Raw genomic sequence first — 72,089 nt, forward strand, 5'->3', positions numbered from 1 at the left:
GATGATGGTGATAATGATGATGACGGCGATAATGATGATGATGGTGATAATGATGATGATGGTGATAATGATGATGATGAGGACGTCAACCCAACACACCTCCAACACTGATGAACATGAATCCTACAAGCAGGAAACATGGCAGATCAGCCGAACATATAAACATGCTTCTCATCATGCTCTGGTGATGAATAAGTTGTTACGAATAACTCCAAGGCGAAATAACCTATAATTAATTAATTACTTAATTTATTCATTGTTGTATGCGTTGAATAACATTTTTAGTGTGCTGAATTAAAGCTATATATATATACCGGATTAAGACTGTCAGAAATGCAATTATTGATGAAAATCACAGCATGTTCCGCGTTAGTCATATATGTATATATATATTTATTTATATATATATATATATTCATATATATATTTATATATATTTATGTACATATATATTTATGTACTGTATAAAATTATATATTTATTTTATTTATTTATTTTATTTATTTATTTTATTTATTTATTTATTCATAACCAAAAAACTGCACAATAAAAAAAACGCAATCGGAGAGAAAATAAGAAAATTAACTTGTATAAGCCACTGTGTTATTTCATTAAAGGGAAAAAAGAGGAAAAATAATATGAACGTCAGAACTATTATGTTAAGTAACAATTAACTATTGTGCGTCCTTTGACAAAATTCAACCAAACAGTAACTTGAAATTTAAAGAGTAAATCGACATAAAAGGATGGAAACAAAATAAACGGATATCTCAACATATGAGATTAAATTAATATGTTAATAAAATCAAACCATTTATTTATTATATGATTTTATGGTGGGCCAATTGTTGATAACAACTCAAATAACTTATTTCTAGCAATTTTATAGTTATTTAGGTTTACTGCTGTTGGAAATTTCATAAACTCGGAGTATAATTTATTTTTTACTTTCAGCATGTGGAGATGATTGTTATTAAACCATGGTTTTTAAAAATTTCAATTTAAATGATTTCGTATTTTTCTTGCAGTTGCTAAAAGTACTATTTAAGATATGGTAAAAAAATTATACAACATTCATTAACATCACTTTTAGCAAGAAGAGAATCCCAAGAAAGTTGAGATAAGGATAATTTGATTAGTTTGATTTTAGTTTTGGATAAACCAAGGTGATAACTGCCTGATACTTCTCGATGTACATCTATTTTTTCAATAATACAGAAGACCGAAAAATGGTCAGAAAAGTCAAATTTAATGACGCCACATTGATGAAGTAAAATATTTTTAGTTAAAATATTGTCAATAATTGACGACGAATTAGAAGATATTCGTGTTTGTAAACTAATTAAAGGTACAAAATTATGATGATACATGATATTACCTACTATGTAGGTAAGCTGGCTGGAGTTAATTCATAGCTTTTCAAATTGAAGAAAAAAAGCATTTATGTCACTGTTCGGCGGGCGGTAAATGGCAATCAATTCAATACATTTTTCACCGCAAAGAAAAATTATAACTAATACCGATTCTAGTGAATCTGAACCAATCTTTTTTTCATTACCCTCTTCGAACGGCGACTGCAAATTTCTGCTACCCACGATTAACTGCGTTTTAAGCAGCAACAGATGATACTGATTGTCTGAACTTTACTGATAACACACAAGCGGGTTTGTATTTTTTTAATTTTTAGATCGAACTAACTAGACTAAAATTATTCAAACGTTTGCAAACAATAGTGGCAATTTTGAATACATATCATTTTTCTATTGCAGCCAATGGAGGTTGAAAATGGTACGACTAACGTGATCAAACTTCAAGCCACCCGAGACAGTTTTTGCCGAATCCTTTGGTACTGAATGTCAAATATAGGAAACTCCGTGATAAATGCTGTCTCAGTAATAAAAGTTCATGGGGACGATTGCATAATTCAGTCATTTCATCCAAACCTTTAAAATACAGCACTAAATTATTGCAAACCATAAGAGCAATTCATCCCACATTGTCAGCAAATGCATGATACTTTAAATTAAACTTTTAAAAAACAGAAAAAAAGCTATGTCCAATAACCCTGAAGGATTACTGATAAACTTTAAAATAAGACTTTTTACTTTTTAAAAATCTGTTGCGTTTACCAGGTAAACAAGATTAATTCATTTAAACTAGTAGCATTTAATTTCATGAATGAGCAGACTGATCATATCTAATAGAGCCAGCAATGAACACTTTGAGCACCTGTGACTGCGAGAAATCTAGACCAGTGCAATTTTGGTAGAGTATACTGTGTGTGTGTGCCAAGAATGTTGAATAAACATTAGAATAAAATCATTAAAGTTATCCGAAAATTTCTTAGAGACTTCACGTTTAGTTAGGAATCTATGTGAAGGGGGGACGCGGGGAGACCCCAACGACTCTGGTTTTTTACATAGGAAAAACATTAGCGCAACGACCAAAATATGTCGCGCGTAATTTTGGTCACACAGGAAAAATTTGGTTAGTTTTTTGGTCCCGTGAAATTTTAAAATTTCAACTTAATTTTTAAATTTTGGTCCCCTCCGTCCCAGCCACGTTCGATAATTTAAAAAATACTGTTGAATACCAAATGAGTCAATAATTTGTGATAACGCCGTTAGGCTTTAAATCACAAGGTTATGGCTGTTGACGCTTTAATTTTAACATTGAAAATGATCTAAACTGAAATGGACAAACACTAACCAAAATAGTTTAATATTTTTTAAAGGCTTCATTAATAATAATAAAGCGTAACTTGTTTGCTTAAACCATATTTTTCTAGTAGGAAATTTTTTGTCATCAAGGAAAGAAATTTTGTGCAAGAAAGTCTTCTCTTAAGCATTTCTGTTTGCGTCATCCGAATTGCGTCAATGCGTCTTTTCTAGTCTACGACGGATCGATTCATACTTCAGCATTACACCGCACTTGTTTTACACGTTTTCGCTTTTACAAAGTTTCCAAATAAGTTTTTTTTATCGCACTTTATACAAAATGACCCAAACGTTGAAAGGGCTTTACGATTCCAACGTGACTTAAATCGCTAGTTGGCTCAATATGAAAAAGTTTACAAAGATCTTACAAAAAATTCGAAGCCATTATTAATAACCGATTTTATTACAATCTCTCATAATGTAAATATTTCTGCTTCAAACATCGAATCGGAACAAATGAAAGTGAATTCGAGTGATAAAAGTGAATTCGAGTGATAAAAGTGAATTCGAACCTTCGATTCCGAAAGAAAGAATGAGAGTAATTTCTGACAGTGATGAATGATAATTTTATTTTAGTTTTATTTTTTGTTCTTCTGTTTAATGTATTGTAATTAAATAAAAAAAACATTGTTTCCGTAATATATTACATATTTTAACCTGTCAATGCATTTTGTTTTTATTTCTGTGTACACCTAAAATATTGAAATAAAATCACAACTGTTTTCTGAAGCTTTTCGATTTACATGATTTTGACTTGAGAATTTTTAATTTCTGATTTAGACGTTTTTTTCAGGAACGTATCTACTGTGTAAATTGGGGGATAAGTGTACTTATTATCGTCAACATTAAATCATTCAAAATTTAATCTCAAAAATGTGTTTTGACATAGACGTTTGTTCTTTTTTGTTACATTTTTAAAAAATTAAAAAATTCTTGCCTACCTATCAGCGAGCACGCTGCAGTCCTGACAATTCTACAAAAATTTCCTTGCGTGTAGTTACACCTTAAAGTATTTTCAAAGCAGCATTTTCAATTTTAACAATGATCATGCCAACAACCTTTCCTAACCAACACCTTCCTATGTCTGCCTGATATCACTGATTTGTTTGTATAAGAATGTGATGCTGGTTTTCGCATTGGTGGTAATCGTAGTACGAGTTTAAAAAATGTTTTTTAGCTCTAAAGTGTTTTTAAAAATTAATAATAACAAATACAAATAAAAAATTATTTAAAAAATCATATTACAATGACAATTTGTTGTATTAAATGGTTGATTTTATTTGAAAAATTTATTATTAAACTTTGATCACATCAAAATCCTGTAACAAAATTGAATTAAAAAGCAGGTCTTTTATGTTGATGTCGCTGAATAACATTTTTAAAAAGTATATTCACTGATTGGTTTGCTGACACTTGAAACTTATGCAAGCAGTTACTGGACTCGGATACAGAAAGGTCCATGCTTATCATGTTCGTCGGGTCACACATATTTGTGTTTGAATTTTTTTAAAGAAATACTAAAGAAAGATAATTTTTCAAAAATATTGAACCCAAAAAAAATCTTGTATATAATTCATTTAAAATAATGAAAACGTGCGAGTGCATTTAAACATGGATTATTGTTTATGTATCCACGTGGTTGCAATTCTTATCCGTGACGGCAGGCCCTGCGTATTTATGTATGATAAACTGCTTGCTCTAAAAGCCTCATCTAGCTCACGAGGCACACTCTTTAATCAAACCGCGGCAAAAACAATGCCGGGCGTGCTGAATAAGTAAATTTTAAATATGGAAGGCAATTGAAATTGATCTTAAGTGCATGTAGCAAGAATATTTTTTACAACATTTGACAATTGAAAACATGGAAATATAGAAGATATTGTAAAAAAAATGGAAAAATCTATTGAAAAGTTGAAAATTAAGGAAACTTAATACTTTTTTTTAGAATTTTTTCAGCTTATTTAATGTTTTATATTTAGTTATGGATTAAACTAAAATTAACTAAAACAAACTGGTATGTTTTTTGGTTAAGCTGCGGATTTCGTTTTGATCAAACTTTTTTCTGTTTTGGGTTTCAATTGCTTTTCTCGTCTGAAAAATGTGACAATTGTCATTAAATATTATTTTATGTTAGCATAAAGGTTTTTTAAGACCTGCAGATATATTAGTCTTGTTACTTATGTATCTAATTTAATATGTGTAAGATTGTAAGCAAGAAATTATACTTTAATATAAAAAATCACATCAAGTTACTTCTCATATTTGTCTAGATAGACATTTTTTGTAGTTTTGAGACAGTGGGAAACCTCTAAACATCAATCATTGTACAAACTTTTTCATCTCATTGAGCAAATGACACATTTCAAAATATTAAAATGCACATAAACTTTATATTTCTAGTAACACAAATTGATGACCAATCCATTCAGGATATGATGAAGAACATTTTGACAGATACATCGTATCGCTGCAATTAATAAATAACATGTCTCCTAGTAAAATTCAAGTAGACTTGTTACAGTACCTGCATAGTTAGATAAATTAATTAAAAAATTTTGATGGCCATGAACATCTCGCATCATCATCATCACTGTCATCAGAATTTCTATTATCCAACTATTGGCATTTTTTGGCAAAACTAACAACGACATCATATTAATCATGGAAATTTTTGAAACGACAAAAAATTGCCTTTGAAATTTGAAACAAAAGAACTTTTGATGAATAGCAAACATTTATAAAGTTGAATCATCCATTAATTTTACTTTTTATGACTTCATAATTATTTACATTTTATTCATCATTATTTTCCTCATCAACTTCACCACCATCGTCAACTTCACCAGCACCATCAACTTTATTACTCTTTCGTTAAAACTACTATAAAACAGATTAAATTAATATAAAAACTCACAGCCTAAAAAGACAGAATAAAGCCAAAAGATGAAATAGCATTATAATAACAACCAATTTTAATAAAATTTAATAAGACTCCTCTATGTCAAAGAATTCTTTAAAAATTGAAGCTGCCTCTTAAAACATGATACGTTTCGTTCATTTCTTTTAATTTCTAGCTAAACAAACTCTCCCAAGTAATTTTTGCTGAATTAACTAGCGAGAACAGAAAATATTTTCTTCATTAAAGCTTCTGTTTTGCATGGAAAAAATTATTCAAGCCAGCTACGAGACTTGTATTTACTCCATCTGGCACAAAGTCACATAACGTTGGTATGCAATTTTTTCTCAAGGAACTTTGAGATAAAAAAACGAATTAATTTTCAAACAATTGAACTTTCAAATTATTTTGCTTCTAAGAAACTTATAAAAATATTAATTGAAATGCATTTTTTAAAATTTAAATTAAAACAAACAATAGAGTATTTTTTTAAAAGATATATTAGAAAAGCAATTGTTATTCTTTTTAAAAATTGTTCTGTATAAACAAAAACTCATGGTAAAATGGTGCGACGATGAACAATAAATTCTTCTCTCAATCAACCAAAAATTTTCTGCGAATTTTAAGTTTTAAATAAACATTTTTGCATTAAATGATGAAATTATATTTTTGTCTATCTCATAAAATGTTTGAAAAAACATATTTCAAATGAACTGAGGACAATTATTTGAAACTACGTTATTTAAAAGTAACAAAGATTAATCTTTTATAGAAGCAAATTATTAAAGAATAAATTTCAAATTTTTTATTATTTTTGTAAAATTTTCAATCACCAAAATACTTCAGTTAAACAATTGCCAAATCATAAAACTCTTAATTAACTCTTAAGAAACTTGTTTTTCCAAATTCCTAAACGAAAGTTTATAAATATTAAACTTGCAAAAGCCCCATTTTCCGAAAAGTTTTATAAGTTATATGCTTTAAAGTTTTGTTCTGAAAACATTATGACAAAATTCGGGAACAACATGTTTGCAAATTTGCAAATACGTTTCAAGTTTTATTAAATTTTACAGACCTAAGTTAAATTAACTCAACAACAATTGTTAACAAAGAATGAAAGTTAAGAAATAACTCGTCCTTGCGCTAAGATCTTCAATACTTTCAGTGGAGACTTCAGTGATGAAGTTGTTACTTCACTTGAGAGTTGAATTTTAAAAGAAGTTAGATCATAAAATTTCATCCCATCTTTTTTTCTAGTTTATACCTATAGTTGTTGTGTTCATGAAAATTTAAAAAAGCTCATGCAAAAATAAGGTTAAGAAAAATAGGCAAAAGTTTGACATGCGACTATGCTAGTCAACATTGTAGACTTATGCAGTTATTAACTTGAGTCATTAGTCAGTTGTTTTATATAAACTCCATTCTATCCAATCATTGTCAGTGTCGGTTAACATTCTATAATAAATATTCATTAACGTGCACTTGAAATCCTTCCTACTTATATAAATTTAGAAACAGAGAAATCATCGATATTGACGAACGTAAGTTATAACTAATTAAATGACTGTTTATATATTCAGTACAGGTTTGGTTTATGTAGTTATTTTAGCAAAGTGAGATACATAGTTGGTGTCGTATTCTTCATCTTTGTTGATGTCATTTCTTTGTTCTTCATTGTAATTGTTTAAAGAAACTATATAAACCATACTTGCACTGAAAATGATTTGTGAAAAATTGAGATAAGGCCTATCTGCTTGATAAGTTTGGATAACAACAGTTTCATTAAATTTTCATGATGAACATGGATAATAATCATATTTTCAATAAATTGAACAATTTCCAAAAAATTACAGTCAGAAAAATTGTAAAGACAAAAATAAATTGATTAATGGCAACAGAATGGTAGAATTCATACAATACACACACACACACACACACACAATACATACATACACACACACACACACATATATATATATATATATTTATATATATATATATCCAATTATAAATAAAAAAAGAGAGAAGGAAAGTGAAACGGAAAAAAAAGAGAGATATAGATAAACGCACTATTTTCTCTCTCCGTGTGAAGCAAACGCTTACCCGTACCTGTTACCAAACATTCCTTTATAAGCATTGGTGTTTAAATGAAAATTTACTTTAGAAGACACGATGGAGATTGTCAAAAAATTATTTTCATCGTTTGTTTTGATTATAATTTCAATATTTCTGTTTTCGTATCTGATAAAACAAACGGATCAAGTGTTGTTCACTAAAGTGCAAAGCTCGATGGTTCTTATCAACCAAACCATTGATGTCTGCTACGTGGATATGACCGAGTTCATTCACTTGCAAGCTTCTTCCGCCGCCAATTGCATTCACCAGTGCTTGGTAAGTATTGTTGTCACTTGAGTTTTTTTTTTTTATAAATTATGATTTCTTTTTGAATAGAATGGATTTGATTTTAAACAGCTTGATATCTTTTTACGAAGCACTTATCGTTGATAAACATATTGTAAACATATTTGAAGTATTTCAAATCATTCTAAAATGTTCTAAATTTTCTAACTCCTTTTCAATTTACTCCACCGTTTTTAGTAATCATAAACCACTTTCAAACATGGTTTTAAATGAAAAAACCAAATCAGTCAATTAGTTTGTAAAGCGTTATTTCCACGATGCGATGTTCAACAGCGTTCTTCAGGAAATTTGGTAAACAGATGGGTCTTGAAATCCGTTTTGAACTTTTTAAGTAATGAAAAAGTAGGTAGAGAGAGGAATAGAAACTTCCAAAAAAGGGCCATAAAAGAAACTGCAGATATAACCTGAGAATGTTTAAATACGAATGAACATGAAAAGAGAAACAAAAGACAGTTGTATACTGGGACGTTTAGGTTTAATTAATATATCTAAAAAATACATAAGAATTTAGATTGATACTTGTACAGTAATGTGCAAATTTTAAAATTTTTCTATATTGTAAAGAAGCCAGTGCAAAAAACAAGATATGGAGATATATGAGAAAAGATAGGAGCACTTGCAACAAAACGTGCAGTAGAGTTAAAAGTTAAAAGAAAAATGAAGATTATAATATAAAACAGGAAAATTATAGTATAGCGAGTTACAATAATCAATCGTAAATAAAACTAATGAAGAAACAAGAAGGAAAATAGTAGGATCGTCAAGAACAGGCAAACACTTTTTTTATTTTTCATTATTAATCTGAGAAGAAAGAAACATGCTAGAATCAAAGATGAAGCTTAGACCACAAAACTTATGAGAAATATCAAAAATTTTAAAATCAAGTAAGATAATAGAATGAGTATTAATAGAGTGTTTAGATTTATTAGAACAAATTAATTCAAACTTAGAAAGATTAATTTTAAAATACATAGTCAAACCAAAGGAGAAAGACATAGAGATAGATTATGAGGAACGCAATTGAGATTTATGGAGGGAAACAAGTATAAATAAGAGAATCATCAGCATATAGCTGACTAATGAGAAAAATTAATTGAATTTTTAATTTCTTATCTCCTTTGATATTTCTTGTTGCATTGTGAACGCGCAGAAATAAATCTCTGTTCGTCATGTATGGGGTACCTTTGCTTGCTATATACCAAACATGATTTTATAGATTTTTTGAACAAAAACGTCCTCTTAGTTTGAAGTTTTAATCTAATGTTTTTTATTCGCAGCCGTTGAGGAAGTTTTAAATGCACGCCGCGTTGAAGGGACATAGTCCGAACTCTTTGTCAAGTTTGGTGCTATCTGGATAGGTCTTAGTTTGTGGAAGGCCACCCATGTAAGTGCGATTCATGCATCCAGGTCTTTTTTTGTTGTTCCTACATAAGAACCCAGATATTTAAAATTTACTTTTTTTGTTTTCACAATTACACTTGAGTGAAGCCTTATTATTGAAATTTTCTGGTGGGTTGAAGGTCATTTAGACGGCCTTTTGGATATTTATTTAGAAGTCTAGCCTATTAATAAGTCATCAAACATATTAATACTCATTAAAACTTTTTCACTCACAGGTCTAGCTTTTATTTATCGATCACCTCACTAACTCACTAAGTCATCATCTAATCTATCAATTTGCCGTTACTTCATTTTATATTCCATCGTCAATTACTTTTCTTTTACTTTTCTTATTATTATTATTTATTTTATTCTAACATATTTCATTTTTCATGTTTTATCATTTTTCTTCCTCACTTTTTGTATTTATTTTCTCACTTATTTTGGTTGTTGTTACAGTTTTTGCGTCTGTCAGATCCTGATTTTTAAATAATAAAAAAAAGCCGATTTATGCCGCACTGAAGCTAAATCAATTGAGTTGTTATTGAGCCTTTTCGAATTTATTTTCTAGTAGTCCTTTATTGTCTGAAGAGCCGAGATAGCAAAATTTCCGATTTTTTAATTAATGGTTGTCGGAGTTGGGAATGACTTTGGTCTAGCTTTGCAGTGCTATTTTGATGTGGCCTGTGTTTTGCTACTTCTATGTGTGATATAACCAAAGTCCTCTCCTTCAAAATTCTTGTTTTTATAATAAATTTCTTTGATTGTTTGCCGCCCACAAATACTCTGCTAATTGACAAATCGTAGAGTAATCGAATTGCAGCAATGACTTTTATCTGAAATGAGGTAGTGTCGTAGGATTGCGAAAATCATCTCTCTGTTGATTGAATCGAATGCCTTTTCAAAGTCGATGAAAGTAATATAGAGAGGTATATTTTGAATGGTGGCATTCAATTAAATTCATCTTTTATCTTTTTACATTTATTTAATGCACAAAGATAATATAAGGTATTAAATGACAAGGTGCCTTGTGTAGTAATTATTGAAACATTATTACACTTATTTATAAATTTGGTCTGTGCAATTAACTTAACTAAACTTGGAAAATTCTACATAAAACGAGCAATTAACTTAACTAAACTTTAAAAATTTGGTTAAAAAATGTGCAACTAACTTAATGGGTATTGTTTCATTGAAAAATTTTCAACATTTTTGTTCACTAGAACCTAGTAAAAGTGCGGCTCATTAGAATAGCAATTTTAAATGCCTCGACGCGTTAACACTTTTTATAAGACAAAATAGAAACAGTTACAGATATTTTTTAAAGTTTGTAACAGCTCAAAAAGTATACTTCATCATTCAACAAATAAAAATTGTTGTATTTAAAATAGGAACTTAAATTGTATATGAAGATGTTAATATATCTGCATGAGTAAACATTTTTGTTTTTTGTTTTTTTACCAACAAATTTTGTTGCAAATTCAAATTTCGAGTTGGAAATTATTTTTTTCAAATATTTTTTCGTCAGTAACACTTTTTTCGTAACTCTTGCTATTTATCTATTTAAATTATTGTTATTAGTTATTGTTGTTTCGATATATTTTATGCAAAAAAACCCGTATTAGTTTAATGAGTTTAACAGTTGAAAAACTAATGCAAAATAAATAAATGAAAAGCTTTACTTTCAAAGTGAACATAAACAAGCTTGAACATTTAAAGAAAAAGTTGTTAGTTAATAGACAATGTCGATGAGGAGGAAGATGATGACGGTGCTGACAGTTTTTGACGGTTTTGACAGCGCGAATAATGTAATTCAGTAACTGCACTATGAAAAACCTTCATGAGCTTTTGATGAACGAACGTTTAATCAAAATATTTTGAAAAAGAAATTAATTTTTATTTATTTATGAAAATTGCATTCTAATAGAAAATATTTTATCTATGTCCTTAATTTAACTATAATTTAACCCTCAAGTGAGTATAAATGTATGTGTTGTGTTTGTTAGTAACATATTATGATATGGCCATTTTTAAATATTTTTTACATCATGTAGATTTATAATATAAACAAGCCCTTAGAATGAATGTTTTAATTACCACATTATTACAAAGCCTCACATCCATTTACATAGCACGGATTGTTGAAAATGAGTTTGAAAGGGTTTAATGTCTCATTTTAACATCATCAAACAAGAATTTTTAAATTTACGCGTATATCAGTTTTGTTTACATTTTGTACCTAAAGGAAATCAAGTGACTCATAAAATTTTATTTAGAACATCCGAGAATTGTAACTGAATTATCTACAGTTTGTTGTTGCCTCGTCGTGAGTTATAAACGTGTATTCTTTATACGAAAATTATCAAATGTATACGCTTAACAGGGCTTGAAAATTTTTTTAACAAAGTGCTCAAAAATTTGCAATATAATAAATTCAGCACCAACGTTATTTCATACAAACATTTTCAGCAAATTCAATGAAAACGAGTTTTCAGAAAACAAATTGTAAAGATGCAAGAGAGTTAGGGCTGTCATTAAAAAAATAAACTTTCAACTCATTTATGAAAAATTAGCAAGCAACACAAATGAACTTGAGAGGAGTCAACTACCGTACTAAAATTGGAAATTGTTCCTGTGTACCAAAAATGAACAAAGCGTACCTCGATACAAGAAAACTCACTGGAGGATGCGTGGCCTATGCTGCCCACAGTTAATATTATTTCTATAATTTTATTGATTTTATTTATTTTTTTATAAATAGAATTTTTTTAATTTGAAGATTGTCCACTCAACTTCATGTACGTGATGGCGAGCCACAAATGTTACAGTTACCAGGCAGATGCCATGAACGATTGGCTCGATTCGAGAAAGTTATGCAATGAACTGTCCAACTCACACCCTGTTACAATCGATGATAACATCGAAAAATTGATTCTGACAAGATTGTATCAAACATATCAATGTGAGTAGTCATAAATCAAAGAAGCCGCCTAGATTTGAAATCATAATTTTCTTGTACTTTATATAATTTTGTGTGATTGTCTCATATTCGTAATTGTTTAATATTTGAAGTTAAATGATTGGAATCAATGACTCGAGTGCATTTGGTTGTTTAATTCAAAGTTTAAACTTTTAAAAAGTTTCAATGTTAGGAAAATAAAATTAAATCACAATTGTGATGAACCACATGCAGATTTCACATCATCCTGGACTGCCGGACGTAAAAGGACCATCAACGGCACATCATCAACTTGGATCTTGGAACCCTACCAAGGTGAATAACAGAGACATGATAAGTGTTAACTTCTACAAGTATACTGGCAAAATATTAGAAAACAATATTCTAAAATTAAAACACAAATAAAAACAATTTAACATGCAATTATTACTATTGAAATTGTTAGTACAAACTTATGCTACTAACAAGACACCTTGTTGTGAGTTAAAATAAATAAAACAAACACAATTTAGGCGTAATAAAATATTATCTTTATTCTCACGTTAATCTCGAACCGTTTCGTTTACAAGCTATCAGGAAAAAAAAGGGTAGAAATCGAGACAGAAGCAAAGACATAAAAATTAACATAGATTAAGTAACATTGAAAATTGCAATAATCTTTAATAATAATTAATACATAAGATAGTTAATAAATGAATGTTTGATCCCTACAAAATAAAGCTTTATTTAAAAGGTTAAAGGTTATTAAAAATTATTACTGTTGAAACAAAGCTTTATTTAAAAGGTTAAAGGTCATTAACTTTAACTGCACCAGCTTCAGAGTATTAATTCAACGACACAGCGTACACAAACACATATAAACACCACACATGATTGGTGGGAATCTTTCCTTATTTGAGCCCGCTACAGCAAAGAAAGGCCAGACTCCTCAACAACTACGCACTCTACATTTAGGAGTAGTACATCATATGAGTAATTATTTCAAATAAATTTTCAAAATATTAAAAATTCAATAAAATGAATTGTCCATATTTTTGCACAACCGTCAATTAATAAGGAACAATCAGTCCAGTCGTTAATTCATATTGGGACTCTGGACAGCCGCGTGCATTGAATTCCACCAATCAATGCATCAAAATTTCAAGCAGAACCTTCTGGCTGAACGATGACTGCAGCTCGCTCCTGCCTGTCCTCTGTGAAGTTGATATTGAAATATAAAGTGGTGAATGAATTGATAATATAAGATACTGAAAACCTGAAGATGAGACGATGACCTTGATGTTGTTATCCTGTTTAGATGATTCCAATTCGAAATATATCTTTTCTATCATGTTGTACACAATTTTTTCAGCTTTAATGTTAGCACATTTTTGCTTGTAATTTGTTTATAATGTTTAATATTACTACTTTTGATAAAATCACTTGTGAGCATATTCTTCAAGCTTTTAATATTTGCTATATTGTCTTTCTTTGATAGTAAGTAATTATTAATTTCATCGCAATTTCTTTGTCAAGAAACATGTTTTAGTTGGAGATACAAGTTAAATATTTCATTAATTTCACTAACAAGAGAGTTTAATAGCATTAGTTATTATTATTTAGAACACTAATACAATTTACATTCAGCGGCGAATCCAATCGAAATGCAGGGGAATGCTACTCCATAAATGAAGTAAATATTGTAATAAACGGGAAAATCAGCGATTATTAAAAGGTCATCAAATTTTAATTGTTAAACTCATTCTCAAGCGCCCCACTAAAAGGGAGTTTTGCAAAAATGAAAAAAGTTATCAACTTTGGGAATTTGAAAATCATCCCCCACGCGCAAGATTTTGGATTCGCCACTGTTTTAATTATCTTCTCATTTCTCATAAATCACAAAAAATCGTCGTGTTTTCAGTTTTTCAGAATTTTTTATACAAATCGTAGATAGCCTGATTCAATGTTATATTGCCCTATTACTATTTTTCATTCTTATGACACTTTTTGATTATCCACAAAAATGTGTAATCATTGGACGTTTACGAGAAATAATTTCTACTTTAATTAAGTAGCGTAAATTTCTATGCAGTTAACAAACGCTTATTTGTATCACAACTATTAATTAAACTTTTCATCATAAATAGTTTTATTTGACGTAATTTTTCTTCATTGTATGTTTGTACATTTAAATAGAATCGTTAGCATTAAGTGAGCGGAAATTGAAACATTTTACCAATTCCCTTTTATTTTTTTCTCCTTACCGATTTCCTCCCAAATTCCCTGTTATGACAACGTTCCTTAAAATTCCCATTTTCTATTTTTTAGCTCATTTACAGGTTTTCCTTCCAGTTCCACTTTTTGCAGTTTTTCATATTTTTTGACATGAAAAACACAATTTTGTTATAAAAAAAAACAACAACTGTAGATTTTTACATAGGAATGTCCATTTTACGACCCAAATGGCAAGCAGGTAGATAGAGCAGCAATGGGCTTTTCATTAGAGGGTTTTGTGTATTTTTATCTCGGTTGTGTAAAAAAAAAGTATTAAACTAAAGGACAAAGCATCTATGTCACTGTAAAATCTGATGTAATGGAAATTTTACATGGTCACGTGGGTCGGATACTAGCCCTAAGTACGAGCGCTTACCTATGAGAGAGCGCCGTGCAAGTCTATAAATAATCGGCACAAATGAATTAAGGCCCCCTTTTCTTCGTTCTGTTGTTCTTGTGCGGAGTTGACGTTAGAACGGTTGACGGTTGTAGATTATTATGAACTGTTGGTTATTCTAGGTTATTGGATTATTTTATGATTTGGTTATTGAATTAGTTATTTTAATTGATCGTTGTCGAATATAATTGATAATAAAGGTTAATTCTGTTTCCGTTTTAATAAACACAATAATAATAAAGAAATGACCCAATGCTTGAGAGAAGACTTGCGAGCGTGCGGAAAGTTTGGTCAGTACGTCCGGCAAGAAGGGCGAAACATTTCTTTTGCCCGGCCCGTGTATTTCGACTCTGAGGTCTGTAGAAGATATTGTAGACCTGCGGGTCCCGATCAGGGAAGCGGCCGCCCGCGTGAAGGAAGCGTGGGTGTGCGGTATCGAGTGGCCGGTGGCATGTACGATCGTTACGGCGCTGATGGCCGACACCGACCCTACCGTGCCGACGATTGCCGTCGCAACGAGGACAACGGCGACGACGAGCGTGTCGACGAAAGAAGCGGTAGGAAGGAACGCTGCGGCAACCTTCACGATGGCGTCGTCGAAAACCACCACGACAAAAATTCTACACCACCCATTCTGCTGCCGGTATATAGTCTAAATTTTATTTTAGCAGAAAGTGAACACAACATCATCAATATCAAGAGCTCCCTCACATATAACTCATTACTTAACTTTACATTAGAGGACGTAGACAACAGCATCCTTAACTACCTCGATATTAACGTCCAAATAAAAAACGGTAAATTCGACACTCGTGTGTGTGAATGAAAAGAACTATTGCAAACTCAAGTCTGAAAAGCTATAACAAGTGCGTAGATAGATATAAAAGAAGTGTTATTGTATTTCATCTGAACCAGTGTAGCTCTCAGATGCTGGTCAACAATGGGTGTAAAGAGGATAGACTCGCTTATTAATGTAAGCTAAATAAAAATAATAACAACGGCCACAACAAAACAACAGTAACAATCAAATCAACGACAACCACTCCCAAAAAGCATTCCATTTAAAGACAATTGTATTGTTTTGTATAATATTGTACATGAACAACAAATTTAAAATTGATAAAACCATAATGAATAATATAAAGAAAAATGTAAAACCACCCACTACCCTCAACCAATAAATCAAACTGCTAACATTTTGTTATAAATTCGCTGGGGTTGTTTACAACCGACAACCGTAGGGTTCGTATATCCGATAAAGAATCAACTCGAACGATAAATTGTCCAATACGAATTTATTAAAGTAGCCGCAATATCAACCAGTAATTACAGAATGAATTGTTTTATAATCGCACACTTGTAAACGAACGAACTCAATTTGTAAAACACACGCACTTCAACTCGTACTTGCCACACTTAGTAACTTTCTGTAAACACGTGTTTTCGCCTCGTATGTAGGTCGTCCTATTTATACAGCTTTCTTTTGCAATGCATAGAAATTTTAAAATACGGCGTACCATAGATAATTATTGTCATAATTATGGAGCGCTGTATTTATAACAATATAATAAAATATAATGATAAAACCCCAAAACAGAAAATCTCATCATCAAAAATAGCACAACAACCAGCTATAACCCTCTTCTAAAAACAACCGCCTATCAATATAAACGTGAAATTGATGGTTGTGAACATCAAACCTATATTACTATGACTATTACTACATTATCCAGGTGACTCAAGCACCACCTATCTAACGGAGGCCTAGTACTACATTCTGAATTAACGCACAACTCGTCTTTGGAATAATAATAATAGACACAGCAACAAATTTTTGTGTTTGTGTGTGTGCGTGTGTTTGTGCGTGCGTGTGTTTGTGTGTGTGTACGTGTGAGCCTACGTTTATCTATTATATTTATATATTATATTTATTATATATATATATATATATATTTATTTATATACAGCCGGCATTACCTTTTCCTAAGTTCTGGTTTGCCTTTTTTTACTGTTGCCATAACCATATCACCACTGCCAGCTGCAGGCAATCTATTCAATCTACCTTTAATGCCATGAACAGAGATGATGTATAAATTTTTGGCCCCCGTATTATCCGCACAATTGATAACAGCTCCAACGGGAAGAGCAAACGTGATTCTGAACTTACCACCCGATGAACCATCACGACCTCTTTTAGACATGTCTACCGCAATCAAGAGTATAAAAGAAAAAAGCAACGATATTTTTTAATAAGACATATAATTATATATAATAAAAATGTGGGATATTTATATTAAATTGGAAGTTAAACGCCCCGAACGTGCTATGATTTTCACCAATAAGTGCATTCCTGACCGTCTTAATGCAATGTACATATGTATACAGTGCATATATGATGAAACGAATGAAATTGTATACAAATACATAAGAGCTACATCGTCTTTCATGTATTTAATGTATAACCTGATGTATAATATAGACACATTTGTATAATATATAAAAATGTATATAGAAATATGTGTATCATATATGAAATTTATATAGATATATATATAAATATATGTGTGTGTATCATATATGAAATGTATAAAGAAGTATGCGTATCACATATGAAATGTATATAGATATATGTGTATCCTATATGAAATGTATGTAGATGTATGTGTATCATATATGAAATGTATATTGATACATGTGTGTCATATATGAAAATTTATATAGATATATGTGTATCATATATGAAATGTATGTAGATATATGTGTATCATACATGAAAATTTATATAGATAAATGTGTGTCATATATGAAATGTATATAAAATACATTATAATACCCTTGTGCATATGAGTTCAATATGCATATTACGTATAGAAATGTATATCATTCACATGTTATCATTGTCCACAGTTGAATTTTTATTGTTGTTGTGGCTGTTTTTATGACCAGCACGCAGTAGACAAAGAAACTTGGCTGACGGTTAATATATATATAAGCCATCCGATCGTAGGAGTCTTTCTTTCTGAATTGCGTCGAGCGTGTTAAAGCTTTCCTAGAATGAGGTAAAAAAGGTAGGAATTGAATGATTTGATTTAATAAATTAATTATTGAGTTAATAAATTTTATATGAATGAATTGATTAATGGATGGATGTACGAATTAACGATTTAATGGACTCTTTACGTTTACTGTTTGTTGAAAATTAAATTTTCCAAATAATGAAACGAAATGAATAAATTAATGCATCAATATTTGAAGGAATGTTGATTGAATGAAAATGTATAAACGAATTACAAATTAATTAATGCTTTCTTTACAAATCATTTAATGTTAAAAATTAAATTTTAGTAACTGACCGAACGATTGGTGATTTTGTTGTTTAATTACAATGTTTGTCGCGTGTTTCATTCAGAATTGTTCTAGATATATTTGCTGTTTCATATTTGAAAGATTTATTTCAACGAATATGAAAATAATCACAGACCTCATTTTATTCATTCATTCAGCTTTCCGCTATATAACGCGAACCAGACCGAAACGGCTGGCAACAGTGAAGCCACCACACGTTCCAATTCGTTTCTCGATGACTCCAATCGGTGTGGGATCTTACCCATTCCCGGCTGGATTTTATGAGTGCTACGTCTCTGAGTCAGAAGGGGAAAACAACGCCCAGAAAATAACCGTCCTGCCTACTAATAACTACTTTTTGCTGTATCTGAAAGTACCAGTCACAGATGAAATAACAATAACAGCAACAAAAGAAGCAGCCACAGAAGCCGTAATCGCAAGTTGCGGTCAGAACAATGAAAAGTATGATGATGAAGTTGAGGAGAATGGATATGGAGTTGATTGCTAAGACGATGTTGGCCATTACTACGACGGTTACGATAATGATTATAATGGTGATTACGTTGATGAATACGACGTATTTGATGATGATTATTATTACTGCTTCAGTAAGAATGACAACTGTACAAATAAAGTTGGGCATGAAAATGGTGATAATTACGATGGGGGCTGCCACGGCAAAAACCAAATCGGAGACTACAAAAGCTCCATCTCTATTCAAAAGAGCGAAACACATCAAAATGTTTAAAAAGAATTTTTGAAAAATTTCTTCAGCAAAAAATGCCTTACTGCTACAACTGTAAGAGGAAGCCAGGGAATCTGAAGCATGACAAGCAGGCAACTATATGATTCTGAACTTAGCCACCAGCCACAATGACCGACCTATATGTGCGCGGAGAGATCGTGAAAAAAGAGAGGACCATCTGCTGAATGCACAGCAGATGTTCATATATGTTACCAATAATTGTATAGATATATAAATCCTTAACTGATTGAAATGTATGAAAAGTATGTATTCTGTATATTTAAGTAACGCATGTATGAACAATGATTGTATGATGTATTGAACAACATACAAAAATTGACAGTAAGTTGAACATAAAAATCGATTAAAAATATTATTAATTGCGGCCTCAAAAAAAGATTTCTACCACTTATGTAGAATTAAATTACCTTTCTAACAATATATCAGCCACTAAAAAAAACAGCCTTCCAGGGTGTTCAAAACCCGAAAAACAAACACAGTTCATTGTGCATCAAATCACAAAAATATTTTTTTTCACCATTCATAATTGCGGCCTCAAAAAAAGATTTCTACCACTGATGTAGAATTAAAATACCTTTCTAACAATATATTAGCCACTAAAAAAAATAAAAAAAAAGCCTTCCAGGGTGTTCAAAACCCGAAAAACTAACACATTTCATTGTGCATCAAATCACAAAAATATTTTTTTCACTATTCATAATTGCCGCATCTAGAAAGATTTCTACCGCTGATGTAGAATTAAATTACCTTTCTAACAATATATCAGCCACTGAAAAAAACAGCCTTCCAGGGTGTTCAAAACACGAAAAACAAACACACTTCATTGTGCATCAAATCACAAAAATTTTATTTTTCACCATTCATAATTGCGGCCTCAAAACAAGATTTCTACCACTGATGTAGAATTAAAATACCTTTCTAACAATATATTAGCCACTAAAAAAAATAAAAAAAAAGCCTTCCAGGGTGTTCAAAACCCGAAAAACTAACACATTTCATCGTGCATCAAATCACAAAAATATTTTTTTCACTATTCATAATTGCCGCATCAAGAAAGATTTCTACCGCTGATGTAGAATTAAATTACCTTTCTAACAATATATCAGCCACTGAAAAAAACAGCCTTCCAGGGTGTTCAAAACACGAAAAACAAACACACTTCATTGTGCATCAAATCACAAAAATTTTATTTTTCACCATTCATAATTGCGGCCTCAAAACAAGATTTCTACCACTGATGTAGAATTAAAATACCTTTCTAACAATATATTAGCCACTAAAAAAAATAAAAAAAAAGCCTTCCAGGGTGTTCAAAACCCGAAAAACTAACACATTTCATTGTGCATCAAATCACAAAAATATTTTTTTCACTATTCATAATTGCCGCATCAAGAAAGATTTCTACCGCTGATGTAGAATTAAATTACCTTTCTAACAATATATCAGCCACTGAAAAAAACAGCCTTCCAGGGTGTTCAAAACACGAAAAACAAACACACTTCATTTCTACCGCTGATGTAATATAATTAAATTACCTTTCTAACAATATATCAGCCACATGTTAGTGAACCGTTATGCATCGTTTTATATCCATACAAACTGGTTGAAGTTGCTAAACGAACCAAAAAAAAGAACATATTGCCAGTGTTGTAATTTGATTCGACAGGATCGGTGATAAGAAGGACCAGCTCATAGCAGAAGAAAATTTTTTATTACACTGGTGTTATTTCAGTAGATAATAGAATAATTCCAATGATCGACTTTGTAACATGTAGGCACGACGTGGATCACATAAGTCAAGTACTTGTTGACTATAAGCACCACGTCTCAAAAAAATTGAAAGAATGGCCTTTGTATTCGAATGTTGTAACCGATTTTTCTATGGCACTTATTGAGGCTGTTTTGAAAGGATTTAACACGATGGAAATTCCGACGTATTTGCAATATGCAATGAAATGGGCAACCAGTGACGTCATTCCTATTAAAATTGTACAAGTGAAATTGTGTTGTTGTCATTTTATTAAAATAGTAACCAGAGAGACGCTTAAACACACTAAATTTAAACCGGATTTTAGTTACCATTTTACATACGTTAAAAAAATACTCAAATTTACGGTTATGTTGAACATCAAAAAATAACACCAAGCAAATAGTTAATTAATTCAAATATATAAATAAGTTGTGTGATATGCCAAATTCTGTTATCAAAGATCAGCTTATAACTTATGCATAACCCATGTTATAGCACAGAAAATTGTCCAGCTCACCTTACAATTAGTGATGTTGTAATTATGTGTCATGTATGCCTAGCCTAACCTTTAACATACTATGTTCTTAAATTACGCGCTTATGTCTATATATATAAATAATATGTAGCTATATGCTCCATTATATACAATTATATAGTATATACACGTGCACAAGTTCTTTTACACAAAGATCAGCTCATAATTTATGCATAACCCATGTTAGAAAATTAGAACATAAAGAAAATTGTCCAGCTCACCTCATAATTAGTGATGTTGTTATTATGTGTCATATATGCTTAGCCTTTAACTTATTGACGTAAAATTAATTGAATTCAATAAAAAAATTTTCTATTTATAACATTTTTAAATGTTGATAGACGCTTAAATTCGGCGGATTTTAACCGGGACCAAACGTCGGTGCATTCCTAATTTCAAGTATATGTAGTTGATATAAATTTTTCAAATTATTTATTTATTGCTAATGATTAACAAATAGAATTGAGTTTCTATAACTGTTAACTACCAATCAATCAATCAATCAATTAGCTTATAAAGCTCTATTTCCGCGATGTTCAACAGCGCTCCTCAATGAATTTTGAAAACAGATGGGTCTTGAGATCCGCTCTGAACTTTGCAAGTGATGGAGAAGTAGTCAGAGAAGTAGGTAGAGAGTTCCAGAGAAAAAGACCAGAAAAAGCAAAAGCAGATTTAGCAAAAGACTGTTTAACACGAGTTAAGAAAAAGCGAGAAGAAGACGATCGTAAACCGGGGCGTTTAGGTTCAATTAATATATCTGATAAATACTTAGGAAATAATTTAGATTGAAACTTATACATGAACGTGCAAATTTAAAAAATTATTCTATATTTTATAGGTAGCCAGTGCAAGAGAACAAAATATGGAGATATATGAGAAAAGAAAGGGGCACGAGCAACTAGACGAGCAGCAGAGTTAAAAGCTTTACTTAAAGGATAGAGTATAGAGTCAGGTAGGCCATAGTAGAGCGAGTTACAATAATCAATCCTAGATAAGACTAACGAAGTAACAAGAAGGAGAAGAGTAGGATCATCAAGAAAAGGCAAAAGTTTTTTTTTAATCGTTATTGATTTAAAAAAATGCATTGTGTGTTCATTGTGTATGTTTTTCTACTAATACAGCAGAAAAATAATAATTATTATCTAATATTTACACCACACAAAATTTACTAATAAATAATAGAAATTAATAGGATTATCAAATACACACAACTACAGTATTATATATTTTTATAGCATCGATATATAACTATATAACTATATAATTATATATACATGTATATATGCATACCTGTTAGCTGCCACTTAACAACATATAACATGATATAGCATATAAGCTTATAATAACATGCATACATGTCAGCTGCTATTTAAACAGCATATATCATATAACATAATATAACATATATCGCATATGCATGCAGGCTTGCTGTACCCTCTCTCTTTTACGTTTATCTCTTTTTTAATGTGTGTATAATTGGCTTTTTAACGTGCGTATAGTTGGCATCGAAGATAGCTTATAAAATTATATAGGTCGGTCATTGTCAATCAATCAATCAATCAATCAATCAATCAATTAGCTTATAAAGCGCTATTTCCGCGATGTTCAACAGCGCTCCTCAATGAATTTTGAAAACAGATGGGTCTTGAGATCCGCTCTGAACTTCGCAAGTGGCTAAGTTTGTGGCTAAGTTCAGTCTCATGGCAACTATATACTTGCAAAAAAAGCCAAATTCTTAAAAATCAACAAGCAAGTAACGTCATTGACGACATCAGGCTGCCACGGTGGTGAGGTTGATGGGGATGTCAGTGGTGGGGCTAAGCCTTGCCCTATGGCTATATTTTTTCTTGAGAATATGCTTATGTTCTTTGCTAACAATAAAAATATTGAAATCGAGGAAAGGAGAATGGATATGATGATGATGATTACAACGTATATGATGATGTTGAGGACTGTGATAACGATGTTGGTGATAATTTATCTGTGTTAGTTAAAAACGACAAAGACAACAACAACAGCAATAATGATGATAACCAAAATGATGACGACGATGAAAATAACGATAACAAGAGTGATAATGGATTTTATAATGATAATAATAATAATAAAAACGATGATGATGGTGGTGAAACCAGCAAAAATGAAAATGATAATGATGTAGACGATGTTCAAATAACGTTCTTGTTGGTTCATATTTTTAAATTTCTTGTCACGTAGATCATTTAATTAATTAAAAGAAGAGAAATAAACATAGCAACGTTCTTGACTTGTTTATTATCCACCGGAACAACAGAAAAAATGAAAAATGAAGTTACATACAAAGAAAAGAACATTTGGTCCAAAGAAAATAAATGTATATCATTTGTTTTGTCAGAGCATCAGCAACTTGAAGTTCTGTCGCAACTCGTTCAACTGAAACTTCTTCTGCAACCTTTTCTCTGACAAAGAAATGTCTAATGTGGATATGCTTTGTTCTTCTGTGAAGTTCTGGATTGTGTGTTAAACGAATCGCTGCTTCATTGTCGACAAAAATTTCTGGCTTTTTCTTTAGATCTCCTTAGAATATCAGAATGAGTTATCCTCCGTCCTACAGATTTTACCAATAGCGACGTGGTAAGAGCAGCTTTGTGTGGTCATGAGACAACCATGTGATGATGACTGTAATCATTGACAACAATAATAATAACGATGATGAAATTACACCGACGACGAAAGATATATTGCAACGAATATGAAAATATTCTCAGACCTCATTCATTCATTCAGCTTTCTGCTATATAACGCGAAACGAAACGGCTGGCAACAGTGTACCCACTACACGTACCGATTTGTTTCTCGATAACTTCAATCGGTGTGGGTTCACACCCAGCCCGACTGACTGGATTCTATGAGCCAGAAAGGGAAAACAACGCCCAGAAAATAACCATCCTGTCCAAATATGAAACACTTTGCTACATCAGAAGTACCAGTCACAGCAGAATTATAACGATGATGATGATAACCAGCATAAAAGATAATGATAATGAATTCAGTGATGAAGACTTTGTTATCATTGACAATAATAACAATAACGGTGAGATGATAGCGATGAAACCAGTATAAAATGAAGACATGATAACAAAGACTAATGAAAAGCAACATTTATTACTAAGTATTTTCAATGTTGGCTTATCTTTGTATGTTAAATGGTTGTTAACGAGACTTGAAATAGACAAGATCAGCTTGTCCAGCATGGAAGATGAAAAAAAATCTGATTTTGTTCAAATGCTGAACAACCAAGCCAAGAAGGCTCTCATCTCATTTGAAAACTGCAAATGGCATGATGGTGTGTGGGACTGCTTTATTGACAAGCACGTAGAAATATTAGAACATCAGGCTATAATACTATAGACAAAGATTACATTTTAGCAGCTGAAACAGTCCTCAAAAATTATTCAAACAAACAGCCTAATAATCCTAACAGTTGTCAGTTTTTATATCATTTTTATAAAAAAACATACAGATATTTTTCCACCAAAGAATGCTTTGAAAAGAGTTTGTGAAGAGTTGGTGCTAAATTTAGTACTCTCAGATGTTGACACAGAAGATTCCAATTCATATAACGCAGACCTTCTTTTCAATTATCTTGATTTTGCTACTTGCAAGGACGATGAAAAAGCATGGTTTCTTTTCACAGATTTGTTGGTCAAGAACCTCATCAATGACAAGTCAGAACTAATGTACAAAAATTTCGTGAACACCACCCAGATATGTTGGTTAGGATTCAAGTTCATATAATGCAGACCTTCTTTTCAATTATCTTGATTTTGCTACTTGCAAGGACGATGAAAAAGCATGGTTTCTTTTCACAGATTTGTTGGTCAAAAACCTCATCAATGACAAGTCAGAACTAATGTACAAAAATTTCGTGAACACCACCCAGATATGTTGGTTAGGATTCAAGTTCATATAATGCAGACCTTCTTTTCAATTATCTTGATTTAGCTACTTGCAAGGACGATGAACAATGAAGAATTTGTTATTATTGGCAATAATAATAATAATAATAACAATGATGATGATGGCCAAACCAGCAAAAAAGATAGTTATAACGAAGACTTTGTAATTATTGACAATAATAATAATAATAATAACACCGACGACGATGATGACGAAACAATTGATGGTGAAAAATGAGAAGAAGATGAAGAAGAAGATTACGTCATTGTTGAGACCGACGATTGTAACGCTGGAGATAATAAATGCACTAAATTAATGTTTTAGAGTGGGCTAATTTTGCTAAGTTTAAATCGATGTTAGATATTTGTGGTGAGAGGTGGTGTACCAATAGCAGATCGACAAATTCTCACCCATATGTTGTCACTAACTATAGGCATAATTAAAAATATAAAGTACTGCAGAAATGTTTGGTATGTTTATAAATATATTGGTGTTTCTGTAAAATTTGTTATCTGGTGTGTGACTGATAACGTAATTTGATTATTTTTTACTCTTTATGTGTTTAATCGACGGTTCAAATGTTGTTCCATGTAGCGCCTCGTAATTAAAAAGTTTATAGAGAAGACAGATGGCTCGGATTCTAATGGAGTTTTTCTAATTAATGTGCTAATCATTGTGAGATTATGATGGTTTCATACTGCGTTTTATTGCAAAAATTAGGTGTTGGTAACACTTTAAATGATTATATTGAATAGCGATATTAATTGAACTTGAATTTTTGGTAGGAATCTTGCTTTGTTCTAGCTAATTTATTTTATTTCGTACGTTTTGTTTGCTTTTCTAATTAATTTAACAACTAAGATGTGTTGTTAAATTGTTACGTTTTGTTTGCTTTTCTAATTAATTTAACAACTAAGATGTGTTAGGAACATATTACTTTATTTCATTGCAAATTTGAATAAAAGAATTTATTTTGTTGCGTCGGTCTGTTAGTTGAGATAGTTTGTTTCTGTCAAATGTAAAAAAATTGAGAGCAATCCATACAATATTAATGTTTGGTTTTAGCGTTAAATGATATTATTGGTTTTTGATATATATATAATTTAATAAAAATGTTTTCATTTGAATAAAATTTATTTTTAATTTATTTTTATTATTTGGTGTAATAAATGATCTCGTATGTTTTTCTGCCATTGCGACCGTTTGAAGATGTTGCCCGTTTGACAAAAGTCGGTAACTAGAAAAGATAATATCTACTTATTAACTTTTTTTTAGATATTAACTATTTCATAACTACCACCTATTAAGTAAGAGTAATTAACATAGACACATAAACACGTGCAAAAAATAAAATAATAAAAGCAAATAAATCAAAACATAAAAATCATTACAAGTTTTTATCCAAATATTATGAGTAGTTTTAATAAATGGAGGTAACGGCATCAAAAGAAAAGTACCTCCTGTCCATAATCGCTCAATGGCTCGGGACTGGTGAAGCACGACTGAGCCGATCGTATTGGCACGAAGTGTTTTACTTCACTACTTTCACGTCAATGAAAAAGAGCCAACTGATTCCTATCGTTAAAATATAATCTTCCAACAAATTTGTTTAACTTTAGCGAAAAACTGTCTCACAAAAGTTCTTGCATATCAAAGAACAAATCTGGCCAAAGCTAATTTTTTAAAATGTACAAAAAACTCAAGAAAGAATTATTAAATTTCGATGCGTGTTAATAAAATTTTGATGACAAGCTCCAACCGGAACAAAATAGCTCGTTACAACTAATGTATTTCTTCAAGTCATAATCACTGGTCTTGTTTCCATTTTTATCAATACTATTTTTACCAATTTGTTAATGACCTTTGATTGGTTGTTTTCTTGTTACGATATTGTCTGCTGTCGAAAAGCGTTTATAGTCATTTCGTTAAAATTTGAAAACTTGAAAATTTAAATTTCCATGACCTCTCTTTTCATAGCTTTTCATCATTTCACTGATCATTTTACACAACTACAACTGAAAGAAATTTTATTCATACAACAAGAACAGCCCTTCATATCACGAAAAACTGTTGAGATTTGAATAAAAAAAAGCACGTTGAAATTCAATTAATCAAACGAACAGCAGAGCGCATTACAAGAAGCTATACAGTACATAGTATACGTAGTAGGTTGTTGTATATAGAAAACAACTAGCACAGCCAGACAATCGTAATTTCGTTCCTGCGTATTAAACCCCACACAATCAAAATTATAAATAAAATTTTAAGATTCATCAAAATGCTCGGCAGAATTTTTTACATTTTAAAATAATAATATATTTGTTTTAATCTAGCAGACTGTTTTAAAAACAATTAATTCAACTAGTACAAACTCAAGGCAAACAGGTACACCTAATTTTTTTTTAAAATATGACGTCTCGTTTGAAATTTTTAATCAATCAAGAGATTGCTAATTGTTTGCAAATATGTTGTTGTATTTTTAGTAAAATTTGTAAAATGTAATAGGTGGGTGGTAATAACTGCCTGATCAAAAATTTTTTTAGAATTTTGATTCAAAAGTTGCACATTAAATTGCAAAGAATTTTGACTATTTCATTGAATTTATTTTACAATTATTGTGGTTCGATTGTAAGGAAATATTTTGTGATCTACTTGAATAAAAAAGAACTTTTAAAATTCGTTCGTAAAAATCAATAGTTTAAATAGTATACGAACGTTAAACATCCAAATGAGTAATTATTTAATTTCATTTGAAATTGTTGTTTTTAAAGATCACCATACTCATAAACTGTTTCGTGATCACGCTAACTCAATTCAAACTGGAAATGATTGAAAGTTTATTAAAAAATGTCATTAAAAATTGTTCAATCCTCAGGCTGTAAAGGCATAATCGTTACAATGGGAAAGAAATGCAAGTGCAACTGCAGTTGCAACCGACCATCGGAGAATAACTTCAACGAAAAAAGCTCACAACTTTTAGTCAATAAAGAGAAAACGAAGTCGTACCAGATGATTGTGGGCAGTAAAGACTTGGAAGCATTCCAGCAGGAAGAAACAAAAGACAACAAGCAAGTGAACTATATCGTCATATCCAATAAAGATAGCAACACCAACAACATCAGCCAGGATTACAAACATTTCAATCCTCTTCCAAATGATATTATCATCAGTGGCCAGGAAGAATTCGACATAAGAGACCACTCAACTTTTTTCAAAAATGAAATAGAGCACGAGGAGACAAAAAATACTCCCTATGCAAATTTAAATTCTTATAAAATTCCCTCAGACAAACTAGCTAATAAAGAAGACAAGACATTAAGTTCAAATGGCGGAGTTGTTCCTGTAGATAAACGCTCAAAACGTGATCATGTTATTTGTAACGATGACAATAACACTAATACGCACATAAATTTTCCACAATCTGCTAACAATCGCTTTGTTATTCACAACAACAGCAGCGTAGAAAAAACCATCAAAAACACAGGCAGACCCAGCAACAAAATGACATCAACTTCCAAAGGCGAATTCTGCAACCAACGTTCATACATCGGCAATGGAAACGGTAATAGAAACAATTCTAAGGCAATTTGTAATGAAATCTGTAATAAAGATAAAAATAATGGTAATCGTGGTATCAATTGTAACAGTGCTATTGGTGTTGGTGGTTGTTGTAGTGATAACTGTAGCAGTAACTACCGGAACGTAAATAGTTATTACAAAAGAAACAAGAGTGCTGATAAAACTGATAGCCCTAACTTCAAGATGCTCAACAAGAGCTCAAATATTTCTACCTTAACCAATAATGACGACAACGATAGAGTTTCAAGTGATGACCGCAATAATAACGTTGCGAGAAATGAGATCGAAGCTAACCTTAGTTGTAACTGGCAAAATAAAAGTAATCTCATTAAACGTTGTGTCAGACATAATATTAATGATGATAATAATAATAATAACAATAATAATAATAATAATAATCAAAATAGTAATTCAAGGAATCGTCATAATGAAAACATTCTAAGTAACTATAGGGATAATGGCCATGATGATGATGATGATGATGATGATGATGATGATGATGATGATGATGATGATGATAATGATAATGACAGCGATGAGGATGATGATGAAGAAGAGGATGATGGTAACGACGATGATGATGATGGTGCTGATGATGATGATGACGACGATGGTGGACATGAGAATGAACTTGAAAATGATGGAGGTGGAAAGAATGGAGATTATGTCAACAATCCTGAAATTGACGACATGAACATTCCTAAAAGTGTTGATTACATCAACAGTATCGAATATGAAAAATTCAAAAGAAACAATAGTAGTAATAAAAAATTTGATCAGAACAACGACGATAAACTCACATCCGGTGCTGATGATGATGATGACGACGATGGTGGACATGAGAATGAACATGAAAATGATGGAGGTGGAAAGAATGGAGATTGTGTCAACAATCCTGAAATTGACGACATGAACATTCCTAAAAGTGTTGATTACATCAACAGTATCGAATATGAAAAATTCAAAAGAAACAATAGTAGTAATAAAAAAATTGATCAGAACAACGACGATAAACTCACATCCGGTGCTAGAAAAGGAGCCAGCGATACTGATATTTTTATTAAAACTGATGGCGTTCCTACCAGCCGAAATATTAAAAATGAATACATTAACGGTAACGTAATTAACTATGGCAGCAGCGTAAATAGCAGCAGCGTAAGTAGCAGCAGCAAAGGCAACTTAATTAACTCAAATAATGTTAACAAAACAACGGTAAATAACGCTGGAAATAACAATAACAACAATAGAAGCAATGCTACTACCACTACAAATATTACTACTACTACTAATACTACTACTAATACTACTACTACTAATAATAATAACAACAATAATTTTAATAATAATAATAACTATGGCGGTAGTAACAAGCTAAATGCCAATGCTACTAACGCAAGAAATAGCCTCTATATAAACGGCTACAAGATATTTGATCTGGACCAGAATGGAGCACATATATTGATGGCATCACTGCCCACAGGTCAATTCCTCTTTAGGGCCTCAAAAAGTGTGGTCAGTTTTTTTGTGTTTGTTTGTTTGCTTGTTTGTTTGCATGTTTGTTTAGATGTTACTCCATAAGTAACATAAGTCCATATAGGACTTGGTTTTGTTAAAACTTATTTACAGTTTTCAGTCTGCGTGGTCGTTTTTAAAAATGATTTCGTGTTTAGGTTTTTAATCTAAAAATATGTAATGTTAAATTTTAAAAATAATTAAATCTTTGTTCAGTTTTTAATAACGTTTAACACAAATCATAGTTTATCTAAAAATATCACTATCTTTCATTAACTTCAGCATATACAAAAATACCTGAATAAATGAATAACTTTCAATCGCCCACAGCCGAACAGCCTTTACCTCTGCGTGCGATCTGGAATCGCTGGAAGGATCAAACAGATTCCCATCAAACAGATCTCAGACGGTTCCTACATATGCGAAAATATAAGCCACAATTCATTGGAAACCATTGTAGAACATTTCGTTCTGATAGGACAAATCACCAGTAGGAATGGAACTGTTAGACTTTAGACTCCATCGGGCGTCATTTTTCTTTAAGTTGTATTCTTGTTAATGATGTGCTAGGTAATTAATGCCTTTGCAGATGCAATTATGATCGTAAATTTATTCAATGCTAATATTTCTCTAGCTTTAACGACTTATTCATTGTTTTCAATCAGTGTCATAATATGAACATTTTATTATAACAAAACAATTAAAATTTTCAATTAATCATTTAATTGTTTGTATGACTCTTATTAACACAAATTTGTTGTTTTGATAGTTTAACAATACTTTCATTTGTCCCTTCTGTCAGCAATACAAAGTTAATAAAGTTGGACTGTTTTACTTCAAGCGAATTGAAAAAAATTTAACTAAATTTATTTTTCTGAATATTTTCTTACAGGGTTTTGCTACTATTTATTTTTTTTTACTACCCGAAAAAATATTTAAATCTTAAGTTTAAGATCTCTTAACAACAAAAACGTATGCATTTGTACCCGTCATAAATGGTTTTTGCATTTGAATCACACGACATTATTTTAATAAAGTTATTGTTTTACATCTAAATTGTCCTAACTCTTTGTATTTTGCATTTGCTAATATCTACTAAAGCAGTTTTCAGTATGTTCGTTGACAATTTTCAAAGTTTATATTCAAAGCATAATCGTTCCTTTTCATTGCAAGCAATGCGATTCAAAAAACAAAGTGATGTTTTTTTGTTTAAGTTAACATTACCCTTTTTACATAAATAATATTTTGAACATTTCCTCGATCAAATTTTTATTTTTAAGCAGACTGATTGTTTTTGATGACACTAAATAGATCCCCGCTGCTGTAACCTTTGTTTCCTTCGTTTATGAGTTTCTTCAAAGTTTTTCTCACAATTTCTTCATTTTCATAAGGCGGTTCAGCGTTAATCATGATGAAAGCCACCACGTAATCGTTTAAAACTTTCAAATCTTGAAAATATTCAAAGTTGTAAACTTTTTCGATGACGTACCCAAGTTCGATGAGTTCTTGTTTGATCTTAAACGATTCAAGTTGAAGTTTTTTCGCAGTTTCTCTGTAAATATCGTTCAGGAAGTACGTGTTCACAGCTGTTGAATTGTAAAAACAGTTAATTTATTTAAGGTGAAGTTTTCAGTGCATAACTTTTTTTAGTGATAAATTTGAACAAACTAATAAATTAAACATGGATGCTTATGAGTATGTTGACATTTAAAAATTTCTGTTTCAACATGTTTCTGTTTCAGTATGCTTAATAAAGCAAAGTTCAATTTAAGATTACACTTGGTTTAAAAATTTCATTTGATGAGAAATTAATTTAATAAAATTAGCTCAACTGACTTAAAATAAAGTTATTATAAATTAAAAGAATATATATTTTTTAAAAGAGAAACTGAAAGTTGTTGCACATGGTATAAGAAGTGGGGAAGTAATGTTTCGACCTTGTTTTTTAAGAATCTCAATCACAATCTTTATTATAATTTGAGTGTATTTTTAAAATAAACCAGGTATGCATTAATATCTTTACAATGTCATTCATTCCTTCCATTGTTTTCTCGGTTCGCAAACAGGTACCGCATTCCATAGTTTCTATTTGTCTATCCAAGGCCCATGTTTCAGCTTTACGTAATGTTTTCTTATTCCATCAAATCCAACAGTGTCTTCCTGTGTCTTCCTCTTCTTTTCTCTTCCATATACACTTTGATAATGCTTTTAAACAAGGATTACCCTTTCAGCCCATTACCAACCCAATTTTTTTCCTTTCTTATGGTACTGAGAATCATTTTTTATTTTTTTTATCAACCAAAGAACGTTTATTTGTGTGATGTTCAGTCCAACTGATTTTTTTCATCCGTTTCCAAATCCACATTTCGAATGCCTCTAATCGTTTGATTTTTCAGCTTCTAGGTGTTACACTCCAAGCCAGAGTTTTCATCATTCATTTTTCAGCTTTTTGGATCATCTATTTTCATGAATTTTTTTGCAAAATATTTTTTTGCTATTGTTGTTTTTATCAAATATCTGTCATCTTCAGCAATCTCACTTTCAGGGTAGCAGAATTCTATGATTTGTTCGATCGGTTTCCGTAGACTTTTAACTTCATTTCATACTGTTCCATCATTTTATCCAGTCTATTCATGATGCTATGCAGTTTTTTAAGTCATCGTAACCATTGTTGGGTCATCTACAAAAATCAGAAATAACATAAATCTAACTATTATATTTTTTACTTCATTCTATTCGATTTTTTTTTATTAATTCATTTAAGTATGTATATTGAAAAAAAGAGTGGTGATGAAAGGCACTTCAGGCTTTTTTTTTATCTCCATTCTATTACGTTCTGAAAGTTTTTCATCAATTTGGATTCAGGTTCATATTTCCAATTGGTGTTCTGTCTCTTCAGTCAACGTATTTTCTGGCATTATTTTGACAAAGTCGTTTTTTTCTCCACTAGAGCCGGTATAACGTCTATTTTTCTTTCTGCTTTGCTTTGCATCATTTATCTCATTGCTGTTAATATTTCTTCATTTAGCAAACTTGGTTCATTATGTTTGTCTGTTTCCTACTGTATGCAGCTCTTCTGCATACTGTTTTTAACGTTTTTTGGTTTCAACTGATTTTAATTATTAACATTATCAATCAAATTTATGCTTCCAATTTCTTTGATACTAATAACTCCATTCTTTTGTGATTTTTTTTCTTTCGCAGTCGGTTTTCAACGAATACTTTTGTTATTCAGAAAAGTTTCATTTTTTATTATCAAATATTTTGCAATTGTATCATAACACGAATGGACTAAATATGTTAGGGATTGTTACAAGGTTGCTCAAAAAAGATGGATTCTTAATATTAATAAAGTTGTGAATGAAGTATCAAAATTGTAAAAAAAATACTTTCGTGTTTGTCTTTATTGTGCAAAATGAACAATTTCCCGTCTGGTGACAACCATTCATTGAAACATTTTTTGTACAATTTCTGTTTAATGTGTTTAAATCATTCATTGCCAACAATTAACGTTAATCAGTTGTTATCCGACATCATTTCTTGTAATACTAACTTATTAAAAAATTATCAAAAAGAGTTTTAATACTGACCATTCTTTCTGATTCATCAAAGAAGTATAAAACTTGAAACAAGAGAACCAGATCAGCTTTAGATTTAGGCCCTTCCCAAACTTGACCTTTAGTTTGGTGCACCTCAACAACAACATCGCTAGAAAGAAACTTTTTGACATTATCTTTTAATTCATTCAGACAAGAATCGTTTGTTTCAATAGCAGTGAAATGAACCAAATTTGGGGTCAACCTAAATACAGATTTTTTAAACATTTTAAAAATGAGCAGCATCTTTAGCACTCACTCCAACGGTTGGAGTGAGTGCTAAAAATTTTTTTGTAATTATATATTGAAGCACGTGATACAATTGTGTCGGATGCATAAAATATAAATTTGTAAGATGTTAGAAAAAACGCCGTTGAGCAACAATTTTGGGCACTAACATTTATATGTTCATAAAATGAGCTTGAATATGCAATGAACGTAAAAATAATGGCACCGTATTAATAATACATAAATACACACATGCGTAAGTGTTTCGATGTCGATTGCAAATGCTAAATTCAAAAATGAGACCAAAAATTTTTTGTAAACGTTTTTCACATTGCGTAATAATTAGCTAGTATGCCTGACACTGCTGTTGCAGTAACTTAGCTTGAATGCAAAAAGATCACCACTCATTGATCCAGGTTTGTTACATTTAATGTGTGTTTGTTTGTGATACTTCTGATGAAGAATCAAGAAAAAAATCGAAAAAAAATTTATATTACATACTTTTTCAAAAATGTCAAGTCATTGATTCCTGGACCAGGGCCCACCGATATGACGTGTCTGACATGCTCCAAATAACTTTTGTCCACCTGATCAAACACCTCCGCGTATATTTTGTTGACATCTTATTTATCAGTTAATTTATTGAACTTTATTTTCATGAACAAAACATGTTATTCTTTTCAAAGTTTTAAAATTAGCTTATAATTTGTTGAAATAATTAGGAAATTTATAATCTTTCAATAAAATAAAGTATACTTGAAAAAATAATTTGTCAAATATAATAACTGTTTTCAAGGAATTAAATAAATAAATTAAAAGTAAAAAAAATAGTTTTTAATAATGTTCAAACAATTACTTCCAAGTTTTCTAAATTCCTCGAATGCTTTAGCGTACGAAGGTTTCTGTTTCTCATTTGTTTCCATTATTTGTTGGAAGTTTAAATACACATTTAAACAAACTTTTTCAACTTTTAAATGCCTATAAATTCAGAATTGAAAATTTGCAAAAAATCGCAGATATTTATCTAGAGCTATCTATTTTTTTATCGTCTCGTCAACATATTCACTTCAAATTTATAAATGATAAACAACACCGATCTAGCGAGGAATTTGAACTGAACAAAGTTTTAACTTGTTATTAATTGTTGATGTGATATTTATTTGTTTTTCTAAGTTGCATGATTTTATTATTATTTTCAATAAAAAATAGCAACTTTGAAAATTTTTTTATTAATTTTTGGCCATTTTTTAAGTTGAAGAGCCAGTGCAAAAAGTCAGATTAACAAAAATAAGATATAGTAGTAGCAGTAGCAGTAGCAGTAATGCTGTTCTTGAGGCTATCCAGAGAGCATGCTGTCAGGCATGCTAGCACAGCTGATTCGTTGATTGATTGCTGTTCATACAACAATCAATGCCTGCTTTAAATTTGTTCATTGATTGTGCCTCAACAAGTTCATTTGATAATGTGTTTCAAGTATTTGTGACTCTATTGAATAAGTAGTTCTATCTGCCTCTATGTCTTGTTAACTCTTTAAAATATTTCAAACTGTGACCTCGCGTTTTGGTTTTGACTATGCTAAAACGATTATTTAAATCAACTTTATCCAAATAATGCATGATTTTAAACAACTGAATCAAATCTCCTCTTTTTCTTCATTCCACCTTCAATCCTATTTTTTATGACGATTTTCGTTAGTTAAGTTTCTTATAAATGGAATCAACTTTGTTGTTCTGTGTTGAACTCTTTAGATTACCCCGCTATCACCTTTTGGATCTAGGGACTAAACTGATACTGTAAATTCCAAGAGTGGACGAATAAAAGTTAGGTATAAATTACAAAGCCACTTATAATCAAATATCCCATATGATTTTTATTCGACTATGCATTTGCTTTGCTTTGTTTGATGCTGTAATGACTTGATTTTTCCATTTTATGTTATTTGAAAATCACTCCAAGATCTCTCTCGGATTCAAATTCAGCATGAAATATTATTCAATTTATGTATACAGTGGACATTTTTTATTACCAGATCCGTAGTGCATAACAGTGCATTTTTCAATGTTGAACCGTAGAAGCCAGTCTTGCGTGCGTTTAAGTGCCTCATTCAAATCAGATTGAAGTTGGACTACATCGTTATCTGACGATATTGCTCTCATGATTTTGGTATCATCTGCAAAGAGTTTTGTCATATTTTTCAGTTTCGTTGGTAAGTCTTTGACGTAGAGAATGAGGAGTAGAGGACCAATAACAGAGCCTTGAGGAACACCACTAAAAACTTCAGCCCAGTCAGAAATAGTTTCACCTTAAAAAATTCTTTGTCTTCTGTTTTTAAAAAACGAGTCAATCCATTTATACACTAATCCATTTATTCCATGAACATTTAATTTAGCTAATAATCTTTTGTGTGGAAAAGTATCAAATGCCTTGACAAAATCAAGCAGGACTGCATCCACTGGAATAGAATTATCCAAATTATAGAAAATAAAATCAAGAGTTTCAAGTAGATTGGTTGTGCATGATTTGCTTTTATCAAAACCATGTTGTTGTTTTACTATTATGTTATTCCTTAAAAGATGATCTTCTACACTTTTTTGAATTATACTTTCCATTATTTAACATGGAACAGATGTTTAAGAGTACTAGGGCGATAATTTGTTGCTACAATTTTCTATAAGATATCTATAAAAAAATTTATAATAGCTGTTCGTAGGTAATACAAAACAAAAAAAGAAATTATAATGAAAGAAAATGATTATAATAAGAGAAATTTTTTATATAAGTTCATAAATCTTATTCAAGACCAAATGCTATTAAATTATAAATCAAATTACAAGTTGAACATAAATCAAATTACAAGTTGAACTCAACAAATGAAAATAAAACTGAACTTTGTCTCCTTAGTTTCAACAGTATGAACTTATCTTTCGGTTGTCTTTTTAATCCGCATTCATACAAAAATAATCTAATTTATTCTTAAAATGATTTATACCATTTATGCGTTCATCTTATCACCCCACAAACAAGTTAAAATGAAAAGATCTTGCCTGCGTACAAATGTTTTCTGTCGTTACTTTTACAACTAGGAAATTTCAACTTTTATTATGTCCCAGCGTTCTAACAGAATCTTAACGTCGGAAAGTTTAAATATTCGTCTGCACTAACGAATCATTTTTTGCCGTTTTTAGAACCTTTAAATGCATTTCATCTTTTCAATCTATCAAGAAAACTCGCACACTTCACGCGTTTTTCAACACAAACCGCACAAGCGACTATAAAACAACAAAAAAGTTTTTTTTATATACAATTTAGAATCAACCCAGGATAAAATTTATCACCCGACTGAATAATAATATAACAACCAAAATCGGAACATTCATTATACAAAACTTTTAAATCTTTTAATTCATTCATCTTCACATTCTCGTAGAACAAGTGTTGAGATAGATTTTTAAAATCATGCATGGATTTACAGTTTTTGATGTTCAATGTTATGCTATTTGAGTTGCATTAGTAATTACCCAAAAAGAACTATTAGCCAAATAATTTTCCAACAACAAAATGTTTTAGATCAACATTTCCTTGATGAAGTTTTGTAAAGTTTTATACCAAATCTCATTAAACGAAGTCTGTGATTAAGACATAATTTTTTCAAACTTTCATCAATAACTTCAGTCTAAATATAAAATATTTTTGTGAGATATTCTCTGTCGGGTTCCTGTCCTGTGGAAACCGGTTAAATGACATCAGTGGCGGATCTAAACAGAAGGGGACAAAATTTTTAAAATGTTTAAATTTTTGGAAAATTTTGACTAAGAGCCAAGGCTTGTGGTAGTCTGACAAAACTTAGGCTTGGAACCTTTTTTTGGTTGTTTTCTTTTTACACAAAACAGTGTTTTTTCGTGCAAAAACTGAGTTTACTGACATTTAATAACAAAACTACTCACAACGGTTGGCACCCGGTCCCCTCTAGGCCTGCCCTTGATGAAATTACTTTTTATGAAACTTTTTCAATAATTTTTAATTTCATTGCAGTATAAATTAAATTGAACTTAAATTTAAATCAGTACAGTATATGATAATGAGTATTGGTTTTTTTTTAAATATTTGATAACCTTTAAACGTCCTTAAAAATAAATCAATATATTCAATAACTGTAAAATTTATATTTAATAAAAATAATCAATCGTGTTTACAAATAGGTAGGACAGCCGGCACTAAAAAGCTAATTTTCATCAGCCTTTTGATCTTTAAATTCAAAGTTTAAAGTTCGAAGTGGATGTCCTACGTCTTTCTGATGACGCTGAAAAGATCGCCGTATGTGTAGCCTTGTTTATTTTCATCGACGAGTTTCTTCAGGGCTTTCCTCACCATTTTGTCGTTTTCATAAGGAGGATCTGCAACCTTTACAATGAATGCAACAACGAGATCGTTCAGAAGTTTCAAATCGTGGTAATGTTCATAGTCGTAAACTTTATCAATAATGTATCCAAGCTTATTTAGTTCCTGTTTGATTATGAAGGACTCCACCTGAGGTTTCCGGCCTGTTTCTCGGTAGATGTCGTTCATGAAGTTGGTCGTAGTGGCTGTGAAGAATTGAAGAATTTTTTCAATAGATTATTGTTGTGCTTTTTTTGGTTTCAATAGAATTAAAATTATTATTCCATAATTATTCAAAATAATAGTTGTTAGTAGTATAGATTAACAAATGTTTTAATTTAAAATATATATACGTTCTACAAAATGATGAACTGTGGTTCTATTTCATATATATATATATATATATATATATATATATATATATATATATATATATATACATATACGTATGGTGCGTATGAAATGCAAAATAAGATTTTTGAACTTTTCATTGATAGCACCTTTGCAGAAATGTTATTTTGAAACTATAAAATGGGATAGATATTCATACATCAACATTTAAAATGTCCTAAAATATAGATTTTAATTAAAAAGATCACTTCAATGTTGACAAACTTTTGAAAAATCAAAGGTCAAAAGCATATTGTCTCAAAAGTATAAAATAAAATTTTAAAGTGGGTTAAGAAATTTAACTGTTGTAAGTATAGCGATTTTATTTTAAACAACATTTTCTTTAAAAGGGTTGTGTTATATTTAAAAGCAACATACTTTAATAAATGTTTTCAATAATCACATGCTATTGAAATAAATAATAATGACCTACTTCCATGTATGTCCTTGTTATTCATGATAAATAATTTTCCATCTGCTTTTAACCAATTGTTGAAACATTTTTTATATATATCCTGAGAAATATTTGAAAGTTTGAAATATCAAAAATAATTTTAATAGAACGCCAACTAACAATTCGTTCCTTCTTATTAAAATAGTATGTGGCATGAAACATGAGAACCAGATCAGCTTTGGCCTCTTCTGGACTGGGACCTGCCCAATACTGAGCACCCTTTTGATAGATCTTAATGTTCACATCCCTTGGAAGAAACTTCTCAACGTTTTTAGACAATTCGCCTAAGCATGATTCATCAGTTTCGATTGCAGTGAAATGTTTCAAATTAGGAGTCAATCTTGTTTAAAGAAATAAATATAATAAATAATTTGATGTTATTTGAGAATAATGAATACTTTTTCAAGAAAGCCAGATCATTGAATCCCGGTCCGGGTCCTATCGATATGACGTGTTGAACATTTTCTAAATAACTTTTATCCACTTCATCAAACATTTTTTCGTAAACTTCACTAACATCTGCAATAATCAATTTTTAAACTTCAATTATTACAAATTATAATTGAATATGATGTAGCCATGCTCCTTCTTGAAATATTTTGTAATCAAAATGTTGTTTTAAAGGCTTGATACTTAAATTATTTTTAAACTTCTGTTGGCATATAAATTTAAAAAGTTTTGTTATTATAAAATAATTAGGAAAATAAATTTTAATATTACTTCCAAGTTTTCTGATTTCTGAAAAAGCTTCGGTATAAGAAGTTATCCCAGTCTCCATTATAAAATTATGTTTTTAAAAATTTAGTAATTAAAAACAAATGGAGTATTTTGAATATTTGTACAACAAGTGCTTTCAAGTTATTATTATTGACATATTTATCCGAATGTCATTATTTTATCAAAGTCCATAGGTTCATCAAGATCCTCAGTGGTCCAAGTGATTTTTATTTTGCTATCTTAATTATTTGTTAAAACATTCAAATATTTATTCATTTTTATATTTATTTTACACATACGTATATAAACACACACTCACACACTGACTAACGGATACGCGCGCGCACACACACACACACACACACACACACACACACACACACACATCATACAAACACACACACTCACAGAATATATGGGCTTTTGCGTTCTAAATGCATTTCCGAGAGTTGCATAGGATAATTAGCATACTGGGATAAGAACTAATTAGCATATGTGCTGCAAAGTTGCAATTAGCATATTTTCTGCTAAGGGATAAAGAAATATGCCCTATTATTATGCTATCTGAATCCATCGTTGATACACCACTCCTTACATACACTTAGATACGCAACAGAAAACTACTAGATTAGTCACCATATTGTAATTATTTTTGTTTGTTCTCCGAAGTCGGGATTTGTTATTTAATTTTTTGGCAAAATCCTAAGACAGTGCCTACAATGTAATTGAAAACACATTATAAATGCGGGAAATATGTATGAAAAAGAGTGCACATAAACAACGACCAATGAGATAACTAGAAAAGGGAACGCAACACAGCTGTAACTTAATGAATGAACGAAAATACGGAGCTATCGAAGTGTTAATGTCACGAATATAAAATATCAATTAATCGATTGCAGGCGGGAATATAAATTAGTATTTATATAAATTAAATTTTTGGACAAAAAGATTTTATACATTTTATTCTCTTTTACCATCTCAAAATTTGTATTTTTTACATTAAATAATACCAAACAAATGTACTAATAAAAATAATTATAAAAAATTGAAATTAAGAAAAAAAAAATTAAGGTATCATAGTCCCTAGCATATGTTGCATTTCTGTCTAACATGTGCAACGTGTCATATCTGTTGGACCAGAACCTGGAATCAATAATTTAAACTTCTTGACAAAGTAAACATTCATGAAAATATTTTGTTGATGTTCGATTTTTTGAAGGTGTTTCTCCCCAAGCAGATTGACTCCAAACTTGACTGACTTCACCGCCGTTGAGATAAATAAATCTTGTTTGGATGAATTATCAGATAATTTAAAAAAGTTTCTTCCCAGCAATGTAAACGTGAAAATTCACTTTGGGGCTGCCCAACATTGGAGAGGTCCTGAGCCAGGGAAGTCCAAAGCTGATCTGGTCCTCATGTTTCACGCCTTGTATTATTTCAACGAGGATGAACGAAACGCTGGTTGAAATATCTAAGTTTAATAAAAATCAGATTTATTCATCTGGATAAATTTTTAACATAACTACAATTTTGTCTAGTTTACATTCAAAAAATGTTTCAATGAATGGTTGAAGCCAGATGGCAAATTATTTATCATGAATAATAATGACATATATGAAAGTAAGTATGAATGAAGTAAGTATGAAGTAAGTATGAATCTTTTGTTCAGTAACTTTGAAAGATAAATAAGTAAAAGCATCTATTATGGAGACGCACTATTTTTATTTGTTGAAATGAAAAGAACAGAAAACATTCAAGACAATTCCTTTAGTATAAATAGTAGGCCTACGTAATTAATATCTTCCCACAATATTGGTGTTTGCATCCATATTCAACACTAAACTCTTGTGAAAATATTCTCAAGATATGTACAGAACGTTAAAGTTTGATTAAAAAAATCTCTTTTCATCTCAAATCAATCACTCATTGAAACACATTTTAACAATTTTTGAAAATCTAAATAAATCTGTTAACCACACAAAACGTGCGCATGCTCACCAACGTTCGCCAACAGGCGCTGCAACCTGCTTCTTGAACGACATCTACCGAGAGGCAGGCGGAAAACTTCAAGTGGAGTCCCACGTACTCAAGCAGGGAATAATTAAGCTTGGATACATCATTGATAAAGTTTACAGCTTTGAATATTGCTACGATTTGAAGTCAATAAATGATCTTGTCTTAGCGTTCATCATGATGAATGGCAGCATATCTGATGGCAAGGAGGAGATTGTGAGGATAACATTGAAGAAGCTCATCGAGGCAGGCAACAGAGGCTATACGAGTGGCCAACTGTTCAGTGCCTTCAAGGGAAAATAATTCATGCACGCTTTAAAGTTCAATCTTTCATCTAGCCTACCTCTGTATAATCTTTATGAAAGTTGCTTCATTTAATTTATTGTTGAATGTGTCATAAAAACAAATATTTGTTATATTATAACAAAGTATATTTATATTTAACAAATTATTTTAATATATTAGTTAATTATGGTTTTAAAAATATATAATTTTATATTTCAGGGATAGTGTTTAAAATTAAGGAATCAATCATATCAGTACTTATTTGTGATGATGATTAACATTTTAAGCTCAATGAACCAAATTTTTATATTTATTGTCATTATTTTTTTAATTTTTATTCATGAACAAACATCGGTGAGAGCAAACCGTTTGATTTTATAAGCCGCATTTACTATTTAACTATAAATACGTAATTAAATGATGTAATATTATATTAAATCATATTAGTTAGCTGCATTAAATCGTATATTTACCTATATTTTTAAAACATTAGAATACATACCCTACGGTTTCAAGTCTAAGATTTGTAAAAAAAAATACCACAGACAATCTGCTCGTTAATATTTATTCACTTGACGATACCAAAAACCACTGTAATGTTTGAAGCATGAAAATTTATGTAGGCAAGTAGAATATTACACGTCTAAATTACCTAACTAGCTAAATTACTGGTGAATTTAATATATAGCATCCGTCATGTTTTAAATCGAAGTAAAAAAATAAATATTTGCTCATGAATGGTGTCAACATTTTCTATTCATTAAGGCGTTTTAAATATAAAAATACATAAAAAAAACAAAGTAAAACTTTTGTATGAAAATGAAATTTTTATAATGAACAACTAAAATAAACTTATGTCTTTTGTTCAAATTCATTTACATGGCCACTACCGTTATAGCAAGTTATGGCTCGGTTAGCAACTGCTGATTTATTTTTCAAATGAATCATCTGTAAGAAATAAAATCTACCGTTGAATATATGTTATAATATATGAAAAATATTGGAAAATCTATGCTAATATTATTTTTTAAATGTAAAAATGAGTAAACATGAATGAAATCTGACCATGAGAAGCCCTACTGTCACACCAATGGCGAGCCCTCCAAGAACATCTGTCGCATGGTGACGGTGGTCAGAAACGCGCGAGACAGCAGCGTAGAATGCCACCAGTAGGATGTAAGATTGCGTGACTATTCTCGCCAGTCTAACAAACTTGTTGCAGTTTTTCAAGTTCTGCAAGTATATCTGGAATGTACAGTACAATTCATTGCTAATAAATCTAGAATGAATTATTCTTTGCGATTAAATAGTGCAACAGAAATTTCAACGTATCGCTCGCTTTTAAAATATTATTAGCGATGCTTCATTCGATTGAGTAAGTTTTAATTCAATACCTTTTATATTAGTGAAAATATAAACATTTATTTTTAAAAATTGCAAAATAAAAAGTAAGTAACATACAGAATAAATTTTTAAAAGTATTTTATTTCTTATTAACGTTCATTCTATTAACCAACTACTAAATCTTAATCCAGCAACTCAACAAAAAAGGAAAAAAAAACTATTTTACGCAATTTCTGAAATTTTAAAACAACAAACAATAAAACAAATTTAAGAATAAAAAATGAAAACCAACGGCAATAAAGACAGCAGAGTATATGGCCAGAGCAGCATGTCCTGATGGGAAGGATGTCCTGCAAAGTTCAGCCGTCGGTACATTCGTTCATTTTAATTTCATTTTAAATTGTGCTCATGGTTAAATTTGTATAAATGCATATTATTATATAGCGAAGTGATTTACGGTGATGTGTTTACATGGTCGCCAAACGATTTCAATCTACGTCTACATAAGTGAGGTCAGATACATATATCTAAACAACGGCACATTAACAAGAGCAGTTAATAACAAAAACAGGATTGAAGTTGGGTGATTCAAAAGAAACTGATTACTAAAGGTATTGGGTTGAAAAGTGCTGGAGTTGAAAGATCGCAGAGCGCCAACAAAAAAATGTTCAATGAAGCAAAACTTGATTTCTCGCCTGGCATCAATAATCGTCATGGTCCTTGAGTCCTCACTCTCGCATTCATAGTTGTCGACGTAGATATGTTTTGTAGCAACAGTTCCTGGGTGGATTTCATCGAAAGTTTTCAACATAAAATTAAGCAATGATAACTCAAGCATGGGTTACACGATAAACACGTGTACTTCCTCTCGGTCCTAACATTACATTTTATAATGATTCGTTGAAAAATATTATAATTGTTTCCCAAAGGCATGGATGCAGCTAACCATCACACGTGAAGTTCCGACTGAGATAGATGGGCTTGCAGACGTCGATGAAGGAAGGGCGGGGGCGGCCGACGGTGAACTTGGTGATGAAAACTAACGAGAAGATGAAGCAGTGGCCGTAGATGTAGCAGAACGTCAGGTGGCCGAACGTTTGTAACGTCGACACGATGTAACGTTTCTGCGCTGCTTTCAAGTCAGATTTGTTGGAGTCACTTTGAAGGTGCCTGTGATTTATCACGAGCTGTTGTTTGTGATCTTTGTAAGACAGATATCCTTGGATGGCTTCACAAAATATTGCCTGGTTAAGAAAAATCTTTCACTGTTTATTTTATGCCAACTTATGCTATCGAAAAGTTTTTATGAACATCAAAAAATTTAATATTTTAAATAACAAACAGTAGATAATTTTGCGTATATACTGTTTGAGTAATTATTTCAATTTTGTCTGTTATATGCATGATACGTTAGTTTCCTGAAGTCAATACGTGAAAAGATGCAATGTTATAAAACAATTGTATAGACATTTATAATAATTTTAAAACTTAAAAATGACAACATTGCACTAAATATTTTACATTGAGTTATACTGATTGTTTAGCGTATAAAATTTGACCAAAGTTTAAGGTTTGAAAATTATATTTTAATTTAATTAAAAATGAAAACTCCGGTACCCTAAACTTCATTTTCCCGTCAGCAACAAACTCACGAAACTGTTGAAATGTCTAGTTCATATCAACAAATACAAAAAACTTAGACGGAGTTAAAAGAAATTATAAAAAAGGAAGCACGTTAATAATTCAAAATTGGTAATTCAAAAAATGAGACTTTTCGAAAAAAATTCAATGAAACCCATCAAATGCATAAATACCACAGTGAAGAAAGGAAGGAAGACGAACATGGCGAGCATGCGGTTAGTGAAGCTGTCAGGTTTCTGCGGAAGACGGATTGATTCATCTCCGCAGAAGAATCCTTCAATCTTGGGCTGGATGAATAAGGAGAGGATGCTGCCAGGTAGAATTGCTGCACATTCGAATCAATTTACGTTTCATTTGAATTGAAATGAAAACTATTAAAATGTCTGCCATTACGAAATTTTTATATTTTTTGGAATAAATGTTTGATAAAAGATTTGAAAAAGTTTGAAACACCGACCTAAAACGACCGCCAACAAGGCAGGCAGCACTGTCAACAGTAAAATGAAAAAGTTCATCGTGGACAGAACCACTCATCAAAATTTTAATTCGAGATTTCTTTTTGAGACGCCTATATAACAAGGTCTGTTTATTTTTTCTTGTCTATATATAATTACTAAAAATAAATAGAAACACACACAGACACACACCACACACACACACACACACACACACACATATATATATATATACATATATATATATATATATATATATATATATATATATATATATATATATATATATATATATATATATATATACAGACTGCCGTATATACAGTTATAAAAAAATATCACCGCATTTTTCGCATTGTTGAGTGTGTAATTAAGTCAATAAAAAATGGTGCAATAAAAAATCATCTAATGGATTCCCACCAAATAAAAATAACGAGGGAAATGATAAACTCAAATACTAAAGTGTTATTTTACAATTATAATATAAGCAATTTGAGAATGGCAGAGGCTTTATTAAAAAAAATAGAAAACCCTGTAAGAAACATCCAACAACAGGCTGTAACGATCTTACCAACAAAGAAATTATTCACACAAAGAAACTGTGGAACTTTGCTAAAAATACTATAAATACCAGATGAGCTACATAATACAATATCACAAACTCTATTACACTGATGATGGTGAAGGTAACCAAAAAAAGCTATTATGTTAATGTTTATATGAAAAACGTGGTCTAAAATAATTAGAAATTTTATTATTAATTTGAGTAAATTGAATAATATCGATAAAATAATTCTACAAAAAATTGAAAAACTTAGTTACAAATTCAAGAATGAGAAAAATGCGGTGATATATATATATATATATATATATATATATATATATATATATATATATATATATTTACAATACTCTATAAATTCTACCAAATGTTTGGCGTTAATATGTTCGGTAAAATTTATAGAATATTGTAAAAATTATGGTCTATTACCAACATATATATATATATATATATATATATATATATATATATATGTATATATATATATATAATATATCTGTTCAGATCTGTTCAGTTGAAATGTCAGACAAGTTAGAACAGATCTTGTTCAATGTGTTAAAATGGAACTATTACGAATGCTTTTGTTCTTTGGCCTGATGATTGCAAGGGTCACGTAAGGTTTCAACAGAACCGTGTTTCTTTCGTAAACATTCAATGTGCACATTTATGACGTTGTCGATCTTTGGCTAATTTGCAGTAAGAAATAGTCTGATAATTCATTATTTAGGAGCATGCTTTTCAGCATTTTACTTGGATGACTTTAAATAGGGTGTGTGTGTGCTTGTTGGCATTAATCAATTTAAAGTTTGTTATTTCAATTTTTTGGAAATTGTTAAATTTGAAATCAAATCACAACAAATATCTGCATATCTGGATGTCGAATTTTTGTTTACAAGTATTCCCATCAATGACGCACTTGATATTATCAAAAATAGTCTCTATCACCCAGATATGGTCCCATTAAAAATACCAAAAACACATCTCAAATCTCTTCTCAGAATCTGCACTACCGAAGCACCTTTCTACAACCCCACGGACAAGCTATACAAGCAAATTGACGGTGTAGTCATGGGCTCACCCACTCGGTGACCTGTTCGCCAATTTCTTTTTAAAACATTTTGTGAACCAAACATTTATAGACATTCTGGAATTAAAAACAAATATTTGTGCCAGATATTTTGACTATATCTTCGTTGCATACGATAATTCGGCGCAAGTCAACCAACTACTAGCAACCCTGAACCAATCAAAATTGAATCTCACCATCAAGCACAAAAATGAAAATTCATTGCCATTTCTGGATGTTTTGGTAACGCATGACGAATGAAGATTTACAACTGCCGCTTACGCCAAAGCAAAAAATAAAAATATATGTTTAAATAGGTTATGCGAATGCACGGAACAAATCAAAATAAGTACAACTCATATTAACCTTCATCATCATCAGTACAAATAAATCCTTTGTGAACCGTGCATTCACGCATTTGTAGGGGATTAAATGTATATAGTCATATAGTATATAGACATTATAAACAATTTACATTTTTAATTAGTTTTATTAAATTTAATATCTATGTTTTAATTTATTACTACTACTACTACTACTTTGCTTCACTTTTCCTCTTCTCATGTTACGTTTGTTTAGTTGATAAAATAAAAATATTTTTATTCTTCTTAAATTGTCCGATTTATAATCCGACAACAAAAGCGAAATAATATTAAATCGAACATTCCTTAACACTTTCATCTCCAACTGAAGATCGCAATACGGAGATGAAAAAAATACTAATCTACTAGTAAGCAATGGTTACAAAACATCATCCATTAAGAACACCATTCAACAAAGACTACAGCAAGATAGTAATATATTCAAAAACAAAAACGACAACGGCCTAATCTTATAATACAGAAATCATACGTCAACATAAAATTCAAGTCGTCTTCAAACAAAACAAAGAAATGTTACACCAATCAATGATACTAATAAAATAAAACTCAGGATATACCACAATAATTGTAAAACATCATTGTAAGATATCACAATTGGTCTTGAAAACCATGAAATATATGAATTTAAATGCCCTTTTGACGGCTGTGCTGTGCGCGTCAACAACATTCATATATTGATGTTACGACCACTTCACTATCAACAAGTCTCACAATGCATGCACAAAGAGGAGCCATCAAATCTCACTTGCAATCAATACATGCAACTGCAATTACCCGCCAAATTCTTAACAACGACACAGAAATGTTTTACCAAAATACCATACAATACATCTAAAAATTGCAGAAGCTGTCCTAACAGATATCAATAAACCCCAAATAAAACCCAAATAATGTTACAACAAAGAATGATAACATCATTGCCAACTCGACGCCTTAATACTAACTAACTTCAATAACAATAAAGAACAAAGGAATGACAAAACCAAGATAAAGAAAACGATACCAAGTAACCCTTAGATTACCAACGGGGTCAATTTGACCCATTATCAATTTTAGCACTGAATAAAATAGAAAGTTTTCATTATTATTTTAAATCGTTTTACGACTTTTCCTAAATGTTCAAGATGTGTTTATTTCACTAAAAAACTTTTTGCCTAGTTAATTTTTACAGGCGCTATGACAAATGTAGCATGTTTTACCAGCCGGGTCATTTTGACCCTGACCATTTTTTCTCAAAAAATATACTTTTATCTTGTATAATAAATGAGTAGGAACAGATTTATACAACTATTAGAAGCTATCAAATTTACCAGTCAAGAAAATTTTTTTTACAGGTGAGTGGAGATCCATCAAATTTAAGAACAATAAAATACAGAAAATTTTAATAAAATACTAAAACATACTAACCCTGATGTGACTATGATTTTCAATTCTTTTGATAATGTCAATTAAGTTAAGGTGGGTCTGTCAAACATTAGATCTTTGGGTCCAAATGTTGATAATATTCATGGGTTGTTCAATGATGGCTTAGATGTTTCGATGGTTACAGAAATTTGGCATAAATCATCTGATAGTATTTGTCTCAGTTTGGCAAAGCCCCGTAATTTCAGTTTTTTGGGCCAAGTTAGGTTAAATGATCCTGCGCACGGTGGTTTGGTAACGTATTTTAGAAACCACTTTAAATTTGTAAAAAAATCAATTGCCAGTGAACAAACAAGGAATTAACCAAGTAGAGTAGACACAGTATATATATATATTTATTTGAGCATCTGGCCACATACACAACGTATCATTTCGAACAACGAAGATGGTATAGGAATACTGAAATAAGTTTTTTTGTTCTATCTATCATGCATAAAATAAACAAAAATTTTGGTTTAGAACTCAAAAAACTTAAGAATGATTTACGATCAACCGAAAATTACCTTGAAAAATCGAAAAGCTAACTAACGCGGAACATGCTGTGATTTTCATCAATAATTGTATTTTTGACAGTATATATATATATATATATATATATATATATATATATATATATATATATATATATATATATATATATATATATATATATATATATATATATATATATATATATATATATATATATATATATATATATATATATATATATATATATATATATATTGTCGGAAATTTGCAACTGGAAGTGAGGTAATCTCTTCCTCTATCTTTCTCAGGGAATTTTTTTTATGGTCCGACAATAATTTTTTTTGTATATTTTTATCGTGAGTTCGACCAGTCCTGTGTGGCACTGGGCTTTTTCGAATTATATGATTTTACTGAGTAACACACGAACGCATAAAAATATTCGATAACAATTTTATTAATCGATGGAAGTAAATGAAAAGGAATTGAACTAAATGAACTCTAGAATAATGGAAAAAAAATAATGTCAATGAACAAACTGGGATACAGGAATTAGAACTTCTTCTTGTTGGGTCTTCGACTTGGGATATGTTTCTTGCCGTTTAATCGTACAACCTCGACGTGTGTGACCGATGATGGTGTCGATACAACTCCGAGAAATAAATAAAATGAATGCAGAAAAATTACAAAAATCGGAGCCTATGGAAATTCCAAGCTGCGTGCGAAACTATACCAATGAGTATAGAATCCAGCAAAGAACCCTAGGTCCATAAATAGCACAAAAAAAACAAAACAACGAGGCGGATTCGTTTTCACAGAATCCAAGGCCTGTTTTCACTGGGCTTGTCAGTCAGTCGGTCGGCTTTCGCACAACCCTGGCCTGTTTTCACTGGGCTGTCAAGTCTGGTTGGCTTTCGCACAACCAAGGGCCTATTTTCACTGGGCCTGTCAGTCAGTCGGTTGGCTTTCGCACAACCCTGGCCTGTTTTCACTGGGCCGTCGAGTCTGGTCGGCTTTCGCACAACCAAGGGCCTGTTTTCACTTGGCCTGTCTGTCAGTCGGTCGGCTTTCGCACAACCCTGGCCTGTTTTCACTGGGCCGTCGAGTCTGGTCGGCTTTCGCACAACCAACACAAAACAACAAGAGTCAGAACAACACTGGAAACAAATTGTGTGACTTTAGTACGCGTGCAAAACTATGCCAATGAGCGTAGAGTCTCGTACCAAATCCACTTTTGAGAACTTAAGACGTTTCTGAAACTATGCCAATGAGCATAGAATCACGAATTAAGTCTCTTAGATACCAGAATAGGCACTGATTACTCGAAGCTGCCTAACTGAATTCTGACAATATATATATATATATATATATATATATATACACATCGTTTTAAACAGTCGTATGGACGGTTGATATTGTCGTTTCGTCAGTTAATTTTGGTGTTTTCGTCGTTAAAAGTAATCGTTTATTGATATTTTTTTGGATAGATTAACATAATTAGATTTTTGAATAATTTTATATAAAATTTAGTTTGTAAAATTCATTATTTTAGTGTAATTTGATAATATATTGTTTGTAAATTGCTGTCACGTAATAGGAATTTCCCTGATAGTAAGCGTAATTAATTATAATAATAAATTCGATAATGTCGTCCGGTAGTCGCTACTGTTGTACGAAGTGTACAATAAAAGTTCCAAGTAAAGATTTGTTGTCATGCACTTGTTGCAAGACTTTTGTTCACAATAAATGTGAAACTAACGATGATATTCTTGAAATTTTGAAAAGTGTTAAAGGTTTAAAATGGTTTTGTCAACGCTGTGTTGATTTGTCTCAAGATGTTAGTTCTTTGCCTAAGTCAATGGATGCGTCTAAAAATGAATTTGTTGCTCAACTAAATGAAATGAAACAGCTCTTGAATCATTTGAATGTAAACAACCTGCTACCAGTTCACCAGTCTGGATATCGCCGCTATCATTCAGCGGAAACTGCACTGCTTTATGTGTTTTCTGAGTTGTTTGCTGCTTTGGACAAACAACATGTGACTCTAGTCGCGTTTTTAGATATGAGTGGAGCATTTGATTGTGTAGACCATCAGATTCTCTTGGAAAAATTGGTTCATGATTATGGTATTTCCGGTACTGTTATCAAGTGGTTCAGATCATATCTGTTTGACAGAAAGCAACAAGTAGTCTTCAATAATGTGTTATCTAATGAAACGGTTTTGACATCAGGAGTGCCACAAGGTTCAGTGCTTGGGCCTATTCTTTTTTATCATGTATACCGCTAAAGTTTTTAAAGTAATTGGTAATTTCGGTTTTAAATATCATGCTTATGCTGATGATATTCAGATTATAGTTAGTAATAAGCCAGAATTACTGCAATCTGAAATCAACAAACTTGTAACCTGCCTAAATAACATAGATAATTGGATGTCAAACAATGGTCTTAGATTAAATCAGCAGAAGTCAAAATTTGTTCCAATAGGTACATGGCAGCAGCTGATGAAACTTAATATCGATTCAGTGAAAATAGGAGATGTTAAAATAGAATTTAGTGACAAAGCAACTAATCTGGGTTTCATTCTTCATTCTAGATTATCGATGCATGATCATATAAAGACGATAACAAATTCTTGCTCCGGACAGATTCGAGAACTCTATAAACTCCGTAAGTCATTAGATAAATCTGCTATTCATACCTTGGTGCATGCATTGGTTCATTCACGATTGGACTATTGCAATGGTCTGTTTTACGGTTTGCCAGATAGGTCTATTTCTGCAATTCAATCTATTCAGAATAGAGCAGCCAAATTGATTGTCGGAGGTCTCAAATTTAACCATGTTACTCCAATTCTTAAGAGCCTTCATTGGCTTACTATAAAGAAAAAAATTAAATATAAAATATGTATTTTAATGTATAAAACTGTGCGTGGCTTGTTACCAAGTTATTTGATAGATAAAATAAAAGTCTATAATGATGAGTGGTATGAACCTTAGATCAGATTATGGCATTTTGCTGGTTGTACCTGATGTCAATCTGCAGATAGCATCAAGAGATTTTGCAGTATCTGGACCAATGGTTTGGAACAGCTTACCGAGATCTTTTAGAACTAAAGATTTGAAACTTGATGATTTTAAAAAGAAACTCAAAACTTACTTATTTTCACTTTGATTTTGTTGTTAAGTTATTTGTTTGTTACTACCGCCATTGACTGTACTTTTTTCTTTTTTGACTTTGTTTGATTATAGATAGCGCTTTTGAGAACTTTTTGATTTTAATTAGCGCTTATACATGTTTCAATAATAATAATAATATATATATATATATATATATATATATATATATATATATATATATATATATATATATATATATATATATATGTGTGTGTGTGTGTGTGTGTGTGTGTGTGTGTGTGTGTGTGTTGATGAGGTTTCAGATGATGACTCACATTATGATGATACAGCCAGTGATGACGAGATGGATTTGAGTAAATTTTTTGGTCACTACATAAAGAACAAAGTCACTGAATATGAAAAGGACAAACTAGGCTGTAACGCCGATCTAATGGAAGCGGGAAAAAAACGACAGCATCAGAGAAATACGTTGGTGAAAACAAAGTGAACTGAGGAACGAAACGAAAGCAGGAAAGTTTTGATGATGATGACTCTCCATTAGCAAGCTATCTCTCTGACTCTAGCGGTGACGAACATGAGCCCGATAGAAGAAAGAAAAGAGAAGCTCCACATTCTGCAACATCCAACGAACCAAAGAACAAACTCATGACAAAAGCAGCTTTTAAAATGCCAAAGAAAGCTCCTCCTCCACATAAATATAAAAATTGAAATCGTATTTTTTTTGATTTTATATACTTGAACATATGAATTTACATACTTGAATATATGAATTTTGACATTAGTTTTACAGTATTGTGATGCATTCATATGAAATAATTTAATCGAACAACTTAGGTGTTATTATTATCTGTCAAATAATAATTACTGTCAGGACTGATGCAATTTTTATATACGCGTGAAATATAAGATTGAATGGCGATAAACGATCTGTATATTTGATTCTAGTACTAGTGCATATACGAATGTTATATGGAAAGTCTAGCTGTGAATGTAGTAGAAAGCTGTACAGTTGTTGTTTTGGAATGTGTGTTGAACGAGTTGAAAGCAGATTTTCAAGTGAATGGACTTTGGTGTTGTCTCTTAGAAAGTAACGTTGTGAATTCGATTTATTGACGTTATAGTTGTGATTTGCGTTAATTTCGTTGCGTTAAGTTGGTTGCGTTTCATTATTTAGCGTTAAATTGTTACAAGTGAAATTTTTAATTTGAGTTATTAACATATTAACATAACATATTGACACGTACAAAGATGCAAATGTCGTAGAGGAGGCTCTTAGAAAACTTATTAATTCAGACGATGATGAAGATGATGGGGAAAACATAAAAGATAATGACAATAAAAATGACGATATCATAAAAAATGACGAGACAAAAAAATAGAAAAGCTAGCAAAGAATCAGACGCCAAATCATTGTCATCCAGCTCTGACATTGATGAGGATAACGATCAGTTACAGAATTATGGAAAACCAGCATCAGTTTCTATGCAGCCAAAATCAGATGTCTCAACAATTGACGTTACAAATAAAAAACAAAAAAATGGATCCTTCCGCCACAAGTTTGCTTGCGAAGGAGGCCATGATGGATTCTTTTTCCTCTCAAATTGCAAAGCAAACCTTCGCATCAAACAGTGAGGCCTCTTTGGAAGAAGCTACATTCCAAACATAACAAAATAAATAAATTCTCAAGAATCAACTCGAGGCATGCTTCGCAGACTTACTCGAAAAATTAAATCCTGAAGTGAACAAAATTGATGGGAAAATGTGCATTTTTCTCAAACCAACAGCTCAAACAGTTTCCAATGACACTGTTAATTGATCTTTGCATTTTGTAATTAGACCTTTGAATTTTTTATTAAGAATTTTCATTATATTGTCATAACTATGGCTAAATAATACCCGGATGATGATGAATATGATGATTACAATATGGGCGAACTGTTTTCAGATTATGCACCGATGATTATGACATTATGATCGTGACATCATATTGTCACGATTTAACGAGTGACGACGACGGTTTTCAAGATCATTTAATCGCTGTTTTAGAGATTTCAGAGATAAAAATGATGATGGAGATGCTCTCCCAAATATAAAGCATTATACGCGTTATCGTTCATCGTGCGTATTTTAATTGTTAATTTGATCTGGCGCTGTATAAAGTAGAGCAATCAACGTTAAAATCCTTCACTCGATTCAACATTCAATTAATTACCCAATCATATCTTGTACACACGCACCTTTCCTTGCGTTTCTCGGAAGATATTAACAACAACCGAAAAGCGCATTATTGACAAAGATGAAAATCCTGATCAATCAACTGCTTTTCGGGTTTGTATTAACAGAGAGGACACAGATAAAATGCGAAATCCTGAAATATGGCTTTCTCAAGTAGTAGTGGGGGATTGAGTCTCAAAGGTAAGAATAATTAAAAAGCAGTCATTAAATAATAAACAATGATGGAGGTGAGAGATAAATATTTAAATCAGAATGAGTATAAAGATTATACAGAAAAAGAATTTTTAGAAAATATAATAAATCCAAAAGAAAACATAAACTTAAATGCTGTAGATGAAAACAGTCAATTCGATGATGAAAATATTAATATTTTTTGTCTGGACATTGAAACACAGCATGCTTTATTAGTAAATTTTATTAAGATTATTGCAGTTTATCGTGCAAACGAAAAAATACGTTCAAAACATTTTTTATGCCGAATATTATTTTAACAAGTATTTGTAAACATTTCCGTTACTTACAATTGAAAAAACATTTTTTTTAAATAAATTTTTATTAAATAAATTTTTATCTGCGCATCGTAATACTAATATTTATTATCTTTGGCAAGAGTTCATTTTCCTTCTTCCTTCAGTTGTGAGCGGTTAGTTTCGTTTGATTTTGATTGTTTTGTTTGATTTAATTTAATAAAATTAAATTTGTTATTTCATCACTAATTTGAGAAAATAAGTTCCGAGTCGTTAAAGTTGGGAGATAGATTTGTGAATGTTGAAAAAGCGGTTGAAGTGACAAAAATTTAAAAAAAACTACCATTCAATGAAGCGTGACACAAAAGAAAACGTTAAAAATTTTAACAAGAAATGTCTTCTGGAAAGCACCAAAATTGTTGATCTTGATCCAGATATGCAATACCGTCAGAGGTTGTTTTTATATATTTAAAATATTTTCAAGCTTTAATTTCAATTATTATGAATATTTAATATTTAAAATTTTTAAATAATGCCAATTTTTGTATATTCGACAATGGTTACTAGGGTTAGGTGGGTCTGTAAGCACTATGGAAATGTAAAGCCGTCTGCAAATTTGAAAAAAACTGGGACACGACCTAACCAGGCATTCTTGTTGTGTGGTTGCACTGCAGCAGTTTATGTGGTATACTGCAAAAATCGGAAGATAGTAAAAGTATTTTTTACAATAATTAAATTTTGTTTATTGTTGATTATTGATTGTGATAATATTTTAAAAATTAAATTGATTGTGATAATTTAAAATTTAAATTGAAATATTTAATAATGATTAGTGATAATTAAATTTTGTTTATTGTTGTATGTTGATATTGATAATAATACTTAAAAATGTAATTGAAATTTTTAATGACTAATGATAATTAAATTTTGTTTATTAATAGTGATAATATTTAAAAAATTGAAATATTCAATAATGAAATGGTAAATTGTTATAGCAATATTTGTAATGGCTGCTTAAACATTTTAGGAGTTTATTATTAAGAAGATGTGTTTGGAGCACATCCATGATGTTGGTACATCTGTATTTGCACTATATGCAAATAACCGACGCCCTGTAGGAGCTGCTTTGGAGCAGGCTAAAAATATGTTGGATGCCAGTGCAAACTCAACACTTGTAACAAATTTCCTACATCAATCAAACTTTCCTGTAGCAAGAAAAGATGTATATAATTAGAAACAAAAAACGAGGTATTCATTATATATTTTAACATGAATTCCATTGCATTTGAGATTATATTTCATAATGGCAGGTTCACTGAAACCCCAGAAGAGGAGCTGATAGCCGCGCTTGGGTAGCCTGGTGCTATAAGTTGACAAAATCTTAGAAATCTTAGTTGACGAAAATAGGCCATGGTTTTATCGACAGTATTGATATAACAATCATGGGTCTTAAAGTAATTGCTTCGTCTTAACACACGAACAATGTACCTGTATGCATTACTGTGTAAATATGTGTGCTTGTCTGTGTGTGTTACTATATGACTCCATCATCAAATCGTTATATTTTAATATATCAACGGTAACGAGAAAGTTAACAAATCGCCAAAAATCCATTTATGTGTCCATTTCAAAAATACTTGTATATTCTGATAGACATTTTCATCTTCTAAAATATCATATAAAACTAAACAATCTCCCGTTTCGTGCACATCCCCAAATATTGAATTAAACGCGTCACCCATACATTTCTAAATTCGCGTCACCGGTAACGAGAAAGTTAAAATAACGCCAAAAATCCATTTATGTGTGCATTTTAAATAATAGTTCTCATGTTTATAACACTTTTTAAAAATGATGATATTAGAATATCATTAAAAATTACAAATAGAAAAAAATGAAGCGCTTCGGTTAAAAAATTTACAAATTGCAAAAAAATAAAACGCTTCGGTTGGTCATGAATATTAATGAAGGGCGGAGTCAAATTTAAAAGTCTTTAACATTATTCTATGTAAACAACATAAGCGTGGAGTGCTAAGAGTTTACCACAAAATTAATTTTTAATAACATTAAACAAAGATATATTAGTTAAAACTGTTCAGCCAATTTGACATGATTGGTTCCGCCTGTTAGATATGCTTCACCGTAGCCGAAACCGTCGCGAACATTACCTTCGTATCTCGGAGTCAGAATCGTTTTACTAGAATTTTACAAAATCTACATTTACGTTTTTATATATTAAGTTATTATCCGGAATTAAAAATTTTAAATATGAAGAGTTTACATATTAAAAATTTTTAAGTTTCTACACCAGCAACTAACCGCTAACGGCATCCTTCTTTGGTTTTTTCACTTTTGGAAACACGGTACGACAGGGATGTACTCGCCACTACTTTACACGCCATCACCAAGGGTAATAACATTACTTAGCAGGAGTTTGAAACAACAGGCCCTGTAATATGGGAAACAATAACGTTAGAAATACGAAACATTGATACCTTGCACCTTTTTAAAAACAAACTAAAGAAATACCTAATCAAAAAAGGTTCCTTGTTTATTTGTCTTGTAATAACTTGATTTTTGTTCTTTAATTATTTGCGATTGCTAATTGATTCTGTTATCTATATGTTTAAATTTGTTGCTCAATCTATGTATACAACTATGACAGATGGTGGCCTGGTTCACATAAATTTAATTTCTTTTTAGGTTTCGAATCATTTTCATTTTTTGGATTAATTGAAATAAAATTGAATTGAATTACTTTCAGTATGAAAGATGATTGCACATTGCTAAACATATTTAGGTAATACTTATTTATTACCTAAAAAACACGATCTTAAAAAAATTTTCACAACTAAATAAAATATATTTTTAATTAATCATATTAAATAATCTATAATTTTAAACTCTATCAGAATTCCGGAGTTGGAGTCGGATGAAGAAGTCAGACTTCAAAAAAATCTCCAACCAACTCCGAGTCGATTTCGACATTTTGATTTCATGATATATTTTAAAAGAATAATGTCATTTTTGAAAGGATTTTAGATTTCTAGATGTTTTTTTTTGTTTTGTATATCTTGTGTTAAAAATATAAAAAAAACTGAATGAACTTACTTATTTGTTGAGAAGACGTGTGAGAGTTCAACCGAGTATCGGGCCTATGTCAGTGCGCATAATATTTGCGTGAATGGAAATCTAACCTGGCAACCGTCAATACCAAGGATATATTGAAAGATTTTGCCAAATCTCTGTGATTAAAATTCCGTAGCTACTTATAATCAAACGGCAACGATGAGTTCCAATGTTTGTGGAGCGAGTCACATGGCAGTTGTATAAAAATTAATAACTTGCTTCCCGTTTCGGAAGACATGAAACCGCGCTCAACATGTTTATGCCTGAGACTGTTGTTGTAGGAAGAACCAGATTCGAATGCGAAAGGAATTTGAATGTTGGTTGACGGGGGTGCAATTGAAGAGTTGATGGGTCTTTGCAGCAGCTGCTGCTGATGTTGATGTCGTTTGTGACGACGATCATAATGTTTATGATAATGATGAGCATGAGAAAGGTGGTGATGGTGGTGGTGGTGAAAAATGTCAGTCTGTCACATGCAACATGTGTGTAATGCATGAATCTATGCATATATTCAAATTCATATGAGTTGTATGTGTTTGTTGAAACCTTAAAAAAATATTTGAAAGAAATTTAAAAAACTGCATATGTATCCAAAAGATCTAAAATGATTTTTTCTAAAATGATGACCTTTGCAGATTGAAGATTATGAACAAAATGCAAAATGTGTCGTTAACAGTCCAACATCCAGTATAAACTAACCTTCACCCCCGTATGCACGTATTTAAGTATTCAGATGACCAAACCCACCTTCGTACTCCAACCATGTTCAAAACGCCGTTGGAAGATCTTTTAGTGATGCATTCATCGACATGGACTTATACATTCTTACAATGAATTTATTATTAATTTTCCTGCAAATGTAGAAAGCTGAACCAGCAAGTTGTACGCAATAATTGTTTTATAAGTTCTCTTAAGAGAAACATTTTCATTTATCACAAGAAACCTACGGAGCCGTTGATTTTCTCTCCTCCCTGCCACAAACGGTCACAAAATTTTAGACCACCCCCATATAATTCAAGTTAAAACCAACTACATTCTGTATGTTGAATTTAAATAAACACGAACAGGACTCCATAAAAAATATTAAAATCAAAGATGCAAATTTATTTGACGCGTATGTTCATCTTTGTACGAAAAAAAACCAAAATGTTTTTGATTCAAAAAATTTGTCATCCATCAATCACGATGGAATTGAAAAAGTGTGGACGGGATGTCACGCAAGTCCCCACCCCCTCGCCACAAAGTGCCACAAATTTCCTGACCCTCTTTCTCGTAGGTGTGTGCGTGAGTGCGTGTGTACTTGTATGTAAGTGTGTGTGTGCGTGTGTGTGCGCGCGGGAGAGAAACATAATGAGATATTAAAATTTTTTAAATATTAATATGATAAATCTGATGAGGCATATATGCAAATGTCCTCTGTTTCAGGTTATGAAATGTTACACATCTGCCATTCGAGAGCTCACCGACGTCCAGGTTTTCTTAAGTAACTGTTTATTTAATTTTAATTCAAATTATTATGTAATTTTCAACCATAAAAAACAAAATTTTCTAATAAATTAATAAGATTGATTTTCAGATCATTTAACAAAACATGTAATGAATGACGGTGTTTAAATATTTGAAATATCCGTTCTTAGCAGCAATAATAACTTTTTTATGAATAGGTATTTCTAAATATATAATTTTATTTTATTTATATTGTTTTACAAAAAAAATTTTAACAATTAATTTTTCAGGTCAAAAAATAAACGGCAACAGCAGAAACAACGTACACTTACAAACTTCAACAAGATATTATTTCCAAAGAGTGAATCCCCTTTCTTTGCCTTTCATTTCACCTTTCTCATCATCTTCGTCATCCTAACTTCAAACTCCGCCGATTCTCTACCTGTCGATGAAACTGCACCAGATAGCCGAGATGGGCATAAGCTCACTGTTAGTGACGAAAGTGAACTTCAGATTAACGAGATATTTCTACTTGAAAATTGGCTAGAAAGAGGAAAAAGACGTACAATGGAAGATAAAAAACGTAGAGAGGAAGATAAGAGACGTAGAGAGGAAGATGAAAAACGTAAAGAGGAAAATAAACAACTATGGTCGATATTTGGACATCAATATTGAATATTAAGTGGTTATTATGATAGTCTAATTAATACAAGACATCGAAACTATGATGAATATTATACATAATAATTATACACAATACGCTAATAATATTCCTACTTTTAAACTATTATTTTGGATTGGTTGTTATTTTTTCTGTGAAGGTATAAATTGTTTATGCATCATTTCTGTTGAGTTTTGTTTATTTTTCTAAGTTCATTCTTTTTCATTGGAAAGGTTTGTTTTCAAATATCGCACATTTTTGAGAGTTCAGAGTTCTTCTCTGAACTGCGAGCTTTTCAACGACACATAGAGACTGGTGGATAGTGATGTTCTGATTTCTCATCATGAACTTGAATAATAATTTTATTTTTGATAAATTGAAGCATTTAAGAAAATTCTAGTAAGGAAAAGTGAAAAGGCAGATTTTCGAAAGATTAATGCCAACAATTTGGTAAAATTTATACAATTCTGCATATATATACATCAATAAATAAATAAATATATATATACATATATATAGATACATAAATATCTATATCTATAAATTTATCACAATATTATACACACACAAAGTATGTAAGAGTTGCATAATAAAGAAGACTATACATACAAACTTAACATACTAATACAAAGCTCGTTGTACAGAAATAATTCTCGAAATAAGGCATATAGGTTTTTATATATCTGCTATAATCATTTTTTTGATTTTGCCGACGTTTTATGAAAACATTGAAAACTGGTAAAAAAAAGTTTCCCTAAATGAGAAAATATTTTAAACATTATTTAGCTGTGATCACTAAAAATAATTGAAACAATGAAAATAATATTTAAAATATAACGTGATAAAAATTTGATATTGGCGCGATGGTGTAACAGTAAGTGCTTGGCAATGCTCTTGCAGGGACCTGGTTCAATTGCAAAGAAATCCAGCTCATCACATGGAATGTGTGTGTTGCGTTTTTTCACGTGTATTTACATGCAATGTGTGTTTGATGTTAATGCTTCTGACAGAAAATTTTGGTTTATTGATGTCAATTTGGACTGCTTCTGCTTTTTAGAAAAAAACTGTAAAAAATAAGTTTTAACAAAACATATTGCAAGAAGGGCAACAGTTTTAGCAGCATTACTTAACATAATGTAAACCTGTCTGCCTACTATTTGAAATCCCGTAAACCTATCTACCAATGAGATCCTTAGGCAGATTAAAGTCATCACTTTTTTATGTTCTGGAAGATGACATCTTCATTATCATTTAAATATTTAACTGCTACACCATTTACAATATTAGACATTAACAACGTTATTTTATACATCAATAGCCAACTTAAACTAGGCAATACAATTCAGTCGAAATCTGAGAAACGTTATCAAACTTGGAAGCACCGACAACATTCTTATCATTTTTATGCAGCCCACCCGCGGAGGCCTTGTTCGCCAAAAAGGTCGTTTGAAAACAACAGCAGTAAATTTGTATATGATATCCTATCAAATCATTAACAACTAATAGCTAGCTAACAATAATTGTCAGAAATTGTTAAATTATCAATACGATGCTCACATATTTTTGTTTTCATGTAAACTAGGCGACAACCAACTGAATGCCTGCTAGCGACAAATGTCAATGGGATGTGCCATGTCTCAATGAAAACAATTTTAATATTTTTGTTTCTCACAGTTATTATCGAAAAATTACGATTGTTTTCTGCTTTATAATCTGTTTTACAATTAAAAAACGTTCAATTAAACCTTCTATAAATCTTACTTAGAACTAAGAAGACTTAAGTTATCAGAGATTAGGAATCTTTCTTGTTGGAAGGTCACCATGCGTCCGTTCATGCTGATGGTCACAACTGACAGACCACCTTGTAACGTCCAGCTGTCCATCATTCGCATGACGTTGACAAAGTTTGTTCCTACAGTCTACAATTTGTTATGATGGTTTAATTTATTTTTGTAACATGCTAACGTTGGATTTGAACAAGTCTTCAAAGTCTGCATTGAACACAATCATAAGCTTTATTTGAAAAAGTCAGAAAATAAAAACATTTGCAAACGTTTCACAGAAGAATTCAGAATTCGTTTGTAAACCGAGTTACATGCACATAAGTAAAAAAACCAGTGAAGATACCAAATTTGTAACCTGCTGAGTGAACGATTCCCACAAATCGAATTTGTCAATATAACCATATTGGTGATTTGTTAGGCAGTTGTTCAATGCTTTTTTAATGTTTTCAGGTCTCACTACATCTTTCAACATGTGGGCAACAGACGTGATCTAAAATGAGATTCAATCAAATCATAGTTGCAGTTCTAACTGAACAAAAAATGCCTTTCAAACTGTTACATTTTTACTAAAACTTAATGTTTTATAATTTGAACATGTTTAAACGTGTTTAACGGCATACAGACCTGGGTATCTAGACAAATTTCATATAGATAATCTGATAGTTGGAATAGTTTGATCTTGCAGAAAGTTAAGTTTCACCACAGCCTGAAATAATTGAATCACAAAAAATAATCCGCAAATAAAATTTTATGCTTTTGTAATGTGAAAAGTTTTTTATTTTTTTTTAGTTAAAAACTTTTCCAAACTTTGATAAGTGCGTGTTCGGTGTGATCTAGTCAGAATCAAAATTCGTTTAAAATTATTTGAAAAGTCAGAAATTTGCATACATTGAAATTTTTCCATCCCAATAAAATAAATTTTCAAATCTTTAATAATAATGGTGAAATAATAAAGTTAGCAGTTTTTTTTTCATTTTGTTACTTCTACATTTTTGTACTTTAAAAATCAAAATGATATAAACAAATGGAACAGCGGCTCAATGCTTTTGCTTAAATGCAAACAAAACGAGCAATTAGCATCATTGATCATGCTTACATTAGTGGCATTAATCAAGCCAAAAAAGGTAACGATGCTTTAAAAGCCCTTTGATTAAACCAACAATCATTCAGTTGATACTCTGAGCCGATCTCCGTTCCCACTGTTTATATTCTATGGCTTTTTATGCTACTTGATTTTTTAATGTTTCATCTAAATACAAAATTCATGTCTGAAGAAATTAGAGAAAGTTCTTATCGACTGGAACGTAGTAGCCCGTCGTCTCAGGCTAACTCATGTTTAACACATGCTGCATTAAACCAATCAAATTTTGAAAAAATCTTCTTTGTTAATCAGGATGATGAAGATGGCATTGCAAAAGGTAAGAGTGAGATTTATAAAATTATCCACAGATGAAATTTTACAGTTGTGACAATAATAAAATGTAGATTTATAAATTTGTAACATAGAATAGGAATATTAAAAAGAATTGTAAGGCACTAGTATTAAATAATAACATTGTCGCTGCTTTGATGATATTTTTACCATCGCAGAAGGAAAATCCTTGCCATCATCAACCAGTTGTGGTGAAACAAAAAGAATTTTTTCAAGAAATTAAAAGTCACAAAAATATGGAAACAACATACACCGTTGCCGAAGCTGTTGGAGTTTATGTGAAAGCAGAGTTAATAAAGTCCTTTGATGACATATCAATTATTGGGTTTGTGATCTTTGTGGTTGTTTTTACAATATTTTATTTAAATCAAAATTAGTTCTAATAAAACTCAAATTCATTCTTAATGTGTTCTAAAACTTGAAACCAATCAAAAAGTCATCTACAAAGTTTTAGTTTTAAAATATTAGTATTACGGTGAACATTTTTAAACATGAAGTATTTATAATCTTTCATTATTTTCAGTCTCATTGCACTAACTCAAGTAGATATTTGGCGAGTCATTAGATGTTTGAGAAAATAAAAATGTAGGCATCATCCGTTTATACTTTCATGAAATGTTTCAACTATTCAACAGCGTGAATATTGGAAGCTGGAATAAATATGTTATTTTTTTTAGTTTTAACCTTTGATACTGATCTATGTATGATGTTGACACCTTGAAATGAGTGAATTAAAATGATAATAACCAGGGCTGCTAAGGCTACTCGTGAAAAGGATCGCTGCTATTGCTACTGATACTACAATGAAATGTAACGCCACTACCGCTTTTGCAGCTTAAATGAAAAAGAGGCGACAAAAAGTAATGGGTGCGAGCTTATGTTATAATCATAATTATTATCCGATACAGAACAACCAAACTTCATCACAACACATTTTTCTTTATTCAATTTAACATCATTCTGCAAACACCACTCATTCAAATCATTCAATCCCTTCTGCAATACCACACTATCCCTATCTGAGTTCATAATTTGCACCATCTGCATACATATACATCACAACTCCATATTTATTTCATTAACTGAAATAATATAAGTTTAGTTATAATCATCAATTCATGAAAACATTTATTTTTAAAAATATTAGTAAATTCAACGTAGATGTACTGGAATGCCAGCAAATTCCCAATAGAGGGCATTGACACTGTGTTCACAAGTGTAGGGCAAAGTCTTGCATTTAATTCAAGTTCGATGAATTGCTTCGATATTTTTAATTTTTTTGTTTAACTTTTAAATTTATTTCATATCGCAAAACGACTAATTTGATATTTGTATCTCAGTTGATCTATGCAAAAAACCTACTCAGTTATTGTTTAAAAATTAATTTTCCAACTTCAGAAAATGTTAGCCTGTTACTAAATGGACCTGGAGCTACAATGGGTTTTCAAATAGTTTTACACGCAAACCAATCTGACTTTTTCATTCTAAAAGATTATTCGTCCGGATACAAAGTAAAGATAATTTTTTTAAATAATAGACTTAGCATCGGATGCATGTGAGACTAAACTAGACTAGAGACTAGACTCTGTGATGAATGTTTCTATGAAGTTGTTTTTGTAATTTGTCTATTGCCTACCACATAACTGAAAATTAAAAAAAACGCTGTTTTTTCATGTAAAAAATTAATAAATATGGGTTGAATTGCTTGAAGGAAATCAAAATAACCTCGAAGCACTCGCCACAGCAAATATATGGCTATGATACTCCATGTTTAAGTTCATTTTTTGTACTGTTTTCAAGTGATAATATCTTTAGTTTACGCAAAATTAATATTACAGACTGTGAACTGAATTTCATGTTTTGATTCACGACCAAAATGAGCCGCTTCTAATGCAGCAACGTAGTCTCAGAGTGAACTTTGGGGAAGAAGCCGATATTGCTGTATCTGTTACTAATGTTGAAAAAACTTTTTTCAGTATCGTTCTTTTTTAAAGTTTCAAATTACTACAAACTCCTTTAATAAATTTTAGTCTTTTGACGTCATTCACCACACAGATGACTCGTTTGAAACATCCGCACGGAGACTGCATCGATCAATTAAACTACCAGCAAGTCAAATGCGAGCAAGCGTGTCTAGCCAGGACAATCATCGACAACTGCAACTGCAGACCCATCTACATAGAAGGTTGTTTAATGATGAACCTATTTGTATCATTGTTATAGTTGCTTATATTCACAACCATGCTGTTTTCAGAGCTCGTCAATGACATAAAAAAAAATTACAGAGATGGAAAATTTGGCGACGTTCATTGTTTCTTTTGTCCTCCAATGTGCAATGAAATTTACTACCATGCCTCAGTCACAGAATCGAAACTTTCCAATATTAGCAAAATATGGTTGAAAAAACATTCGCAGCATCCCTTATTTACAAACGATTTCTTAAATTTAAAAGTGTTTTCCAGTAGCATGCATTTCACAAAGTTTACAGATATAGCTACTTATTCTGAGATAGCGCTCTTGATTGACATTGGTGGAGCTTTGGGACTTCTTTTAGGTTCGGCTTTTTTAACTGTTATCGAAGTGCTGGAATTATTGTGGAATTTATTTCTTTATGTTTCTTACAAAACAAAATTTAAAATGCGGAAATCAAATTCGAACTAAATTTTGATAACCTTCAAAGGAACATATTAATAAATATTGTCAGCTAATTTCAATAACCAATTCCACTTGTATTCTCAAGACAAAGTGTACAAAATGAAACTAGATAATTCTTATTTTTCATTAAATCAAACTTAAGACGTTGGACATTTAGGAAAAAATTATGTGCTAAAAAAGAATAGTTTGATGTGAAATATGAAGTTTAAATTGTGCATTAGGTTGTTTGCTAACGATTTCCACAAAACAGTTTCTCAAAAATTTTCAGTCCAATGATTTTGTGTTTTTTTAACAGATGAAAAAACCACACTTGATAAATATTTATTGATTTTGATTAGAATCATAGATTGCTATAAAATAATTGTTTCTTAACAGCTGGTGTTTTTTTGTTTACGTGACGCGGACTTTTTATAATATTGAAAAGAGACTTTAATAAAAAATATATTATCGATATAAGATGATTGTTTACTGCACTCTCCAAAATGAAAAATATTATTTGCGAATGTATTTCAAAATGTACGGTTTTATATCATAAAGTAACAAATCAACAAACAAAACCGTTTGAATTGATGAATTTTTTATTACACAAATTTATCAACAAAACATATTAAAGTTTGGAAATTTTAAATTTGAAGTCTTTAAAAAAACAAATTATATCAATGTTTCTGTAGATGGCAAGGAGTATTCTGTGTTATTAGTGAATAAAAATTGTTTTAAAAATTATTTTTTCTTTAATTTTGTTTATTATGTCATTGATAGCAGTATTAATAGTGTAAATGGCGAAACTCTAAAAAGTAGCAAAAATGACTCTCAATCCACCTTACCATCTATCCATCATTTACTGATCCTCGAGCCATTGGACAAGTTCTTCTTCCAACTTGTTCTTCCACTTCATGTTTATCTGGAAAAAGTCCAAAACTTCCATTTTGTGTCGTGTATCAGCCTTACTCATGTTCTCGTCCAAGAAAATTTTTAGCTGTGTTGGTTATATTAAAAATTTGAGGGTTTTAAATTTTCTTAAACGTTAAAACCAATCGCATCGCCATTAGGATTATTTCGGATTAAGAGGCGTAGGCAATGGATTGCAAAGGATGGGATTGAAACCTCACACATAGAACAATCTTTCTAGGATTAAGACTAAAATGATTAAAGTTCTTTCATAAATTTGAGAACATTTAGACTGAAAACAATTTAAGCCTCTCCCACAGCAACTAAATTATGACAAATTTTGCATAAAACCTCTGGTTCTTAATAGCAAAACTTGATAAAAATTGAGTGTTGAGCAAAAAAGATGTCAAGTTTTTTAAACGGATTTAAACACCTCTGATCGGGTTTGACTTTTTCAGATACAAATCCGAATGGAGCCGTAGCTCTATTTGTCGACTGGTGTATACGAGCATCTACATGGTTAGATACGATTATACACATAAAAAAGAAATACATAAATATATCAAAACATAGGAGCCTTATTCCAGTTCAGCCATTCTAGTTGTAATATTCGAACAAACTATTCATAATTTGTATTTCTTTTGAGAATCAATTTGTTTTTCACTTACTCCAGCGTATTCTTTCTCGGTGGAATTTGCGACTGTGGCATGTTTTAATATGTGTTCCAGCTTATTTGAATCATAGGAGAGCCTGGCAGTTTTAGTACAAATTATTTTAACGTTTAAGTGGATGTACTTAATAAACAAGTTACACACTGAAAAGAAATAACATAATGATAATTAAGGGCGCCTGCTTCTGCAAGGAAGTTCAAAATTCGAACAATCCCAGTCTATCATAAAAGAAGTGCACGCCAGGTTGAATTTGCGAGTATCTATTTATATGTTGTGTGTATTACCGATACATTGCTGTATATTTGACATATGCTAATTAAATGCACTATAATGATAAAGTTCCAAACATGAATGCAAATAATAAATTAAAAGTTTTTATTAAGATAGAATATTAATACTTTTATTCAGCTTATGCAAGATTGCAATGTGCCAAATAGTTTCAATTGCAAATGAATAATCAACCGTCAACTCATTCGCAAAAGTTAAAATGGATAACAAAAAATGAAAATTATGAGGAAGATTTTTTTTCTGGATAAATCTTTTAACGTATATGAAATTATCCGATAATAATTTGCAGATTAGTTTTTCTGAGAAATTGTTTTTTATGAAACTTGTCAAAATATTTCGAACATGAAAATAATTTCATAAATAACAATGTTATAATGAGCGCTGCTTAAATCTTTGTGGCTTCAATTAAAATTGCTCATTATTTTTTAAATTATATATATTCATTAAGAACGTGTAACTTATTTTTGGATCGGTTGTTATCCAAGTTAACCTACTTGAACGCTAGAAACTGGGTGCCAAAATAAAATCAAAACGTTGATTATGACAATTAAATAATGATTAATAAATAATTTTAATTCAATAAAAAAGTTTTAATTTAATCTTAAAGTTATCATCATCAATTGAATTAACATCACAAATTGCAGCTGGTGCTGGTTTCTCACTTTTGACAAGAGCTAAATTGATGAATACTGAGGTTTTATAAAAATATTTTCAAAGATACAATGTCGAGACTAAAAGAGAAAATACAGAATATTTAATAATAAAATGTTTAGAAAAATAATAAAAAATACCTTTCGTGAATTTGAGTCCAATTTTTGGTAATCAATTTCCACAGCGATTCTTGATGAATAGAATTCAGAATAATATTTATCAACACGATGTAACATTCCCAATTCTGTACCAGGCTTTTGTTCAGCGCCAAATCTATCAACCTAAATAACGTTTTTAACTTTGAATAGAAAAAAGCTATTAATTTAGAGATAAAATGGTTTGAGTATTCAAAATACACTTGAAAAATGCTCAATTTGAAAATTTATCACGTTGAATTTTTGAATGAAAAATATGAAACTTGTATTTTTACATGGCAGGGATAGATTAACATTCTTGTTGAACCTAATTTGACGTTTCTATTTTTTTTTAATGGTGTAAAACTTGGAATTTCAATTTTAATTCCAAACTTATAATATGCAGACCGGAGACCGTGGACCATAAAAGAAATAAAAGATATCGAAAGAGTCCAGAAGAGGGCTACAATAATGGTAAAGAATTGTTCCAATTTAAAGTATGCAGAAAGACTGAAACATCTCGATCTGCCCACATTGACATACCGTAGAAATAGAGGAGATATGATTCTACTTTTTAATATGTTGAAGAGTGAATCCGATGCTTGTCATCCTTTCATTGAAAAGGTGAATGATAACAGAACAAGAGGCCATAAATTAAAGCTCAAAGTTAAAACATTAAATAAAAATCTAAGAAAGTATTATTTTACAAATCGAGTCGTTAGATTGTGGAATGACCTTCCTGAAGAGGTAGTGTGCTGTTGTAACATTGCAGAATTTAAGAAGAATGTGGACAATCATTGGTTTAACATCCCTTGGAAATTTGAATGTGATTGTTATAAATGGTAAACAGTAAATGTTGTTGGACGTTATATGTTTGTTTAATTTATTATTGAACAGTTGCAGAATGATTGTCATTAACTTCATTATTTTGTTTGTGGTTATTTATTATAATTAACAAAATACTGTTTTTTTCAATTTATATTATGATACCGTTATATCACTGAAGTTTTCTTTTATTTATTTATTTAATTATGTATCTATTTGTTACACTTCATATTACGATTGGGTCTATACATATTGCATGTATGAGGTGATGGGGTGTACACATATGTATCTGTGATGTTTTGTTTAATTATAGAATTTCTATTTAGGTATATTTATTTACTATTTAATTAATTTTATGTGTAAGTATGTGTGATGAATTTGTGTACAGACGATAATGTGTATGAGCAAATGAGTGTTTGGATGTATGTGTGAACTAAATATATGTATATTGTCAGGTTAATATATAGTTATTGACATTTATTGGTTATTGCTATACTTTGTGTGACATTTTTAATGAACATGAAAGTATTTAAATGTGTTTACGGTGTGTATAGACGTCTGGGTAGGTGTGCTTGATTAAGATTATTCATTATCAGTAATGTTTTAGTATATGCATGCAAGTATTATACAAGTGTGTGTGGATGTGGTTTGTGTGTGATAGTATGTGTGTGTAACGTACATCTTTATTTTATTTAGAAGTATGTAAGTGAGTGTGTGTGTGTTTATTTCTGTTTTTTGAAAAGTCATCATATATAATGATATTATAAAAACATTTTATTTCATTTAGATATGGGCATATGTTCTTCGCGCCCATTATTTCTTTATGCTTATGTTATATTTAATGGTGTAAAGTAACTTTTACTAATAATAATTTTAAATTTCTTCATCATATTAAAATCTATTAAATAATTCAAAGTATTTTTATGCGAATAATTTTGTTGTTGAGGGAATTGGGGAAAGAATGGTCTCTAGCCTTTTTAAAAATAAAAACTGCTGCGAAAGACTTACTTTTCAATGTTCGACAGGTTTTTGCTGAGCGTAAGAGATTTTAACAGAGATTTTATTCTCGATGCGTCGTCAGCCAGGGCCAGATTCATCACATAGTTCCATTCCTTTTCACCTCCGTATCTTACCGCATAGCTGTAAACAATGTCTCTTTGATTAGGACTCAATCTTTGAAGAAATAAATAAAAAGTTGACAACTGCTATATAACAGTCACACACAAATAATCATAATGTTTCCATCTTATCAATATACGTTTCAATTTTTCAAAACATCAGAACTTGATAGGTTGCTGACTTCGATGAACCGTTGACGACTTGTTTGAACGATTCCTGCACCCAGTCTACGTACTCAGGAAAGCCCATGTGAGCGGCAAGTGTCATCAGTTGTGGTCTTATCAACCTGGCAATTTTTACAGACATTTATTTTAAATAATTTTGTCAACAAAATATAATAAAGCATAAAAGGTTTGAATATATTTAATAAACTAAAAATAAAAAAGTTGAAAATTAAAAAGTTAAATTAAAACTAAAATACCAAAATTCTTTTACGAAAATGAAAAATTTCTTAAAACTCCCACTTTGCTTCATAATCTCCTTCCTCTTTAAATCCAAGATTTTTCAAAACTGGTGTCATCAACTTTTTCATAAAATTCTAAATTTAACAGTTTCATATTATCAACCACATAATAATGTTTAATTTTCTTTTTGCTTAATTTTTAAAATAAATTTTTCTTAATTTTTACTGTTGGTTCACTTATACTCTGTAATGAGTTTGTTTAAAAATATCCAATAATTATCACCGTATATAAATGATATTTAGGATGTGTT

The 72,089-nt window shown here is 30.8% G+C and overlaps 14 protein-coding genes across 14 annotated transcripts in view; 9 read left to right on the forward strand and 5 right to left on the reverse strand.

Annotated features, from left to right (window-relative positions):
• Positions 1-11,999: 11,999 nt before the first annotated feature.
• On the forward strand, positions 12,000-13,007 carry HELRODRAFT_178489 (hypothetical protein; the record flags this gene model as incomplete). Its single annotated transcript, XM_009026581.1, has 4 exons — positions 12,000-12,123; positions 12,194-12,376; positions 12,608-12,688; positions 12,886-13,007. 4 exons carry the CDS (start codon positions 12,000-12,002, stop codon positions 13,005-13,007), a joined length of 510 nt encoding a protein of 169 aa, XP_009024829.1.
• A 2,260-nt stretch (positions 13,008-15,267) lies between these two features.
• HELRODRAFT_178490 (hypothetical protein) lies at positions 15,268-15,849 on the forward strand (the record flags this gene model as incomplete). The annotated part of the gene is made up of 1 exon (XM_009026582.1): positions 15,268-15,849. The coding sequence occupies one exon, from the start codon at positions 15,268-15,270 to the stop codon at positions 15,847-15,849; it is 582 nt and encodes a 193-aa protein (XP_009024830.1).
• A 1,147-nt stretch (positions 15,850-16,996) lies between these two features.
• On the reverse strand, positions 16,997-17,224 carry HELRODRAFT_85890 (hypothetical protein; the record flags this gene model as incomplete). Its single annotated transcript, XM_009026529.1, has 1 exon — positions 16,997-17,224. The coding sequence occupies one exon, from the start codon at positions 17,222-17,224 to the stop codon at positions 16,997-16,999; it is 228 nt and encodes a 75-aa protein (XP_009024777.1).
• Positions 17,225-17,637: 413 nt separating this feature from the next.
• Positions 17,638-18,876, forward strand: HELRODRAFT_178492 (hypothetical protein; the record flags this gene model as incomplete). Its single annotated transcript, XM_009026583.1, has 2 exons — positions 17,638-17,671; positions 18,527-18,876. The coding sequence occupies 2 exons, from the start codon at positions 17,638-17,640 to the stop codon at positions 18,874-18,876; spliced, it is 384 nt and encodes a 127-aa protein (XP_009024831.1).
• A 2,010-nt stretch (positions 18,877-20,886) lies between these two features.
• Positions 20,887-22,338, forward strand: HELRODRAFT_178493 (hypothetical protein; the record flags this gene model as incomplete). The annotated part of the gene is made up of 3 exons (XM_009026584.1): positions 20,887-21,129; positions 21,930-22,043; positions 22,258-22,338. 3 exons carry the CDS (start codon positions 20,887-20,889, stop codon positions 22,336-22,338), a joined length of 438 nt encoding a protein of 145 aa, XP_009024832.1.
• Positions 22,339-24,650: 2,312 nt separating this feature from the next.
• On the forward strand, positions 24,651-25,196 carry HELRODRAFT_178494 (hypothetical protein; the record flags this gene model as incomplete). Its single annotated transcript, XM_009026585.1, has 2 exons — positions 24,651-24,744; positions 24,922-25,196. The coding sequence occupies 2 exons, from the start codon at positions 24,651-24,653 to the stop codon at positions 25,194-25,196; spliced, it is 369 nt and encodes a 122-aa protein (XP_009024833.1).
• A 3,009-nt stretch (positions 25,197-28,205) lies between these two features.
• HELRODRAFT_193351 (hypothetical protein) lies at positions 28,206-31,346 on the forward strand (the record flags this gene model as incomplete). Its single annotated transcript, XM_009026586.1, has 2 exons — positions 28,206-30,449; positions 30,780-31,346. The coding sequence occupies 2 exons, from the start codon at positions 28,206-28,208 to the stop codon at positions 30,963-30,965; spliced, it is 2,430 nt and encodes an 809-aa protein (XP_009024834.1). The 3' UTR covers positions 30,966-31,346.
• A 378-nt stretch (positions 31,347-31,724) lies between these two features.
• On the reverse strand, positions 31,725-35,196 carry HELRODRAFT_178496 (hypothetical protein; the record flags this gene model as incomplete). The annotated part of the gene is made up of 5 exons (XM_009026587.1): positions 31,725-32,035; positions 33,839-33,920; positions 34,040-34,250; positions 34,775-34,895; positions 35,130-35,196. 5 exons carry the CDS (start codon positions 35,194-35,196, stop codon positions 31,725-31,727), a joined length of 792 nt encoding a protein of 263 aa, XP_009024835.1.
• A 3,358-nt stretch (positions 35,197-38,554) lies between these two features.
• Positions 38,555-40,272, reverse strand: HELRODRAFT_178497 (hypothetical protein; the record flags this gene model as incomplete). Its single annotated transcript, XM_009026588.1, has 5 exons — positions 38,555-38,856; positions 39,474-39,555; positions 39,615-39,834; positions 39,893-40,013; positions 40,215-40,272. 5 exons carry the CDS (start codon positions 40,270-40,272, stop codon positions 38,555-38,557), a joined length of 783 nt encoding a protein of 260 aa, XP_009024836.1.
• Positions 40,273-41,887: 1,615 nt separating this feature from the next.
• On the reverse strand, positions 41,888-46,012 carry HELRODRAFT_193353 (hypothetical protein; the record flags this gene model as incomplete). Its single annotated transcript, XM_009026589.1, is given in 9 exon segments — positions 41,888-42,662; positions 42,695-43,199; positions 43,219-43,460; positions 43,578-43,757; positions 44,149-44,206; positions 44,540-44,636; positions 44,803-45,100; positions 45,671-45,822; positions 45,955-46,012. The coding sequence occupies 7 exon segments, from the start codon at positions 46,010-46,012 to the stop codon at positions 43,365-43,367; spliced, it is 939 nt and encodes a 312-aa protein (XP_009024837.1). The 3' UTR covers positions 41,888-42,662; positions 42,695-43,199; positions 43,219-43,364.
• Positions 46,013-47,074: 1,062 nt separating this feature from the next.
• On the forward strand, positions 47,075-51,091 carry HELRODRAFT_178500 (hypothetical protein; the record flags this gene model as incomplete). The annotated part of the gene is made up of 3 exons (XM_009026590.1): positions 47,075-47,127; positions 49,442-49,586; positions 50,672-51,091. The coding sequence occupies 3 exons, from the start codon at positions 47,075-47,077 to the stop codon at positions 51,089-51,091; spliced, it is 618 nt and encodes a 205-aa protein (XP_009024838.1).
• Positions 51,092-59,080: 7,989 nt separating this feature from the next.
• On the forward strand, positions 59,081-60,942 carry HELRODRAFT_178501 (hypothetical protein; the record flags this gene model as incomplete). The annotated part of the gene is made up of 4 exons (XM_009026591.1): positions 59,081-59,137; positions 59,889-60,097; positions 60,219-60,294; positions 60,580-60,942. 4 exons carry the CDS (start codon positions 59,081-59,083, stop codon positions 60,940-60,942), a joined length of 705 nt encoding a protein of 234 aa, XP_009024839.1.
• A 3,173-nt stretch (positions 60,943-64,115) lies between these two features.
• Positions 64,116-66,805, forward strand: HELRODRAFT_178502 (hypothetical protein; the record flags this gene model as incomplete). The annotated part of the gene is made up of 6 exons (XM_009026592.1): positions 64,116-64,130; positions 64,303-64,485; positions 65,306-65,390; positions 65,543-65,655; positions 66,200-66,329; positions 66,399-66,805. The coding sequence occupies 6 exons, from the start codon at positions 64,116-64,118 to the stop codon at positions 66,803-66,805; spliced, it is 933 nt and encodes a 310-aa protein (XP_009024840.1).
• A 2,610-nt stretch (positions 66,806-69,415) lies between these two features.
• HELRODRAFT_85912 (hypothetical protein) overlaps positions 69,416-72,089 on the reverse strand; it is a gene marked incomplete at both ends in the record, with an annotated part of 15,476 nt that continues 12,802 nt past the window's right edge. The window contains 5 exons of the mRNA XM_009026532.1: positions 69,416-69,578; positions 71,265-71,461; positions 71,577-71,661; positions 71,840-71,913; positions 72,062-72,089. The exon at positions 72,062-72,089 is cut by the window's right edge and continues 120 nt beyond it. Coding sequence (XP_009024780.1) covers positions 69,416-69,578; positions 71,265-71,461; positions 71,577-71,661; positions 71,840-71,913; positions 72,062-72,089 — 547 coding nt within the window. The remainder of the gene's footprint in view (positions 69,579-71,264; positions 71,462-71,576; positions 71,662-71,839; positions 71,914-72,061) is intronic.

Source organism: Helobdella robusta (assembly GCF_000326865.2).
Source record: "Helobdella robusta unplaced genomic scaffold HELROscaffold_48, whole genome shotgun sequence".
NCBI classification, from domain to species: domain Eukaryota; kingdom Metazoa; phylum Annelida; class Clitellata; order Rhynchobdellida; family Glossiphoniidae; genus Helobdella; species Helobdella robusta.